The 72089-nt window shown below is 42.1% G+C and overlaps 1 protein-coding gene across 1 annotated transcript; it reads right to left on the reverse strand.

The window, feature by feature from the left end:
* Positions 1-9652: 9652 nt before the first annotated feature.
* LOC308268395 (nuclear valosin-containing protein-like) lies at positions 9653-59765 on the reverse strand (the record flags this gene model as incomplete). The annotated part of the gene is given in 16 exon segments (XM_080703535.1): positions 9653-9786; positions 9879-9948; positions 17021-17159; positions 19079-19222; positions 21800-22008; positions 27035-27268; positions 27270-27541; positions 27544-27611; positions 27613-28487; positions 28543-28609; positions 28611-28963; positions 29237-29401; positions 29404-29583; positions 31609-31717; positions 57370-57533; positions 59679-59765. Coding segments are annotated over 16 exon segments (3270 nt in total).
* Positions 59766-72089: the final 12324 nt, after the last annotated feature.

Consider the following 72089-nt stretch of genomic DNA (forward strand, 5'->3'; position numbering starts at 1 on the left):
GGTGAAACCAAAGGGATCAACAATCTCTTCAAGGAAGTAATAGCAGAAAATTTTCCAAACATAGAGCAAGAGGTCGATACACAGGTCCAGGAAACTTATAGAACCCCCTTTAGACAGGATCGGAGAAGAGGATCCCCATGCCACATCATTGTCAAAATGACCAATGTGGAAGCCAAGCAGAGAATCTTAAAGGCAACAAAAACAAAGGGCCAAGTGACATTCAGAGGCAAACCAATTAGAATCACTCCAGACTTCCCAAACCAAGTCATGAGAGCCAGAAGGGCTTGGAGTAACATATTCCAAACTCTGAAAGAAAACAACTTCCAGCCAAAAATTTCCTACCCAGCAAAACTTTCTATCAAATTGGATGGGGAATTAAGAAGCTTCCATGACAAACAGAAACTGAAGGAATTTATGTCTTCAAAACCAGCGCTAGAGAAAATACTCAAAGAGATTAACTACAAAGAAGAATTGGTAACACACACCAGAACCAGAGAAACAGATTTTCCATCCAACAGACAACTAAGATTGGTTATCTGTGGAGATTCGTTATTTATGTTAGTCTTTTACCTATCTCTAAATGGTATTGTTTGCCTTTATTGTTGTTAATTTTTAGGATTTCTAGTTGGAATATTAATATACCTTCAGATATAGCATTTGGAAATATTTTATCCCATTCTATCAGTAACTTTTAACTCTGTTTACATTGTCTTTAGATATACAATTTTGAGGACTTCCGGGAAGATGGCGACCGAGAAAAGCGGGGCTTAAGAGCCCCGCTAACAACCAATCTCCATTACCACAAAATCAGCACCTTTCATAGCCAGAAAACACCATCACCAGTGAAACAAAAAATCACCAGGCTCCAGAGAGAAAGTGGACTGAGAACAGAGCCACAGAGGAGATAACCGGCCTCATGCCCGAGGATGCGGCAGACGTGGCAGTAGCGCCATACTGCCGGCGGCACTGGCGAATTCACGGGACGGCTACAGCAAGCTGAGGTAAGCCACTGCGGAACAGCCAGGCGGGATTTCTCCGCGCAGAGAGCATCTAAAGCTCCCAGTGGCCGAGCTCAGCACACGCTGCAGGGATTCAGAGTGGAAATCAAAACCAAGAAGAAAAACACCAGCCCCACAGCTGAGGGCGTAGCAGCGGCGCCATATTGCCACCGGCGGCAGCAGCACCGAATTCAGCGAGGCCAGTACAGCTACATCTGCGTACTCAAGAACAGGAGTTTGTATACTCCTCTGTTGCCTGTGCCATTGAAATCATAACCAAGAAATCACTGCCAATTTCAATGTTGTGAGGTTTAATGACCCAGATTTTCTCCTAAAATTTTATAGTCTTAAGATTTATATTTTGGTCTATTATCTATTTTGAGTTAATATTTGTATATGGGATTAGGTAAGGGTCCAATTTTATTCTTTTCCATGTAATTATTATTTTCAACAATATTTAGTTAAAAGATTAATATTTCCACCACCAAATGTTTGTGGAAACCTTGTCAAAAATAACTTGACAATATAGGGAAGAATTTAGCTCTATGCTTTTATTTAACTCCAATGGTTTATATATCTGCCTTTAGAATAGTACTACACTGTTTCAATTATTGTAGCTTTATATGGTTTGAAATCAGAAAATATATATCTTCTAGCTTTGTTCCTTTTCAAGATCGTTTTGGGTACCTAGAGTCCATATTCCATATTAGGATAGATTTTTTTCTGAAAAATAAATATATAAATATATGATAGTTTCACCAAAAAAATAGAAAAAAAATATTCTCTGGTAAGAAAGAAAGCAAAAAGAAATATTGAAATGTTATCTTTAAGTCATCAAAAGCTTGGTATCAGACAAATGAAACTGTTATGTGAGATTATCATTTTTAATTTTAGATAAATTGCCATAATACTAGATGTCAACTACTAAGCCAAGCATGGGAGGGAGGGATAGGGAGAGAAAAGGGTGGGGATTGGGTGGGGGCTGACTGGGAAAAGTGTGCATGTATGTCTACAAAAGTATGTATCCTACTATGATGTATGAATACAGTGCACCAATTAAAAAAAAAAAGAAATGGCAATAGCACAGAGATCACTTTAAGAAAAATAACACAGAGACACATGATTAGGGTCTCTCAAAAAAAAAATAGATATACAACTTTTTTTATTTTTTTAGGGAGTTTGTTTACCCTTCTGTTGCCTGTGCCATTGAAATCATATCCAAGAAATCACTGCCAATGTCAATTTGTGAGGTTTTATGACCCAGATTTTCTTCTAAAAGTTTATAGCCTTAAGATTTATATTTAGGTCTTTTATCTATTTTGAGTTAATATTTGTATATGGTGTTAGGTAAGGGTCCAATTTTATTCTTTTTCATGTAATTATTATTTTTAAACAATATTTAGTTAAACGATTATTAGTTCCTCCACCAAATGTTCGTGGAAATCTTGTCAAAAAAATTTGACAATATATGGAAGAATTTATCTCTAGGCTTTTGTTTAAGTCCAATGGTTTATATATCTGCCTTTATAACAGTACTACACTGTTTCAATTATTGTAGCTTTATATGGTTTGAAATCAGAAAATATACATCTTCTAGCTTTGTTCTTTTTCGAGATTGTTTTGGGTAACTAGAGTCCATATTCCACATTAGGATAGATTTTTTTCTGAAAAATAAATAAATAAATGTATGATATCTTCACCTAAAAAAAAAAAAAGAAAAAAATATTCTCTGGTAAGAAAGAAAGCAAAAAGGAATATTGAAATGTTATCTTTAAGTCATCAAAAGCTTGGTAGCAGACAAATGAAACTGTTCTGTGAGATTATCATTGTTAATTTTGGATAAATTGCTCTAATACTAGATGTCAACCACTAAACCAAGCATGGGAAGGAGGGATGGGGAGAGAACGGGGTGGGGATCGGGTAGGGGCTAATTGGGCGATGTGTGCATGTATGTCTACAAAAGTTTTTTTTTTTAATCCCATTATGATGTATGATTACAGTGCACCAACAAAAAATAAATTAAAAAAATAATATGGGACTTATAGCTTGGAGGTAGAATCCCCTGGTTTCAATCCCCGGTATAAAAAGAAAGAAAGAGAAGGAAGAAAGAAAGGAAAGAAGGAAGGAAGAAAAAAAGGAAGAAAGAAAAGTACTTCAACATAATTAGCGGAAGTTTTGGTCTGTGTCAGCTAATGTACCTGGTAGGCAATACACCACTGCTAGTCAGTGTGTTAACTGGCAGCATTCACTGTCTGGGTGAACGGCTACCATTTTATCACATGGAGTCCAGATTCAGACAGAATCTGTACATCTTTCACCATTCATTCTATATCACCAGCAAAGAATATGGCATAAAAATGTTTCTTTTATTGGCAAATCTAGTGACTGTTAGTTTGGTGAATGTTCCAAATGATTGGGCTGAAATATATAGCTCAGAGACATCTGCTAACTTGCATGAACCTAGGAAGGCTTTGCAGCCTGTACTTTTAGTCGTGGCACCAGAACTAGGATTAGATTCTTTGTCAGTCCTGTGTCCAGTCAATGGTTAAGAAAACCTCTGATCTCGTGAGTCTAATCAGCAATGGTAGACTCCTGCTGTAGTCTGCTTTGAATAAACTTTCAAGCCCTAGAAGTGATAGGGCGGAATGCTAATTGCCGACTCTGCTAATGAACGTTCACTTAAGTAGCGTTGGTGGATGTGTCTGTTAGCAGTCCAGACCAATGGGGCAGAGCTCTAACCTTCTGCTAAATCAGAGAACAGAGAGGAGTCAGTGAGAGTTAACCTGAGTAGACAGTAGTTGGCTGTTCTCCTCCCAAGCATGGGGATGAACTGGTCTGTCCAAGATCAGCATCAGATTTGATTTGGTGAAACTCATTTGAGTTCTAAGAGTAGTTCTGGTACTTTTTTTGAATCCAGTAGTGTTCTACTTCAAGCTACACTCCCAGCCATATTTTATTTTGATTTTGAAACAGGGTCTTGCTAAGTTACCAAAGGGTCTTAAGTTATTCTGTCAAACCTGTGGTCCTCCTGTCTTAGCCTCCCAAATACTAGGATTACAGGTGTGCTCCATCATGCCTGACTAGTTCTCACTCTTAAAACATTAAAAAATAAAAGTAGAGGTTGAGTGTGCTTTTTAGGCCTCCGTGTACAATTTTAATTTTAATGGATCCCTCTAACATCCATAATAGATGTAATGTGGGAAGACAAAGAGGGACTGCTTAGAAACACAGAGGCTTTTGGTCTCTGGTGTGGCTACATCACGTTTCTGAAAGGCCATCCTGGCTGTGACAAGGAGCTCCTCATTTGCATTTCCAACTGTGACCTGAGGCTGGTCTGATGTATGAACAGGAAAAGTACCTTCCCAAATGGTGTATCCATGACATTTTTCTGTCACCTCCTTCTGAGAAGATGTCAGGAAAATCTTTTAACTTGGTTGGTCAGAGAGGCCAGATGAGTGTAATAAACTTGAAAAAGTTCACAGTATTTCTCCTGTCACCATGTAGATTCAGTGTCTGACTCATAGTGGTTACCAATAAATATTTATTAAATGAATGGCTTAAAAATTGTTTAGGGATGTAAGTTAATGAAACCAGTTTATATTTTTGTTTGAACTTAAAATCTGTTTTAGCCTAGCATGTTACCAGGTGCTTGTAATCCTGGTACTTAGGAGCCTGAGAGAGGAGGATTGTAGGTTTGCGGCCAGCCTCAACTCCTTAGTGAGGTCCTCTGCAGCTTAGTGAAACCCTGTTTCAAAATAAAGAATAAAAAATAGGTCTGAGGGTGTAGTTTGGAGGTAGAATGCCCCTGGGTTCAATCCCCAGTACTACAAAAAATAAAAAAATAAAATCTGTTTTAAGTCTAGAAACATATCTGACAGCACCCTGCATTTCTATGATATTACTGCTAGTTAATAATAGCAGTAATAGATACTGAGTGCCTCCAATGTGCTAGTCTCTCAGCTTTTTGAATAATTATCACAATTTCATTCTATTCTAACCCTCCACTTTAGATGCAATAACTAGACTTTGAGAGATGAGATGTTTTGCCCCCAGTCACATGTCTAGAAAATGGTTTTTTGCTTGAACCCAGATCACCTGTCTCCTAATTCTCAAGCTGTACTGCTTTTCTGTTTTTGGTATAACAAACACCTTCATTTTATAGTCTTTTTTTTGTGTGTATTCCAGAGCTTAACCCAAGGGCATTGTATCTCTAAGCTACACCCCAGCCTTTTTTATTTTGAAACAGGGCCTTTCTAAGTTGCTGAGGCTGGATTCGGACCTTCAATCCTCCCGTCTCAGCCTCCCCAGTACTGGGATTATAAGCATGTGCCACTTCTAGCTTACTGCCTTCTACATTTTTTGGGGGTATCTGTTCAAAAGAACTTAACACTGCCATTTAGATTCTCTTACTAGATAATGGAGTTTACCGTTAGTGTTTGTATCGAAAAAAAATTAACCTGTGTTTTTACTTCCGCATCCGGAAGATTAATTTAATCTTTGGTGGGTACTTGCGATGACAAGAATAGTAACTGCATACATGGAATGCGCACTGTAGAGCCACACGTGCTGTACAGTGTTGCTAATTCTCTCCGACAGCTCTGAGAAATCACCGGTTACTTCATTATCTCCATTATAAATGAGGAAGCCGAGGCTCAGGGAAATCATTGCTTTGGATTACATCATGGGCTGCTAGCAAAACTGAGACTTGGCTGTAGGTCTGTGAGACGCCCAGATCTCCCCTGTTCTCTCTCAGTGGGGCTCAGGCCCTTCTTGGTGACAGTCGAAAGGCTTCCAGCTGAGATTCCCCTGGGAGAGGCCCCGCTGTGAGGCTTTCTAGGGAACACCCAGTGGAATGGGACACAGCGCTCATCCCGTTAGAAGCAGCCAGACATTTGCCATAGACCTGCTTGTGCTATTTCCTTGAACCCTGATTCTGTGCATTTGCCCTGACATGGCAAATCCCCTGGTTGGAGAGCGGTGGCCCAGCTTAGTCTCCACACAGGGCCGGGCAGATTCTGGCTATGTTCATCCCGACTCGGATTAGCACTCTTACCAGTAATAAAAAATTAATTTTAGCACTTGAGCTAATTGGAATAAAAAATGTGACACCCAAGCCAGAAATAAGCTTAATGAAGCCCATTAAATAATTTAACGATTACTTAATTATGTTCATTTAAAATGCAGGAATTGATTACTCTCAAATTAATTTTACCATCTCGGTACCTTTGTGAGCACATTTATTTTGAACAAAATGAAGGATTAGTTTCATTTCTGATGGGCACTCTGCCATTAATAATCATGTCTCATTATAATGAGAAAATGTTGTGTTTTGAATAAGTTCACGTGACTATATATTTCCAGATAACAGACAAGCTTGTTCATTGGAGAGATGTAAGCTATTGAAAGCGCCTTACTAATTTGAATCATAAAATGAATAAGTGGAGGATTGACGTGCTCAGGGAGCAGAAATCTAGATGGTAAAACCCAGCGTGCTTGCAGCTAATTAGGGGCTGGACCAGTGTGTCCCAAGCCAGTTGCCAAATCGGGTGTGGGGGACAGGAAGGACTAGAGGTTCAGGCTACATGGGGGCACGTGACAAATGCTTTTGCAGCATTCTTTCCTTTTCCTTTCACAACATCCTCTCATTTCTGTTTTGCAGCCCCCCTCATTCTGAGGTCAAAGACTCCCCCCTGGCTCACAGGCGTAGTGTGTGACCCGGGAGGATAACACCACATTCCATCCATCTGCCTATAGGGATGAGCAAGGAGGCCGTGTATGACCTTGGGCCGGCCAATCAAAATGACCCTCAGGACTTTTTTGGGGGACTCTGCAGTAAGATCCTTTCCTTTTATTTTGTCTCTGAATGAAAAAGCAGGTTGGCAGCCATTTGGGGCTCAAGGGTGTCTTAGGATGAAACTGAACCGAAGAAAGAGGAACTGAGAGACAGAAGGGGACCCGAGCTCGGCGACTTCGTGGGGTCCCGGGATGAAGCCTCTCCTGAGTGTACATCTAGGTCTTTTCACTGCAGGGAAATCGCTCCCTTCTACTGTCCGATCCCTGTTGCTTACAGTTGAGAGCATCTTGGGAGAGGCAGTTTTTTTTAAACAGGATTTTTATTTATAGTTTATAGAATCCTAGACTTTCTGGCCTGTGAGAGGGTCAGCAGTTTTCATACAAGTGGCCTATAATGGTCTGAGTAGTTCTTCTGTGGTCTAAAATGGGTGTCTTGCACCCATTTTATGTAAAGCATTTTATTTTATTTAATTTTGACCCTAGGGATTGAACCCAGGGCGATCTATCTCCAACCTACACCCCTCAGCCCTCTTCATTTTTATTTTGAAACAGAGTCTTACTAGGTTACTGAGAGTCTCCCTACACTTCTGAGGCTGGACTTAAACCTGAGATTCCCCCGTCTCAGCCTCCCAATTACTGGGATTACAAGCATGCATCACCTCATCTAGCTGACAAAAGGTCTTTTTAAGGAGCAGGTCAGGGACCACCATGCTATGAGATCAGCATTGAAGATAATCTTTGTAGTCAGAAAGACCAACTGATATCAAATCCTTGCTCTTCTACTATACAATCTAGGTTGATCTTATGCCTGTAAAGTGGGTATAATAGCTAATTTGTTGTCAGATCCACAGCCCAATTGTGCCCATGGCAGTGGGCAGGTTGCTGAGAGATCAAAGAAAATACCTGGAGATGACATACTAGGCATAGGCTTTATTTTTATTTTATTTTACTTGTGGAACTGGAGATTGAACCCAGGGGCATTATGCCACTGGGGTACACTCCCAGTCCTTTTTATTTTGAAACAGGGTCTTACTAAGTTACTGTGTATTGGCCTCAAACCTTCGATCCTCATGTCTCAACTTCCCAAGACCTGGGATTATAGGCCTTTGCAACTGTATCCTGAAAGGCATAAGGCTTTACTGAGAAATGCTTATGGGGATGATCCATTGGCAACAGGCTGAACAGATAGCTCCCCCTCGCCTCAGGGCGCTTTGCCAAGCAGCGCCTCCTTTCCCTTACGGTGCGCTGTCCCGTGGCAACCAGCTGGGCGAGTGACACTATCCTTTCCATGGTGCCCTTGATTCCAAACCAGTTGCCACTGAGAGAGAGTGTTCACACCACTGGCTGCAGGAGCAGTGACATCTTCAGCCTTAGTTTGTATGACCAGCATCCCAAGGAGCAACCAGCCTGGAGCACATGCAAGAAAGTAGCTTTGTACAAATAATCATAACCTGCTCTGATTCCCCACGTACGTGAGAGAAAGCCGGAGTCCTTCAAGATAACGTGGGTATGGACATTCTGGCCCAGACTCGCTCTCCTTGTTTCCTTAACGTGGCTGGGTTTGGGGACAGAAAAGGGCATTCAGGGACATGGCATTTTATTGTCTTCCTTTTCTTTAAGGACAACATACTTGGTAAATTCTTTTTAAAAATACGTGTATGAAATTGAAATGAAGAATGTTTAAGAAAGGGTCTGGTATATAGTATAGCATACAAATAGTATATAATCCCGACCAATTTTGTTTATTCTTTTTTGAAACCAGGAAAATTTCCTTAAGTCTTTTCTTTAATTCCACCACTGGAGATCAGGGATTTGATTCCTATGAAGGTACTCACGTTTGTCAAGTATATATTATTATCCTCATTCTATAGTTGAAGAAACTGAGGCTCAGAGAAGTTTACTGAAGGTCACACAACAGCTGAGAACAGAACCAGTTGTGGGTAGAATTATGTCCACCTCAACTTTCTGTTTTGAAGCACTCACCCCAGGAATTCAGAATGTGACCATATTTGGAGATTTGCATTCTGGTACTGGGGACTGAACGCAGGACACTTTGCCACTGAGTTATTACTGCCAGCCCTTTTTACTTTTATTTTGAGACAGAGCCTCACTGAATTGCCCTTCTGGCCTTCAACTTGCATCCTCCTGCCTCAGGCTCCCGAGTCATTGGGATTACAGGCTGTGCCAATGCCTCTGGCAGGACGTAGGTTCTTCACAGAGGTAATCAGTTAGAATGAAGTCATTAGAGCGTGGCCTAATCCAATATGACTGGTGTTTTTAGGTAGGGATAACTTGAGCTGGGCGGGGTGGCACACCCTTGTAATCCCAGAATGGAGTATTCACAGATACCTCCGGAATTTAGTGAGATCCTGTTTCAGAATAGAAAGAATAAAAAGGGCTGGGGGTGAGCTCAAAAGTAGAATACGCTTGGGTTCAATCCTCAGTACCAAAAAAAAAAAAAAAAAAAAAAAAAAAAGAAAGAAAAAAGAAAAGAAAAGAAAAGGATTGGGGTGCGGATTTGGAGTCGGGCAAAACCTAGAGAGATGACGTGAAGACACATGCGGAAAAGATGGCCACATGGGAGCTGAGGAGAAAGGCCGTGAGCCGAACCTTGGCTCTCAGACAGAGCCCACCCTGCCAACAGCTGGATTCATACTTCTAACCTCCAGATCTGTGAGGCCGTACATTTACGTTGTCTAAGGCACCCACGTTATGGTTTTTTTTTCTTATGGCAGACTTAGCAAAGTAATACAGAGCCTGGAGCTGGGTCTGGCAGCGCATGACTCTAATCCCAGTACTTGGGAGGTGAGACAGGAGGACTGCAAGTTCGAGGCCAGCCTCAGCAGCTTCGTGTGCGGCCCTCAGCCCTGGGCCTGTTTTCTGAAGGGAAACATGGAGTGCTTTCTGGATGGATGCCATGTGCGCTCCCGGCTTCGAGACTCGAGGACGACGAGCCTTTTCTCCAGGCAGCGGTGCTTGAGCAGCTCCAGACAGTCTAGTGTGAAAGAAACAAACGCATGATCTTCCTCCTGGGTAATTGCTGATGATAATTGGGAGAACATCTTAATTTGTTAAGTGAGAGCTCACGTGTGGGCCCCGATGACGGCTTGGGCGGCCCTGGCACGGGGGCGGAGCCTGGTCTCGCCTTCGTGGTGACCTAAGGAGCCTCAGGGAGCGCCCTCAATTGCCCCCTTCGCTCTCGTGTCACTCAAGAGCATCAGAACACTTGCTCATCCCCCGACGGACATACATGAGGCATTCCCTGTGCACGAGTCCCGGCAGCTGATGCCATACAGGGGCTCTGTCTGATAGAAATACGGTGTGAGCCACAAACCCGGGCCACATGGGCCATTGAAAATATTCTAGTAGCCAGGGGAGGTGGCACACACTCGTAATCGCAGTCCTTGAGAGGTTGAGAGAGGAGGATCGCAGGTTCGAAGCCAGCCTCAGCAACTCAGTGAGACCTTGTTTCAAAAAAATAAATAAATAGCCGGGCATGGTGGTGCACGCTTGTAATCTCCGCGCTTGGGAGGCTGAGACAGGAGGATCGCACAGGTTCGAAGCCAGCCTCAGCTACTTAGTGAGGCTCTCAGCAACTTAGTGAGACCCCGTTTCTAAATGAAATAAAAAAAAATGGGTCTGGGAGTATAGCTCGGAGGTAAGAAAGCTTCTGGGTTCCACCCCCAGTACCACCAAAAAAAAAAAATAAATAAAAATAAAATAAAAAATAAAGTAGGGTTGGGGGTATAGCTTAGAGGTAGAATGCCCCTGGGTTTAATACCCAATACCAAACACACAAAGGTTAAAATATTCTTGTAGGCATTTTAAAACAAATAAATGAAACAGGTGAAATTAATTTGTGGTAATATATCTTATTGAACACAGTCTATCAAGAACACTTCCAGTTCATCATGCAATCCACATAAAAGTTGTTTATGGGCTATTTTACCTTCTTTGCTACTTATTAGGTTTTCGGTGTCTGGTGAGTGTTTCACCCTGAGAGCACATCACCAGGCAGGACAGCCACATCTCACCTGCCCCACGCTGCGGAGTGGGCGGTGTCTGGATTACATAGTGCGAGCCTTGAGGGCTCCACTGTACTGATGATGATGATTAGGCAGATAACAATGGCTTACCTTTAGTTTTGTACCGTGTGCCATGAATGTACTTCTTATACACGCTGTCTTTATTGGACCTGAGGATTGAACCCAGGGTCATTCTACCTTTAACCCTTTCATGCCCCTAGCCCTTTTTATTTTGAAACAGGGATTTGAAAAGTTGCAGAGGCTGGCCTCAAAACTGTAATCCTCCTGTCTCAGCCTCCCGACTACTAAGAATGTATGCATGTGCCACCATGCCTAGTCACATTGTCTTTACTTTAACACTTAAATTTAATCTATTCATGCAATTTAAAACAAAAACATACAAGAAAGTAAACAGCTGCTACAGTTTAGATCTGGAACGTCCCCATGTTGAGGGCTCGGTCCCCAGCGGGTGCCGTTGGGAGGTGGAGCCTGGTGGGAGGTGTTTTAATTATTGGGGATGTGCCCTTGAAGGGAACGGGGGGGGGCAGGGCCTCCCCTCTCTTTCATGCCCTGACCATGAGATGTGCCACTTCCCTCTATCACAGGCTTCCATAGCGCTCGGCTGCCTCAGCACAGGCCCAGAGGGACAAGGCCCATCAGTGGCCTAGACCTCCAAAACTTTGAGCCAAAACAAACCTTACCCCCCCCCCCTCTCTCTCTCTCTCTCTTTTGGTGGTACTGGGGGTGGGACCCAGAGGCTTTTTACCTCCGGGCTATCCTCCAAGACCTATTTTATATTTTATTTGGAAACAGGGTCTCACTAAGTTGCTGAGAGCCTCACTAAGTAGCTGAGGCTGGCTTCGAACCTGCGCGATCCTCCTGTCTCAGCCTCCCAAGCGTGGGGATTACAAGCGTGCGCCACCACGCCCGGCCAAACCTTCTCTTTTTATAAGTTGATTACCACAGGTATTTTGTCAGAGTAACAGAAAGCTGACTAACACAATAGCAAAAACGCTTGACCTTAGGCACTATCTCCCCAGTCCCCATTTCTTACAAACAAAACAAACAAAAAGCAAAATCAAGAGTCCACTTTTATTAGTTTATTTTATGGCCTTCCATTTTCTTTAAGCAAGTATGAATATATGTTTTTATTTTTCCTTCTCCCTTTTAAACCACAGGTAGCAAACTATATACATGTTCTGCACCCTATGTGTTTGGTAAGCAATTTATACTGGAGATCTTTTCATATCAGTGCGTAACTTCTTGGTTCTTTCTCACAACGGCATCACATGGAGGTGCTATAATTTAATTAGTCACATATAATGAACATTTGAGGGCATGTCCGGGGCTTGTAATTAAAAACAATATATTGCATGCTGGTCACAGTAGCATATACCTCTAATCTTAGTATTTGGGAGACTGAGATAGGAGGATTGCAGGTTTGAGGCCAGCCTCAGCAACTTAGCAAGACTGTTTTAAAATAAAAAAAAATAAAGGGCTGGGAATGTAGTTTGGAGGTAGGATCCTCCAGTTTCAATCCCAAGCACCAAATAAAAAAAAGCAGTATGGTGCAATGAATATCTTGTACATATGCAATTTAACATGCATGCAAGGACTGTTGTAGGATAAATTCCTAGAACTGGAATTTCTGGGCCAGAAGGTAAAAGCAGGTAAGATTTGAGAAGCTATTGCCAAATTGTCCTCTGTGGGGTATACCAATTCATGCTTTTCTTACCAATGTGTAAGACGTATATATTGTCTTGTTTTTGGTGTGTGGCACTATGGGTTGAACCCAGTAGTATTTCACCTCTAAGTTACGCTCCCAGTCCTATTTTTTACTCTTTATTTTGAAACAGGGTCTCGCTGAGTTGTAAGGGCCTCACTAAGTAGCTGAGGCTGGTCGCGAACTGCGATCTTCCCGTCTCAGCCTCCCGAATGCTGGGATTATAAGCATGCGCCACCACGCCCGGCTTTTATTTTTTTGTTTTGAAACAGAGTCTCACTAAATTGCTGAGGGATTCACCAAATTGCCGAGGCTGGCTGTGAATCTGCGATCCTCTTACCTCAACCTCCCAAGTGCTGGGATTATGGTTCTGTGCCACCACACCCAGCTTTGTCTTCTTTAATGCTAAAGAAACTGTGAGGTAAATCACTATACCCATTTTTTTTTAGGTAAAGAAACCGAGGACTCAGGAAAATTTGTGGGTGTGTGTACACCATAAGTTTACCCAAAAAATTAAAAGTACAATTCAAAGGACTTTTTTTTATCTGAATCATTTCAAGGTGAACTACCAATATAACCCATGCCCACGCAGGTTGCCTCTGAACAGCTTGAGATGAATTTTCAGTGATTATGAAACAGTAAGAACAAAAATAAACAGCACAGTGAGTTTTTCATCAGGTTAAATTTATTCGCAATGAAGCGTTGTACTTTATGGGCTCTCGACTTCTGGAGTGCTCATATGTCCTTTCTTTTATGGAATTATGGATTTGTTAGATATGATTAACTTTCATGCCTTTTATTATGAAAACTACTAACATTACAAAAGGAAAATAATGCAGTAGCCCATGTACCTGCCACCCAGCTTCAACACATATCAGCAAACGACCAAGCTTGTTTCATCCAGCCCTCTCCCCTCCCAAGCCCTGTTGGAGTCGTTTATTTATTTGTATTATTTATCTGTTTTTGCGACAGGGTCTTGCTCTGATGCCCAGACTGATCTCAAATTCCTGGGTTCAAGCCATCCTCCTGCCTTAGCTTTCCAAGTGCTGGGACTATAGGTCCATACCAGCAACCCAGTTTATGAATTAGTTTAAAACAAATATAGATATTATATAAGTTTTAAAATCTATAAATACCTTAGTGTGTTTCTATGTAAGAACTTATTGGAAAAAAACCATAATTACTATTGGTATTGTTGGTTTAAGTGTGGATTTATATACATATTTTTCATGGTACTGGGGTTTGAGCCCAAGGGCGCTCTACCGCTGAGCTACACCCCCGGCCCTTTTTATTTTATTTTCAGATAGGTCTTGCTGAGTTGACTAGGGCAGACTTGAACTTGTGGTTATCCTGCCTCAGCCTCCCAAGTAACTAAGGATACAGATATGCACTATGGTGCTTGGCTATGGCTTTTTGCTTTAAAGCCATTATAAAATATTGGTCCCCTCAAATTTTGGGGGAGGGAAGGCGTGGATGTCACTGGTCCATGAAAACCCAAGTCTGAGAATCGCTGCTGACCAGCGGCTAGGGTTCCATCTCACTGTGCTACCTAAACCCTCAAAATGGGTCTGACACAGGCTTTCTGAGACCTGACACTGAGAAATTTTGGGGCCTTTTAAAGATAAAACAAAATTAGGAATTTAAAATAATGTTTCAGCTGGGTGTAGTGACACGTTGCCTATAATCCCAGCACTTAGGAGGCTGAGACAGGAGAATCAGGTTCGAGACCATCCTCAGAAACATAGTGAGACTCAGCAGCCTAGTGAGACCCTGTTTTCTAAACAAAACTTAAGAAAAGGGCTGGGAGTGTAGCTCGGAGAGAAAATGTCCCCGGGGTTCAATTCCCAGTAGCACACGACAGAAGAAGAAGTTTGAAAGTAAATAGATTGTCAGTATGAGAACTCATTATGAATTACCAAAGTTCAAAACTGACAAGTACAAGAAACATCACAGAATCGAGGAAAATATTATTTTTATTTTATTTTATTTTTTATTAAGGAGCTGCCGGAACCACCTCAGTCACATTTTTTCTCCTGCATTCTTTTTTTTTTTTTTTTTTTTTTGGTGGTACTGGGGTTCCTGGAAGCCCTTCTACCTCCGGGTTACACTCCCAGACCTATTTTATTTTTTGGAAACAGGGTCTCCTAAGCCCATGCGGCTGGCTTCGAACCTGCGCGATCCTCCTGTCTCCGCCTCCCAAGCGCGGGGATTACAAGCGTGCGCCACCACGCCCGGCTCTGCTGCATTCTTGTCTGCATCCTGTTTGGTTGCCTCTCTGTATGACACAGCTCTCATGACATCATGTTTGACAGAGAATGGAAAGATAGTTTAGCTCCGCTTTCCCTCCTGGCTGATGGCTTGATGCTTGTTCTGTCATCGGTGGTGGGTGACTTTGCACACAGCCAGCCTTGCCGTGTGTGCTACGTCACGAGATCCCATCAACAGAGCCCGTCACGTGTCATGGTACTCTGCAGTTTCCTGTGTTCCTGATGGGAGAGAACTTCCATTCTGATTGGATGTCAACCAGAAGTTATACTTCTGCTTCTGAGTTTACACATCAGGTGTTGGGAGAAGTTTTTGAAAGACAACTTCGGGTTGCTCGTATTTAGTGACTTGTTGGGTTCCAGACACGGGCTCTGTAAGACAAGTTCCTACTCCCGTTGGACGTCTGGCCCTGCATTGCCGGGTCACATGCTGAGAGGTGATGGCAGGCATCGGCAATGGCTAGTCATGGACGTGACTAGGACCCACATAAATATATCTCACCACACTCACACAAGATGCATCTCCAGGGTAATTGCCTTTTATCCAGGTCCCCTAAATGTGTGCAGCCTCTCTAAAGACACAGCATGGATGGAGACATGATGGAGAAATCAACACTGAAAGAGACAGCAATCTTAATGAATTGTGGTGAAAATATCTTAGTTTTTCAGATATTAGCAGAACCTATGCCTTTCTATGCATGTTTGTGAGTACTTCATTAGCTTTATGGTAAATTTGGCTCTGCCTTTCTATTTATGTAGTTCCAGGCACGTAAACTTGGTCTGTTCCTCAAGTAAGCTTTGATTCTCTGCCCCAGGACCTTGATCTTTCTTTCTTTCTTTCTTTTTATTTTTGGTGGTACTGAGGCTCCTGGAAGCCCTTCTACCTCCGGGATATACTCCCATGGGCTACACTCCCAGACCTATTTTTTTTTTACTTTTTAAGTGGAGACAGGGTCTCTTAAGCCAGCAAGGCTGGCTCCAAACCAGCGCGATCCTCCTGTCTCCGCCTCCCAAGTGCGGGGATTACAAGCGTGCGCCACCACGCCCGGCGATGCTTGCTGTTTCTTCTGCCTGGAACACTTTCTTCAGATATCCACATATGGTTCATTCTCTGTTTCCTTCAGCTTTCTGTTCAAATAACATCTTCTCGTCATGCTATGTGAAACAGCTACGCGAAACCCCACAACTCCATTTTCTGCACCTGCACTTTATTTTTCTCAGTAACACTACCTCTGGCATAGTACATATTTTCTCATTTGCCTATTGTATATCTCCCTTCTATTAAAATGTAAGATGATGACAGCTGGGACTTTGCTGTATCCATTACTATGTCCCCAGCACCTACAACAGTGCTGCCTATAGCAATTGCCCACAAAATATTTGTTGAATGAATAAAATATAATTGAAAACACTGAAGAATTTTAAGCAGGTGAGATGTGAGGCTTTCCTGGGTCTGCCAAAATAAATGAATCCTTCATTTATCTTTCCTCTGTAATAGCATTCTATAGTTTCCCCTGAATTATAATTACCTGTCAGTCCAGTTTCATCAACATATTCTCTACCAAATGTATTGCATGAATGAATGTCAATGGAATGGAATTTACTATTTATTTGCAGATGAATTCTTGAAATGCCTGTTTGGTTTTCTCAATGAACAAGATTATAACCTATTTCTTGGTGGTACTGGGGGGTGGAACCCAGAGGCTTTCTACCTCCGGGCTATACTCCCAGACCTATTTTTTTATATATATTTTATTTGGAAACAGGGTCTCACTAAGTTGCTGAGAGCCTCACTAAGTAGCTGAGGCTGGCTTCGAACCCGTGCGATCCTCCTGTCTCAGCCTCCCAAGCACGGGGATTACAAGCGTGCGCCACCACGCCCGGCTGATTATAACCTATTTCTGAGTAGGGAAACTTCCCTGCACCTTTATGTCCCTCAATGCCTCTTAGCAATCAGTGCATTGCACCTCCTCGATAAGACTCGATCTCTGTGTCTTTTGGTCTCTCTGTGTTACAGTCTCCGTGACTTACAATTGCCCAGTTCTCTATTATAACGAATTCCCAAGTAAAATCTGTGTATTCATTAGGATACTCTCAATTTCTACTAATCAAAAACTGATTAAAAGCGACTTAACCAAGTAGGAGGTTATTAGATGGGCGAAGAGCTGGCGGCAGGGTGGCTTACAGATGATTTAATTCTTACTGTGCCTCACCCACCTCTTCCATGTTGCGTCTCACAGCTCTCCCACTCCAGCCCCTCTCCTCAGGCACACAGAGGGCTGCAGGGGTTCCCAGTATCATGTTCTCACACAGCGACATCCAGACACGGGAGGGCAGACTGTTCCTTCTCAGACTTCTGCATTGAAAGAAGGAAAACCATTCCCCGAAGCCTTACACTGTATTTCCCTTTACTTCTTGTTGGCTGGAATTGTCACATATGCTGTTGCCTAAACTACTTTGATTTTTGTGGTTGTGACCAAAAACGCTGCCAAGCATGACTTAGAGGAGGAAAGGTGTATATTGGCTCACAGATCCAGAGGTTTGGTTCATGGCCAGCCGGCTTCCTGATGGTAGGACACTGCCGAGGAAAGTTGTTCAGCTCATGACAGCTGAGAAACACACACACACACACACACACACACACACACACACACACACACATACACACACACGAGAGGTCAGGGATGAATATAGAATATAGTCCCCCAAGGCCGTGTCCAGTGGCCCTGCCTGCAGCCATGCCTCACCTGCTGACAGTCACCACCCAGTAGACCATTCAAATCAATCAAGTCAATCAAAATGATTAATTCACCCATGAGGTCAGAGTCCTCATAATCCAATCATTTCATCTCTGAGCACTGTTCCACTGGGAGCTGTGCATCCAACACATGAGCCTTTGGGGGAATAATCCAGATCCAAACCCTAACAAGTGGGTCATTCTGGTCAGCCTGTGGTAACTGAGACTCATCCTCGGGGCAGAGGAGGGCCCTTGTTCTCAGCGCAGAGCCACACAGAGGCTGGCTTTCAGGGCTGGGAGGAAGTGGGTTTGGATTGGCAATAACAGTGTCTGCTGCATCTTTTACTGCCTGCTCTCTGCTATGGTTTGGCTGCTGAGTGTGTCTCAAAAGTCCATCCATGAACTCTTAGTTCCCAGGATGGTAGTATTGGGAGGCGCTATGGACTTTTAAGAGGTGGAGCCTAGTGGGAGGTCTCTAGGTCATTGGGGTAGTGCCCCCAAAGGGGACTATGCGACCCAGTCTCTTCCTCTCTGCTGTGGTTCAAGATGCGACTGTTACCTCAGTTGTTCCCACCATGATGTTCCACCATCCACCGTCCTTTTCTGAGGCCAAACCAACAGGGTCTGCTTGATCTTAAACTTTGAACTTCCCAAAAGAGGAGCTAAATAAATAATAAATATCTCTTTGCTTCATAAGAAGCCTGTGCTAGCTGGGTGTGGTAGTACAGGCTTGTAATCCTAGCATTTGGGAGACTGAGACAGAAGGATTCTGGTTTGAGGACAGTCTCAGCTACTACTTACTGAGGCCCTTTGCAACGTAGTGAGACCCTGTTTCAAAATAAAGAATTAAAAAAAAATAGAGCTGGGGATATAGCTTGGAGGTAGGATGCCCCTGGGTTTTATCCCTAGTAACTAGCACACACACACACACACACACACACACACACACACACACACACACGCAGCCTGAGTTAGGTTTTTGTTAAAGTGATAGAAAGCTGACTAATACATCCCCTACCTGAAAGATTGGAGGTCCACAAATATTTATTCCCATCCCCAAGCTAGAGCTGTGCTATTTTTTGAATCTATCAGCAAACAAATAAACAAACAAACAAACTGAATAAAACCAAGTATAAAACTTTTTTAGTTTATAAAGAAAAAATTCAATTGATTAGAATTAAAATTGAATATTGAAGAAGCTGCTGATTTTCTGTGTCTGAGTTCCTTCATCTCTGAGATAAGGATAGTAATAATACCTAGCTTATAGGGTTGAACAGAGAATAAGTAAAGGATTATGTAGTCAGTGATCAGTGTTTGTGGATTCTGCACTTGTTAATTTGCCTATTTACAGTCCTCACGTCAGTACCTATGGACATTGGTGGCCATTTGCCGAACAGTGTAAAGCCTGATTGCTCTACGTGCAGCTCCGGGTGAAGCTGAGCACGTGACGCTCTTTTCGTTTTGGCTCTCATACCATCAACACGTGTTCTTTTCACAGTCTAATTAGTGCCTTTCTCCCTGCACTTTTGTGCTTTCACTTGACGATGCTGCTGTTTAACCTGGCCCTTAAGCCTTGTGCTGGAGTGCTCTCTGTGGCTCTGTGCACAGGGCGTCTGTGCCGTCCCTTATGGAGGAGCTGGTGTATTAGACACACTTCGTTCACCATCTGCACTGTCTTCCGACTGGAGCACATGTAAAGCAAGGTTCCATCTCGATTAGTTGACAAGAGTGTTGTGACTAGGGGGCTGCAGGAAGCCAACCCTGCGCTTCCTCGGGGAGCATGGTTCAGTATTTGCTAGCTCAGTGCTCATGATGACTTTATGGAACATGAGACCTCACTATAGTTGTAGAGTTTTGGGCTACGCAGGTGGTGCATGCCTGTCATCCAGTACTTGGGAGGCTAAGACAGGAGGACTACGGATTGATCTCAGGAAAGTGGCCTCAGGAACTTAGCGTGGTCCTCAGCAACTTAGTGAAACCTGTTTCACAACAAATAACAATAGTAAAAAGAAGCCGGGCGTGGTGGCACACGCTTGTAATCCCCGCGCTTGGGAGGCAGAGACAGGAGGATGGAGCAGGTTCGAGGCCAGCCGTCTGCGCTGGCTTAGGAGACCCTGTTTCCAAATAAAAATGTAAAAATAGGCCTGGGAGTGTAGCCCGGAGGTAGAAGGGCTTCCAGGAACCCCAGTACCACCAAAACAAACAAACAAACAAACAAAAAAAAAAAACAGAAAAAGAAGACTGGTGGTATAGTTCAGAGATAGAATGCTCCTCGCTTCAGTGTCACCCTTCTCTCCCCAAAAAGAAGAGTTTGGGGTAGCTTTTATCACATAGTAAGAACTGCAAGATCGTTGGTTACCATGTTGCCCAACAAGCCAACAATATTCTCTAAACTAGAAGAATTTTAGAGATTTAGCATATTCTGCAAAGTAAATATAAACTGAGTCTTTGTTTCATTCCATTTCATTTTAAGTTCTTATCAAAGTAAACAAATAGACACAAAAATAATCATCCACACATCTGGTTTCCCAGCCAGAGATCCTCAAGCCAGAGGATTTGACCTTGCTCAAAGCCCTCAGGGTCCTGGCTGCACAGCCCTAAGGGAAGAGGGAAAACAGGTGCTTGAGACCCCAACCGGACACCTCCTGTGCAGGTGCTCAGGTCTGGCCCCTCGGGTCCGCCCAGCCCCAGCATGGCGGATGCTGGCAGGGTGAGCTGGGCTGTCTGTCTCCAGACTCTGTGGGAGCGGTCTCTAGTCCCTCATTAGCATCTCTCCCACCTCCTTCCTTTTTCCTGACACACGGGGCAGGAGATTAGAACAGAATCTCGGCTTGAACTGCACCTTTACTGGAGATGAAAGGGGTAGAAGAAATTCTTAGCTGGGCTTTGGGGAAAAGGAGCAGATGATTCCATTACCTATTCTCTTAGCTTTTAATATCACTATGACACAACAGTTTCAAATCTATGTATAGACTGGCCCATTCAAAGCCATTTAGAATGTAGGCTAACAATGCCAAAATAATTTCAATGTAAGTCTTTGATCTCCTCATTATAATGCCATTACCATACCATTATTAGCTAAGATTACAATGACAAATCAATTTTAATTGAAGTCTTTGGAGATGCCATTTATAATGCTATTATCATGCGAATTTGCAATGGGAAAGTTACTTGAGCAAGCTTGTTGAAACAGAGCTATAATGCCGCTCTAATGGAAAATTTCGATGGTAAAATTATTCCAAGTCCTTAGGGACTGGTGATTATCATATAAAACTACCAACCATGAAAATGTTGCCCCCCAATAATAAATCATGCGATAGAGACTATCTATTGATCAAAAAATATTTTCTCATAGGATGGGTTCACAAAAATCATAGCCTCCCAAAGCAGATAAATGATCCTCACGTTTTGAACAAGACTAGAAGTGAGTAGATCTGACGTGAGGAGGCATTAGTGGCAGAGCCCGGACTGCAGCCCAGTTTCTGATTCTTCCTCTTCTAGTCTTTGACTCTTAGAAAAGACTTCAACACATATCTACTCTAAAGCCTTCAGTTGTTGATGTGGTACTGGGGATTGAATCTGAGGGCATATGCCTCTAGCTTCTTTTATTTTTTATTTTGAAACAAGGTCTCGCTAAGTTGCCCAGGCTGGCCTTGAATCTGTGATCCTCCTGTCTCAGCCTTCCAAGAAGCGGGATTACAGGCATGCACCACTGTGACTAGCTCCTCTAGTTCTTTTCAAAAAATAGAATTCTGGGAAAACAGATCGATGGCGAGGCTAGCCTTAGGATAGAACCAAAGGAAGATTGCCAGATCATGAAGATATTGCCAGAGACTCATTTGGACTACCAGGCCCCAGAAGAATTTTTCAAAACCTGGTGATTCCATGACTTTCAGTGTTAGAAATTTGGGACTTATCTGGGCTTCCTAGTTCTTGTGAGAAAATGTTTCTTTCCTGGAAGGGAAATGTAAGCTCTGCTGGCTTTGAGTACATAAAGAGAAAGAGAAAAAGTGATCAGATCACTTTGCCCCAAGGAGTTGCTTGATTCAGGCATGGGAGGACTTGACAAACACAAGAATCATTTGACTCGTGGTTTGGCTGAAGAGCACGTTTGATTTGATCAACCTAGAAGTCACCGCCTCAAACTAGCTCATTCTAGTGTCTTTGGTCTCCAGGGCCAGTCTTCTATGGCTCCCTGCTTTATCTTTCTAAGGCTTCATGAAGAGGAGGCTGTCCAAAACCTGACAGCTTCCTCTCACTTCAAAAAGCCTGCTGTTTCCTGGTCATACTGGTCCTCTTCTCTCACGTCCCCCTTTGCTCTGTGCCGCCCTGAAGTGGAAGTGGAAGAACCTTGACCCAGGTATGTTCTTCGCCATACATCTACTTCTTCCTTGGACTGTTCTACTGTAAGCCAGATGTCCTGAGCCATTTGCTCTGAGCTTCTCCGTTCCTCAACAATAGCGAGCAGCTGTGTTTTTGGAAAGCATGCTGTGTGCCTAACATGGTATCAATGCCCTCATTTAGAAGATTCTGAAAAACATATAACCTGGAGTTTAGTGCTGTATCTTTTTTTTTTTTTTTTTGTACTGGGGACAGAACCCAGGGGTATTCTACCTCTGCCTTACACCTCTCACGGCTATTTTTAAAATTTTTAAACAGGCTCTCCCTAAGTTGCCGAGGCTGGCTTTAAACTTGCAATCCTCCTGTCTCAGCCTCCCAAGCACTAAGATCACAGGTGTGCACCATCACGTCCAGTTTAGTGCAGTTTTTTATCCAGGCTTGTGTGAAGCTGGACCACAGACCTTGGTTTGTGGAGTCCTGGAGACTGAACTCTTACCAGCATCGTGTCACCGAGGCCGCTTAGCTTAGCAGAGCCGCTGAGCGCACCGTGCTGGAGCCAAGCGTCCCTGACCACATCTCGCCTTCCCCACGTACTGGCTGTGCTACACTGGACAAACAGCCTAGCCTTCCTGTACGTCAGTCTCCTCCTCTGCAGACACGAGCCTGGTGATAATACCTCAGTGCATTATCGTAGTTATTTTGTGCAAAACACTTGGAATAATACCTGGTGCAGAGATACAGCCTGTATGGGTGACACTTTATTTTTTCTGCTTGCTTTTCTTAGCCACATGATCGGTTTCATCAGATCTTGAGAATTTTGGGACAGGAAGGGAGAGGAGAAGCTATCCTGAGCTAAGTGTGGATATGTACTCTTAACTTGGGTGCAAAAGTTTAGAGGGAAAGCTGGAGCTTAGGGGAGTTGTTAGCAGCTTCTGACAAGCGAATGCTGGGTTTGACGGGGCAGGGTTTAAGAGGATGAAATCAGTGACCCTCCTAAAGTGGAATGAAAGTGAGTTTCATAAGGTCAAGGCCAAAACACTAGTGTGTGTTACACAGCTATGGGGAGAGCGGTGTAAATGATTACCCTTGCAGGGACTGTAGACAGTTAAGCTTTAGAAAATCTCAATAAAATTCCTTAGACCCATGTCCAGCAGGCCCCCACTAAACAATGGCTCAGGAATGTCAGAATCCTAAGTTCTCATCCTGGCTTGCTACTGATCTGTCCTGTGACCGGGGTCCCTTAATCCCCCATGCCTCTATTTCCCTGCCTGCCAAATGCCAGCCGTCTCCCTGGGTGATCTTGAAGGATAACCAATAAAAGGATTAGGGGCAAGAACCATCATCTGAATTGTTAATAAAAGTGGTATTTTTGTACTCCATTATCTGCATCTAAACCCTCATAGTCTTGCTTTGGCCCCCTCCACCCTCCGTCTTCCTATGCTTGGGCTTTCCTTCCCATCCCCCACGGAGGAGCAAAAATAGTGCAGTGTCTTGTGGTGAAATTACAATCTGGATGAAGGAGAATCGGCCATGCTGTGCCGTTTCAAACAGTTGCTGCCCAGAGAAGAAATTCACCTAAGGGATGTCCCCAGCCCAGCAAACAAAGAAGCCATGGAGAAAAAAGGCCAGGGCAGCTCTGGGTCTCACAGTGCCACGTGGGTGTGGCTGCCTGTGTCAGGCTGGCCAGGGCCTGGGCAAAGGTGACGGGGAAATTCTGAATGCTGAGAGAAATAATAAAATTGCCAGTGTGTTGGAAATTAAAGTCAACTCTAGGAGCATAAATAATGAACACAACACTGATTGAAATAAATGATGTACTCCACCTTAGAAATGTTATTTGAATAACTGATATTTGATACTTGGTTGGGCTACGTTTTCAAAGGCATTCGATTATACATTTTAATGTTTCCCCCCAAACAGTCTTTCAAACCAGAATAAATTGCTGTATGTAGCAGGCATGTCTTGATCTTTAGCTGCCATGACAACAGGCTACAGAGAAACGCATTTTCATAACAATCGCTAGCAGTGTTTAGTATCATTGTTACTTTGTGTCAGGGAACAGCTGGCTTTGGGAAGAAAACAGCATTGTTTTCCTTAACTTCAAAGCTTTTGTTGTAATAATTGAAAAATAGGTAGAGAAATTGTTGTTTTGGAGGAAAATAGGTAGTAAGGGGGTAATCTCTAGAGGTAGGGAGGGGGGAGAGAAAGGAGAAAGAGAGTGAGGAAGAGATAGAGCTAAAGAGCTTTATGGTTTATATAAATGTCTCCCAAAGATTCCTGTGTTAAAGATCTGATCTCAGGCTAGGGGTATAGCTCAGTGGTAGAGTGCTTGTCTAGCATGCGTAGACTCTGGGTTCAATCCCTGTATTAAAAAAAAAAAAAGAAAAGACTTAGTCTCCAGCCTATGCTATTGGGAGGTGGTAGCACTTTAAGATGGGCTGAATGAATGCAAGGACATTAGGTCACTGGGAGTATGTCCTTGAAAGGGGTGTGGGACCCCAGTGTCCTCCTCTCCTCTCTTTGCTCCCTGCTCTGTGATGTAGTTCTACCATGACAGTTTGGCTTGTCACATCCTACACCAACAGGGCCAACCAGTCATGGACTGAAACCTCCCAAACTGTGAGCCAGAATAAACCTTTTGGCTTTCACGATGTGAGAGCAGAGTCTGTTCATGCTCTTTCTCTGCTTTCTACACCATACCCTGAGCTCTGCTGATGTGGCCTGGCCCAGTGTGTACTGAAACCTCTAGAACTGTGAGCAATGAATCGTCCTTCCTCTAAGTGGTAGTCATCAAGTGTTTTGGGTCACAGCAGTGAGAATGCTGACTGAAACACTGTTGGAACTAATTTTGCTGCCATATGAAACTAATACAAAGATCAGCTTAATAAAGCTAGAGGTCAAATCACAAGGGAAAGTTACTGGCCAGTTCTAGTTCAACTAGAACTGAAGGGATTTTGAAGTTTGCTTTTATATTATTTATTAAGAGTGTATAAACAAACAAACAAACAAACAAATAAATAAACTTGGTACTCGGGATTGAGCCCAGGGACATTCTCCCTCTGGGCTATACCCCCCAGCCATTTTTATTTTGAAACAGGGTCTTGCTAAGTTTTGAGGGTCTCCTTAAGTTGTGACCTTACTATCCTCCTGTCTCAGTCTTCTAAGGACTAGGATTATAGGCATGTGCCACTATATCTGGTGCTCAAATATATTTTATCTTATTTTTTCATTTGGTCAAAGAAGTCAATGAAATGGGTTACTGAGACACATCTTTCTACTGATTTTCCTCTGCTTGGGCCGGTTACTTCCTGAGTCCTCCTTTCTCTGCTTTTCATGCTTCTTTGGGCTCTATGTTCAGGCCTCTTCTGCTTCAAATTTTCCTTGGTGATCTCGGCACTTTCAGGATGTTGGCCATCATCTCATGGCAAAGCAGACCTTTATCGATAGCTCCTCTCTTGCCAACTGTGTCTAAGTCTCCATTTTAATGTTAGGCAGCTTTCTTTCTCTCCTTTTTTTCCTTTTTGTGGTAATGGGGATTGAACCCAGAGGCATTCTACCTCTAAGCTATACCCCAGCCCTATTTTTTATTCTTTATTTTGAAACAAAGTCTCACAGTTGTGGAGGGCCTCACTAAGTAGCTGAGGCTGGACAAACTTGCGATCCTCCGGTCTCAGCCTCCCAGGTACTGGGATTACAAGTGCATGCCATCACGCCTGGCTTATGTTGGGCAGCTTTCTATTACTGTAACAACATACCCGAGATAGTGAACTTAAAAAGAGGAAAAATTTATTTTGGCTCACAGATACAAATGTTTTTTTTTTTTTCTTCTCATTTTGTGTATCTCCTCCTGACATTCGAAATGGCCAGAGAAATGAAAACATAGGATTAAGGAAGAAACATCTTTACTACAGGAGATTTTTCAAAAATCAAAATGATAAGAGGGAGGGAAAAGTTCTATCGACTGATCTTCTAGTACTGAGATTTTCATTTGTATTTCCTCCACAAAAGAGAGGGCCTAAGAATGTATGACATTCAATTCTAAGTGACAAACAGAATTAGGACTCAAACAGACACATGCCTACTCATTCACCTGAAATGCTTTTACACAGAGCATTGGTACATTTTTGGAACATTCTACGTCATTGAAGGAGAATTCTTGACAAGCAAAACGATACAGTTGGTCTTGAATTGCAATGTCATATATCACCAATACTGTTTTTTTCTTTTTTCTTTTTGCAGTTCTGGGGATTGAACCCAAGGACATTCTACCTCTGAGTTACACCCCCGGGCCTATTTTTAAAATAGTCTCACTAAGTTGTAGAGGGCCTCACTGAGTAGCTGAGGCTGGCCATGAACTTGTGATCCTCCTGTCTCAGCCTTTCAAGTACTGGGATTTTGAGTGTACGCCACCATGCCCAGCAAAAACAATCAACTTCGTACTTTGGTAATGAAATCTATCATGATTTTGAAATTATTCTGTATTTTTTTTTGTGGTACTAGGTTGATAAGAGAGTGTCATTACTTGCTGAGGCTGTCTTTGAATGTGCGATCCTCCAGTCTCAGCCTCCCAAGTATTGGGACACAGGTGTGCACTACCACACCAGGGTAGTCTGTTTTTATATGCCTTGAAATAAAGGTTTAACTTATTTCATTTCTTTTTTTTTATTTGGTGGTACTGGGGTTCCTGGAGGCCCTTCTACCTCTGGGCTACACTCCCAGACCAATTTTATATTTTTTACTTGGAAACAGGGTCTCTTAAACCAGCGAGGCTGGCTTCAAACCAGCATGATCCTCCTGTCTCTGCCTCCCAAGCACGGGGATTACAAGCGTGCGCCACCACGCCCAGCTCATTTCTTTTTTTTTATTTGAACAAATTTTTATTTTAGCAGTTCTCAAATATTTCTTTTTCTTAGAGGGGAAGTAGGGTCTTCCAACATCAGTCTGGCCAAATGGGAAGAAATCTTCAGCTGAAGCTTGGCCTCATTAATTTGAAAATAAAATATTTACCCAGAACTGTATCTGTTGATTTGACTGTAGACACCTTAAATCTTCTCCTTTATCCGATCCTTCATCCGATCATCCGATCCTCTAGTCTCCTCCATGTCGGCTCCTGGAGATGTCACTGGCTAAGGGACTTACATAGAACTTCATACATCATTTGATCCTTTTCCATCTCCACTCTTCTGTCTTGTCATTTCCTGTCTCAGGGCACAGAGAGAAGCTTCTCGAACCAAATCAGAGAGGTCTGCACCAGTAAAACAATCACAGCGAAGATCACTGACAACTGCTTCCAAATTTACATCTGCATCCAGGGGAGGTTTGGTGCCATTCTTTGTGATAGTTTTTAAGATGGCAAGGCAGTCTGCTGGTGGTGGCAAACCTACAAAAAAGAGTTTTGTCCAAACGGCCTGGCCACAGAATGGCAGGGTCAATGATAACTGGGCTGTGAGTGGCTGCCATCATGAAAACCTGTTGGCATGTTTCTAGACCATTCATCTCTGTAAGTAGCTGATTCACTACCCGGATGCTTGCACCAGTCTCTCGGTCTGATCTTTGAGAACATAAAGCATCCACTTCATCAAAGAATATCACACAAGGTGCTGAGTTCTTGGCTCGCTGGAGAACCTGTCGTACGGCACGTTCACTCTCACCAACATAATATTTAGTAACTCAGGGCCCTTGGCAGATATAAAATTTAGTCCAGACTCATTGGCCACAGCCTTTGCAAGCAGTCTTCCCACAGCCAGGAGGACCAGCAAGGAGGACTCCAGCTGGAGTCACCAATCCAAGAGCTTCAACCTGGTCTGGGTTACATACAGGAGCCAGTGTTGCCACAGTGAGTTCTTCTCTAATGAGAAGTTCTTCTCTATTGAGATATTGATGCCTTTCAAGGGCACCAATGTTTGCCCATGTCACATTAGGGACAAAGTCCTCTCTTTTGGCGGAGGTTTGGACTGAGGCTAGAGCCATAATAAAATCGTTAAATTCAATACGAAGCCCTTGCATTTCCTCCTCAGAGAGGGGATCTTGGTCTCTCAGCAACTGCAGCAGCCTTTGTAATTCATCCTGTGTTTCAGAAGTGGTCTCGGTTCCCAGCCTTTTCTCTGGGACACCTTCAGATGTCAAACCTTCGCTCTCAGGATCTTTTTTCTGCTGCTCCTGGAGGTTCATCAAGACCCTATTGACTGCAAACACAGCTGCCTCTCGACAGAGTGCCATCAGATCAGCACCAACAAAGCCTGGCGTTAGGTATGCTAACTGACAAAAACTAAAAATTTCAGGAAGTCTCAATTTTTGACACAAAGTCTGAAGTATCCTTTCCCTTGATGCTTCGCCTGGGATACCCCGGCATATTTCTCGGTCGAACCTTCCTGCGCGTCTCAAAGCCGGGTCTAATGAGTCTGGACGGTTAGTAGCGCCGATGACTAGGACCCGAGCTGTAGTTGCCACATTATTCAGCTCATCCGTGCAGGTCAGGAGTTGGGCTACAAGTCTTCGTTCCATATCTTTTGAAGCAACTTCTCTTTTGGGAGTGATAGCATCAATTTCATCAGTGAAAACAATACACGGTGCATTTGACACAGCTTGCTCAAATAAATCTCTGAGCTTCGCCCGGCATGGTGGTGCACGCTTGTATTCCCCATGCTTGGGAGGCGGAGACAGGAGGTTTCTGCTCAGTCTCCTCAGAAACTCCCGACACAATCTCTGGAGCAGCCACTTTCAGAAATGAGGTCAAGTTCCCCAGCAATTGCATGTTCAAGTAATGTCTTCCCACAGCCTGGTGGTGGATGAAGGAGAACCCCACAAGGGGGCACAATGCCCAGGTGGTGATACTCCTCAGGGTGGCGCATGTGAATCAGCATCTTGCAGACTTCTTTTAATGTAGCGTCATTGCCTCCAACATCTTCAAACTTCGCATTGGAGATTTGCAAGTCTAGTCCCCTGACCTTAGCTTTCTTTGGCAGGACAGCTTCTATTTCTCCATCTACTTCCTGAAGGTCTTTCTTCCTTTTGTTTCCTTTGTTCCTTGACCTACCTTTCCTGTTTTTATCACTCTCCGGAAGAGAAGAATCTTTTGAATCCTGTATCTCAGATACTGGCTTCTCACGATTACTCGTCCCATGTGATAGGTCCAAGAAAAAACTGTCTCTCTTTCCATCTGGGGTTTTGTCAATAAACCAACCTCTCTCTCAATCTCCGGCAGGGGTCCTCAAAGGAATGGAACCTGTTTCAGAAGCCAGTCGTGGTGTTGAAGCAGCAGTTTCTCTTTGTTGCACCTCCAAAGTATTGGAAACAGAATCAGGATTTCCTTTCCGATATAAAGAGAGCAGGGAACTGTTCATGTGAGCTGCTGACTGTGGATGTGAGTCATCTTCCATATGTGAATTGTCATCAGAATAGCTTTCGGTATACTCATCATCCTCCTCACCTTGTATTGCTCTTTTTGCCCGATGTTCATCTTCTAATTCTGCTAGATTCTCATGTTCTTTCTCACTACTGATTATACTAAACACTTTTTTTAAACCTGAATCCTAAAAGCATTTCTTTTTCTTTGACCATTGTCAATACTGTACATTCTTTGCAAATCAGATGCTAAGAGTCCAGTGTCCACATATTTGCCACATCTATTACTGGTGAGGTACTGCACCACGCGCCGCTTGAGCCGCCAGCCCCTGGGCATGCCTATTTCTTGATAAGTACACTATTAAAATAAACGTGAGTCTTTAAAAAAGTGTACATGTATAGAAAATTTGATGAACTTTTACAATGTGAAAGTACCATGGAACCAGCACCAAATTAAGTATTTAAACAGAAGCATCCCCTAGACTCTGTGTAGACCCTCTGTCCCTTTAAAAGAATACAGTGTTTTGCCTCTGGCTGTGGTGATGGTGGTGTGCACCTGTGGTACTGGTCCTTGGGAGGCAGAGGCAGGAAGATCACTTGAGCCCAAGGGTTTGAGGCCAACCTGGGCAACATATCAAGATCCTGTCTCAAAACAACAACAGCAGCAGCAGCAGTAGCAGCAACAACCAAACAAAAACAAAAACAAAAACAAAAACAAAAACCCCATGCCCCAAATCAAACAAAAAAATAAAATAAAACACTGTTCTGAATTCTGTCAATTAGTTTTGCTTGTGTTCTGAACTTTATGGAATCCTAAAGTATAGGATTGCCATACAAATGCTCCTGGACTTAAGATGGGATTATAATTCTATAAACCCATCGTAGCTGGAAAATATTGTAAGATAAAAATGCATTTAACACATCTAAACTATTTCAATCATAGCTTTATCCAGCCTACCTTAAACATGCGCAAAACATGTTAGCTTACATTTGGGTGTCTTGAGAAAGTATGGTATTGCATAATGCTAGTCCAGGAAACGATTAAGAAATATTTTTTTTTGGTGCTGGGATTGAACACAGGGTCTCACATATGCAAAGCAAAAGCTCTACCACTGAGCGACATTCCCCAGCCCTCAAAATTCAAGATGGGAAGCACAGTTTCTAATGAATGTATATTGCTTTTGCATGATTGTCATGTTGAAAAATTGCAAGTGGAGCCCCTGTAACTGGGGAGCGTCGGTCCTTGTGTGGGTCTGCCTTTCTCATTTAGAATTACACTTGGACCTGTTGTCTAGGTAGCAGCGGCCTTGTTTTTTCTTGGTAGTAGAATGTTTTTATTAGATATGGAGGTGTATCAATCAGATTTTTTTTTTTTGAAGGAAGAACTTTTTCAAAGTTGCTGCTGGAAATGCCGTCTGTGGACAGTCTTCTGTTCTCAGCTTCTTCAGAGTCTGCCTGGGCCGCGCACGCCTCCCTGTCCTATGGCACAGCCTGCTCATGGTGCAACATGTAACGATCATGGTGGGTTTGCAGGCTTGGCCCACTCCGGGGTAATTCTGACATGGGTCATATGTGCTATATACACCTGGGCTTCTGTGAGCTTGATATTTTATTTTATTATTATTATTATTATTATTATTATTATTATTATTATTATTATTATTTTGGTGGTACTGCGTGTGAAACCCAGAGGCTATTTTTTTTTAACCTCTGGCTACACTCCCAGACCTATTTTATGCTTTATTTGGAAAAAGGTCTCACTGAGTTGCTGAGAGCCTCACTAAGTAGCCGAGGCTGGCTTTGAAATTGTGCGATCCTCCTGTCTCAGCCTCCCAAGCGCGGGGATTACAAACATGCGCCACCACGTCTGTCTGAGCTTGGCATTTAAAAAATATTTTTATATTTGTTAACTCTTTTTTAAAATCCATTTTTATATATCCAGCCTTTCAGGGAAGAAAGCCATTTGATTAATATTTTTCTGTTAAGATTTTAGGGACTTCATGTGCCAGTTTTCCCCAGGGAAATTGCATTTTTAAAAAGGAGGAGCCTTGATGTCTGAATCAAGGTAAGATATGTGGATGGCAAGTGTTTGGAAGGACAGGGACCCTTAAATTAAATTCTTTAAAAGAAAATATCCTTCACGCCCTCCCCTTTTTTCCAGTGAAGAGGAAAAATAAAGCTTTCCACTTACGGGGGACTGCCCACCACCATCCTTGAGAAGAGTTTGCCTACACCTTGCTTTTTCAAGTGGGGCAACTAAAAAAAATCTTTCAGCTATTTGTTCCAGTAGTTCAATATATATTCTCGGTTATATCAAATATTTGATATTTTAGGAAATCAGCCTTGTTAAATTAAAGTGGATAAGATGGCATTTTAAGGTCACCTTGGTATGATCAAACATGACGCTGACATTTACAATCCATTTCCATTGCTTCTCACATGTTTCCTTGTCAGTTAAATCCAGACTCTTCAAACTTAAAGGAGTTTCAAATCTAATAATGCAATTATAAATACTGTACCGGATTCACTAGCTGCCTGCTGATTTCCATGCCAGTTACAAAATCTTCATAGGCTCTTTTCCTGTCATTTAAAAAATTGATATGGTTTTATTATGTTACCTGCACCGGTATAAACAAGTATAAATATTAGCTGTCTATATACTCCTTAAGTGTATGGCTCTTGTTCTTACAAAAGTCCAAATAAAATTTGCATATTAAAAGAAAAAGAAAACTACAAGTTAAGACATGCCACTGGGGGCCCTCTGAAGCACACTGCCACGTGCGGGGTGCGTGCACGCTCTGCTTCTGCGTCTTCTATGTTCTCGCCCTACCCTCCTCAGACACCCCAAATCCCATCTCATCCTTCGAAGCAGCTCCCCTTCTGCCCCCCCAGGCTGTCTTGGGTGCAACCCGACATTTCCAAGAGTGGAAGGAAAAATGTTCTGTGTCTCTCCCGCAGCAGCTTGGGCCATTCTCAGCCCCCCCAGGCTCCCCTAGCCCTGCGCCTCGGCTGGGGGCCTCCGAGCCAGCGGGTCGGGCCCAGCACGGGTGGAGGGCTCCCACCGACCTTGCTCTCTCATCTTCGCATCTCCTTGCCCTCTGGAAGCTCTTTTATTTTCTATCACTTATAACTTCAGACTTGAGTTTCCTGTTCTTTCTACAAGATTTTTTTTTTGGGAGTATTGGGGATTGAACTCAGGGGCATTCTACATCTGAGTTACACCCCTCAGCATTTTTTTATTTTTTTTATTTTGAAACAGGGTTTCACTCAGTTGCTGAGGCTGGCCTTGAACCTGTGACCCTCCCGTCTGAGCCTCCCAAGTACTGGGATTTCAGGCATGTGTCACTGCGGCTGGCTGAGTCTCTGGTCTTTCTTCCCTATTAACTCGAGTGACCTGCATAATAAATGGAGAGAGAGTTGCCCCATAATTATGGTTGGACAAGGACTTTTACTTTTTATTACATAAAACATTTTTAAAGTAAATAAAAACATTTAAACTAATAAAAATTATGTTGTTAACAATATTAATTTAAGGGACTAGAAAACAGTTCTGTGGAGACCACATCGTCATGGTCTTCATGGTCCATGGACACTGCGGTGGTCTCATTTGCTTTTCCGGTCAGGATTCATTTACTCTTGGGGGCTGAGGGATGACTCAGATCTTACCCAAGGTTCCATTCCAAATGCTGTGGAACATTCACTACACACTGGCAAAGTCACCGCTTGCCCTTGTGTTGAAAACATCTTTTGGGAATGAAGTTTGCCTTTACTCTTCCTTTGATGGGTCATTATTAACCTAGTGACAGACATCATTGTAGGCACAGAAATCACATGGCGATAATTAGGTCAAATGTGGATATCCAGATACCAAGTGCTTAATCTTTACAAATTCCTATAAAACACAGTTTAACATATTATAGATATATTTCTGTGATGTATATCTGCCCTCTTCAGGAATCCATAGAAAAATATTAATCTGAGAATATAAATTAAAATATAATATTTTCTATAGAATATTCAGTGAGAAAAATACAGGAATGGTTACTGTGATTAAGAAAGTAAAAATCGGCTGGGCGTGGTGGTGCATGCTTGTAATCCCAGTATTCTGGAGGCAGAGATGGGAGGATCGCAGTTCGCAGACAGCCTCAGTGAGACCCTGTTTCAAACATACAAAGGACTTAAAAATAGGGCTGGGTAGAATGCCCCAGGGTTCCATCCCCAGAACCCCAAAAAAAAAAAAAAAAAAAAATCATCTGGGTGCAGTGACACACTACCGTAATTTCAATACTTGGGAGGCTGAGACAGGAGGATGACAGGCTTGAGACCAGCCTCAGCAACTTAATGAATGAGATCCTTAACAATTCAGTGAGACCCTGTTTCAAAGTAAAAATTAAAATAGGGCTGGGGTGTCTAGCTCAAAGTAGAATGCTCCTGGGTTCAATTCTGAGTGTCAGGAAGAAGGAAGAAAAGTTAATTAATGAATACTTTTTCTAACTGTGAATATATGTATGTATGTATATATATGTATATGAACAAAATTTATGAGATTGAACCCAGAGGCACTCTGCCACTGAGCTATGCCCTTTGTATTTTTTATTTTATTTGTATTTATTTTGTTATGATGCCAAGGTTGTCCTTGAACTTCCGCTCCTTCTGGCATAACCTCGCAGTAGCTGGGGTGATAGGTGTACGTCACTGCACCTCTCAGAAGTTCCTATCTTAACTGCTCTGTGTGTATGTTAGCCTTGCTGTCCACCTTCAGAGTCCATTTTCCTACTGAAATGCTGGTCCACTGGACGGCTCCTTTCCTTCTCTGCTTTCTCCCCGGCCTTGGAAAGTGCCGTTCTTTCTGTTTCTATGACTAACTACTCAAGGGTCTGGTATAAGCAGAATCACACAATATTGATTTTCTTGTGGCTGGTTTATTTCACTTAGCATAATGTCTTCAAGGTCATGTTGTAGCATGTACCAGGATTTTCCCCTTTTCAGCCTGAAGATTCCAGTGTATGCTGTGTACCACTTTGTATTATTGGTTCATCTGTGCATGAATCCTTGGGTTGCCTTTGCTTCTGGGTATATTAAATAGTGCTACTACAGTCGGGCGTGGTGGCGCACGCTTGTAATTCCTGCACTTGGGAGGCGGAGACAGGAGGATCGCACGGGTTCGAAGCCAGCTTCAGCTACTTAGTGAGGCTCTCAGCAACTTAGTGAGACCCTGTTTCCAAATAAAATATAAAAAAGGTCTGGGAGTATAGCCCAGAGGTAGAAAGCCTCTGGGTTCCACCCCCAGTACCACCAAAAAACAAACAAACAAACAAACAAAACAACCCCCAAATAGTGCTACTACGATGATGGGGATACAAATATCTATCCACATCCTTGTTAAGTCTCCTTGTAATTTTCATACATCACAGAGCCTAGCGCTGCCTTTTGTAGCTTCCAGCCTGAGATCCAAACTATGCTGTGGTTTCCAACTGAGCTATGAGCCAGAAGAAAGAGACATCAGCCCTTTAAGCAACCTGCCCAGGCCAGAGCACTGGGAGTAACAGCCACTCTACCTTTACTGGCCCGAGGAAGGGACTCAGAATTTGACTGCTTTTTTTTCTGACAAGGTTCATTGTGCTATGGAAAGGGAGGAGCATGGACAAGTAAAAACGCTGCAAAATTTCCTGTCATTTGAATTATTTTTTTGATCTGACATTTGACCTTTGGTTTTCAGGGCTTCTAGAAAGTTATTAGGAAGTCAATCTGTAGTTTACTTGGTGTTTCTACAGGGGAATGAGGGTGTGGAAACTCCTTGTCTACTATCTTGATGACGCTCCTACTCTCTGATTTTAGCAAGCATTTTGATTTGGCTTTGCACAGAGTTTCAGCCCGTTTATCAGAAAAGTATCTTTCTGGGAAGAAATCCAGGGGAAAATTGTTGATGGATGCACTTACCTTTGAAAAGCACCTAGAGTTTCCCTTTCTCAGATCAATCATTTTAATAAAGCCTCAGTAGTTCACCCAGAAGGATCTGGGGTGTGATGACTACTGGGTTTTTAGGAGCCGCGGTGAACATTGATCTTCATGGGCCTTTAGTCTGTTCGCGATTCCCCGGCAATGGACGTGAAGAATTTGCGCCAGGCATGGATATGAGTGTTCTGGGTAAAATGCGTCAGTGTGGAACAGGGAGGTGAAATAGGGAACAGTTTATGGGTCCCAAGATTTTGCCCTCATCAGCCTTCCATTTGGCCAAAAATAAATCACATTTTTAAAACCTGTATTTTCTTTTGAGAAAATTGTAGGGACTTTTATTTCAAAACAAGAGATCATAACAAGACATGAACAAAGGAGTTGTTTTGATAATTTTAGACTCCAGGATCTCTCTATGAAAAGGGCAGCTCCTTATGTAGATGAGTTATAATTCACAACAAGGAAACGAATGTATTTGAGACAATGTTTAAGGTAATGAATGAACCTATATGCAGGAGGAGAGATGAAAGAGCAGTTTTCCTACTTTCTTCTCTCAGTAAGTTGTGTGTTAAAGGTCTGAGGCTTGTTTTGGTGAAAAGTGCCTTCTATTTTTTAATATACTTTTATTGGTATATTATCAATCTATGTTATAATAAGGTTCAGGGTGACAGGAATATATTTGCACATAACACGTGGTGCGTTTCCCTCTGGGTCCCGCCCCTTCCCTGTCCATGCCACTGAGATTGGCATTGATACCTTAACTAATCATTTAAACTGTTACCTTCATTATGTCTCTATTCCCCCTCTTCTTTAAGTAGCTAAGGTTGTCCTTGAACCTGGAATCCTCCTGTCTCAGCCTTCCAAGTACTGGGATTAGAAGCCTGAGCCATCATGATGACCTGCTCTAGTTACCTTCTTCTTCTTCTTCTTCTTCTTCTTCTTCTTCTTCTTCTTCTTCTTCTTCTTCTTCTTCTTCTTCTTCTTCTTCTTTTTTGGTGTTACTGGGGGTGGAACAGACCCATTTTATATTTTATTTGGAAACAGTGTCTCACTAAATTGCTGAGGGCCTCACTAAGTAGCTGAGGCTGGCTTTGAACCTGTGCAATCCTCCTGTCTCAGCCTCCCAAGCGCAGGGATTAGAAGCATGCGCCACCACGCCACGCCCAGCTTCTTGTTACCTTCTTATTATTATTTTTTTTTTGGTGGTACTGGGGTTCCTGGAAGCCCTTCTACCTCTGGGCTACACTCCCAGACCTATTTTATATTTTTGAAAAAGGGTCTCTTATACCAGCTGGCTGGCATAATCGAACCTGCGTGATCCTCCTGTCTCTGCCTCCCAAGCGCGGGGATTACAAGTGTGCACCACCATGCCCGGCTTCTAGTTACCTTCTAATGTACAGTCGGGGTTGAAACCCATCAACATTGAAAGTAGGTCCTATAAATATGAAAATGAAACCACAGTACCCAGTAAGCACTGATTAGCTCCAACATTGTTTTTGTTCTGAGATAGCCTTGCTATGTTGGGAGCCTGGCCTCCTACTGCCTCAGTCCCCTGGTAGAGTATCTGGGCTTCCAGGTCTGCACTAGGGCACCCAGCACATTGGTTGTGTCTATTAGATAATTTCAACAATAGCCTTGCAGTAAAGGGAGAAGGCCTAAGCAAGAGAGAAAGCAGACATTATTTTTAGGCCAGTTTAATTCTACTATAAGGACACTTCTAATAAAGTGATGAAAAAGAAAAACACAGGACCATCTATTTTTTATTTTTTATTTTTGGTATTGGGAATTGAAGCCAGAGGCTTTTTACCTCTGAGCTATATTCCCAGCATTTTTTTATTTTGAAACCGGGTCTCACTAGGTTGCCGAGAGTCCTTGAACTTGTGGTCTTCAGGCCCCAGCCTCTACCGATCAAGAGAGGATTGCTATCAGTAAACAGTAAAGATATAAGAAAAGATATAAGGGATATCTGCATAGAACTCAGACCTGTGTAAGAGTTTCTCTAAGATTTTTGGTCTTTACCAGTTATTAATTTCCAAAATCTATCAAGTTGCCTCGTGTCCTCACCTCCAAGAGTCTTCCTAGTTTCCTAAATACCTAATACATTAGGTAGTAGATTTTTTCATTCAAATGCCAGTGAAAATATTTCATTTTAGTTTTCTTTTCATGATTATGAATGAGACCTGACCATTCAATTTTCTTTCTGGACTGCCCATTTATATACTTTGACCCTTTTTCTATTGGCTTGTCTTCTTATTGACTCATAGGCATCAATATATGTTCTTGATATTAATCACTTATTGGGTTATATAAACTTTTTATGTGTTTTTAATAGGACTGTTATTTATTTTTGGGTATTGATCTTGCATCGGATATCCTTATTGAACTTTTTAAATAGTTTTAATAATTTATGTATTCTCTTATTTTTTCTACATTGAGAATCATATTATCTGTGAATGACTGTTCATCTTAAATGTAACTTTATTATTATTATTTGGAGGCACTGGGGATTTAACCCAAGGGAATTTTACCTCTGAGATATACCCCCCAGACCTATTTTATTCGTTTTTACTTGGAAACAGGGTCTCACTAAGTTGCAGATAGGCTCACTATGTTACTGAGGCTGGTTTTGAACCTATGATCCTCCTGTCTCAGCCTTCTAAGTACAGGGATTACAAGACTGTGCCACCATGCCTGGCTATACATGACTTTAAATAGACTATTTTTTAGAGCATTTTGCATACTCACAGCACAACTGTGTTTTCACACAGGCATAGCCTCTCTAGCAATATCTCTCACCAGTGTGGTGCAATTTTTAAAATCTATTAAATTACCTTGACATGTGGTTATCACCCAAAGCCTATCAGATACTTTATGGCACATTCTTGATGTTGTACATTCTGTTAGTTTGGACTAATATGTAATGACATCGCTCTACCATGCAAAGTAGTTTCATTGCCCCCAGACTCCTCTGTGCTCCTGCCTGTGTGTCCCTCTCTCGTCCCTAATCCCTAGCAACCATGGATCCTTTTACTCTTTCTATGATTTAAATTTTTTTTTTTGCAGAATGTATAGTTGGAATCACAAAGTGTATTCTCTTTTCACTTTTTTTTCACTTAGTAGTATACATTCAAGGTTTCTCCATGTTCACTTAGTAACATACATTTAAGGTTTCTCTCATGGCTTGATGGCTCATTTCTCTCCAGCACTGAATGATATTTCTTTGCTCAGATGTCCTATAGTTCATCTTTTCATCTACTGAAGAACGTGTCAGTCTCTTCTGAGTTCTAGCAATTAAGAATAAAGGTGCTATAAACGTGCGTGCGTAGGTTTTGTGTGGACACAGGTTTTCAGCTCATTTGGGCAAATGCTAAGGAGTGCGGCTGCTGAACCGGATGCTGAGCGGACACATAGTTTATAAGAAATTCCCCAGCTTGCCTCTGAGTGGCTGTGTTGTTTCAGTCCCACCAGCACCGACAGGGAGTTGCTGCAGTTGCTCGTCCTTGCCAGCCTTTGGTGTGGTCAGTGCCCTGGATTTTGACCATTCTAATCCGTGTTTGGTGGCATCCCATCATTTTAATCTGCAAGCGTCCTGATAAGTGATGTTGCTAATTGTTTTCATGTGTTTGCTTGCCATCTATGTATCTTCTTGCTTCAGAGCTTTGCTCATTTTGAAGTTGGTTGCTCATTTCTTGATGTCGGGTTTTAAGAATTCTTTGCATATTTTGGGTGCCAGTCTTCTATCAGCCCTTTTGCAGATATTTTCTCCCACTGTGCAGCTTGTCTTCTTACTCTCTTGTTTCTGATATTAAAAAAATTAAGCCAATTGTGGTGGTGCATCCTGTAATCCTAGTACTTGGGAAGTTGAGACAGGAGGAGTGCAGGTTTGAGGGCAGCCTCAGAAACTGAATGAGACCCTGTTTTGAAATAAAATAATAAAATAGGGCTGAGGGTGTGGCTCATAGGTTGCCCCTTGGATCCATCTCTAGTACTCCTTTTACCCCAATTTTTTTTCATACTGCATTGGCTATGATCTTCAGTACAGTTTAAGTATAAGGGAACAGCAGACAACTTTGTTTCTTCCTTAAAAGATATCACATGTATGGTATGCTTTAGCCTTAGGTGTAATGTTGACTATAGGTTTTTGGCAGATGCCTTTTACGATTCAAGAAAGTTTTCTTTTTCTTAAAATTAATGAATTAATTTTTAGTGATACTAGGGATTGAACATATGGGCATTCTACCTCTGAGCTACAACCCCAGCCCTTTTTATTTTTTATTTTGAAACAGAATCTCACTGGATTACTGAGTCTCCCTACTGCAGAGGCTGGTCTGAAACCTGTGATCCTCCTGTCTCAGCATCCCAAGTACTAGGATTACAGGGATATGCCACCATGCCTGGTATGGAAGCTTTCTTTCTATTTCAAGCTTGCTAAACATTCCCTCCCCTTCAATTTTATTGATATTTTCATATATTTTTGATCTGTTGATGTGATGAATTATGTTAGTACATTTTCTAACATTAAACCAACCTTGTATTCCTGGGATAAACCCTATTTGGTTATAATATTAAATATTTTATTCATCCTGGGGTGTGGTTTGTTAACATCTCATTTAGAATTTTTGTATTTTTAAAAGTGAGTTTGAGATATAATTTATTTTAGTCAGCAGGGGTGGTACATGCCTGTAATCCTAGTACTTGAGAGGCTGAGACAGGAGGATCAGAGGTTTGAGGCCAGCCTCAACAACTTAGCAAGACCCTCAGAAACTTAGCGAGACCCTGTTTCAAACTAACAAAGGGGGTTTGGGGTATAGTTCAGAGGTAGAATGCCCCTGGGTTCAATTTCCAGTATCAAAAGAAACAACATACTTTTTTTTCTTTTATTGTACTGTTCCATGTAATTTTCATATCAAAGTTAAACTAGTCGTATGCAGTAAGCTGGATGCTTTTCTGTGGGGAGCCATTAAGGCCTTTTTCTAGATTGGTGTCTCTGACTCAGCTGACTGTCCTTTGCCCAGAGTCAACAAGGTTTGGGGTTATGGAAAGTTCAAAAAGGTCTGAGAGAGGATCAGGTGGTGATGACACGAGGGTACTGATTGACCTATCTGTAATATGTGTTTTGTATTGCTCTTTATTGTATTCCGGTGGTGGTAGCACAAGAATGTTGATTGACCTGTAGCTGTGTATAAATACCTCTGGAAAAACAAGTCGGCGTCGGCACAATAAAGATGAGATTGACCCAGAAGTTGCGTTGGCCAGGAGTGTCCGCGCGATAGGGAATACGGACCCAGGCATAGTCGTCGACCCGTAGGAAATATTGACCCACGAACAGGGGTTGACCAGTAGAGATAGTAGGCCAATGGCTCCCCCATGTTAGGGTTAAAAACTCTTCATCCTCACGCCTCACTTCAGAACCCCTACTCTTGCCGGCTGGCTCCGGCACTTTCCCCCCCTTTTCCTGTTTTAGTTATTTATAGCAATTAAAGCTAATCTCTTTTTGCCTCAGTTTCTTAATTTGGAAAATGGAAACATCAGCCTCATAGGAATGTTTTAAGATTAAAATATTTAAAATATATAATTAGAAAAGTGCTCATAGCAATTAAAATGATGCTCAGAAAGTAGCAAGTGACCTTTTACTATTAACTATTACCGTTATTATTCTACTCCCTAAAAGTCTGCATGAGAGAGGAATGCTGAATGCTGTGGTCCTGAGAGTTGGTTCGCCTACAAAACCATCTAACATTTAAAATTTCTATTTATTCAACTTTTTAAATATTTATGGGAACATTCAGTTTTATTTTCTTCTTGAATTACTTCTAGCAAGGTTTACTTTATTTATTTGCTTTTGGTACTGGGATTTGAATCCAGAAGCATTTTACCTCAAAGCTATACCCCCAGCTCTATTTAACTTTTATTTTGAAACAGGGTCTTACGAGGTCGATGAGAGTATTACTGCTTGCTGAAGCTTTCTTTGAACCTGTGATCCTCCTGTCTCAGCCTCCCAAGAACTGATATTACAAGTGTGAGCCACTACACCCTGCTCAAGTTTTATTTTTAGAGTAGTTTTAAAATTTCTTCTAAGTTTTCAAATTTATTGACCTACTAGTTATAGCATATTGTTAATGTTTATTTCCTACTATATTCTGGCTTTCTTTTCAAGGTAATTATATAAACATATGAGACACAGTTCATATATATATGTATATATACACACACATATAATACACACATATGTATATGCATATATATGTACATGTATAAGTATATATGAACTTGTAGATGTGTGAGCTATAGTTCCTGGTTGGTAGTATTTAAGTATTCTATATTTTTTGTTGTAGTTCCTTTTTTCTTCTTCGTGGTTCTGAGGACCAATCTTGTTTATACTAAGCAAGCATGTAATTTCTTACTTACTTGACTATAAATTAATTACATGTATAAATTAAACATTTCCAAACATATATGATTTTTATAGTTTTCTTATTTTCTTTTTCTTATTGAGTTGTGATTTTTTTTTGTGTTTAATTTATTATGTAACTATAGTCTGTATAATCTCACTCTGTTTCACTATCTGTAGTATATTTCTTTTCTTTCTTTTTTTTTATTTGCAGCACTGGGGATGGAACCCAGAGGTATTGTACCTCAGAGTTACACCCCCCAGCCCTAGTTTCTAGTCTATTTATTTATTTATTGGTCATACTGGGGATGGAACCCAGGGGCCTTCTACCTCCAGGCTACACTCCCAGACCTATTTTGTATTTTTTATTTGGAAACAGGTCTCTTAAGCCAGCAGAGGCTGGCTTCAAACCTACGTGATCCTCCTGTCTTCAGCCTCCCAAGCGTGGGGATTAAAAGCGTGCGCCACCATGCCCAGCTAGTTTTTTATTTTTTATTTATTTTTATTTATTTTTATTTTTTATTGTTTTTTCATGTCTGAGAATGGAACCTGGGGCATTCAACCTCTGAGCTACACCCCCTGCCCTATTTTTTTATTCTTTATTTTGAAACTGGGTCTCACTGGGTTGCAGAGGGCCTCAATAAGTAGCTAGGCTGTCCACGAACCGTGATCCTCCAGTCTGCCTCCCGAATGCTGGGATTACAAAGTGTGCCACCACGCCCAGCCTGTAGTACATTTCTCAATTCATGTATTTCTTATATTTCTTCACTGGAATGTGATTCCCATGAAGAAATTTACTTTGTTCAATTCACTCTTGTGCTCTTGGTGTGTAGAAAGGTGATTGGCACATAGTACTACTTCATTTGTTGAATGAGAGAATGATTGATGTTGATGGTACTTCCTGGTGATGAGAGTCAATTTCTTCTAGGTGGTATTCCTGGTCCACATACCTACATATAAATTTCCTGGATATCAAAGCAGACCTTGGAGAAAACTGTCTACTCCCAGATCAGTTTGATTCTAATCTGCCCGCTCTCAGAACTTCAGTGTTCAAGTGAATTGTTTCCCACAAATGGAAGAGGCTGGATGTCTTAGTCCATTCGGGATGCTGTAGGAGAAACCAGAGCCTGAAGCACTAATGGACAATAGACACTTATTTTTCATGGTTTGGGGGGCTGGAAGTCTGAGCACAGGGTGTCTGCTTCGTTTGGTTGTCTGATGAGGTCCCTCTTCTGGGTTGCAAATGTCCAACTTCTCTCTGTGTCTTCACATGGCAAAAGGGGGAAATGAGCTTGCTGGGCTCTCTTTTTTTGAAGAGGACTTCTTTCATTCACATAGGCTCTGCCCTCAGGATGTAATCACCCCAAAGACCCCACCTCCTACCATGAGCACACTGGGGGTTAGGTTTTCAACATAGACTTGCTGGAGGATACAGTCATTCAGATCATAGCAAAGGCCATAGCAGAACTGGTAATTCTCATAAAACATTTTTGTTTCCTGTATTTAATGTCCCCACCAAAACAATATTCATGCATTCTGTCAAGCAGTTTCAGAGTAGGGACAGCTGGCCATTACTCAGCTTGGTGTATCAAATAGATATTTTTGAAAATATACAATCTTTGAAGATTTTTATTCTTCAGACAACTTTGGCTTTGAAAACTCTGTATATCTTAAAAGCAGTTTCACAATGTCAGTAGTTTCCTATGATTGATAGTCACAGCACACTGAGCTCACGGAGACATTAAAAATGTGGCAAAGGAAAAGAAAAAAAGGACTTTACAATATTGGATTCTGTAGCAGTAAGTAATCTGCTCCTGGCTCTGCCTTTCCTTTACTAAGGCCTTTTCCCCCCTTCTCTCCTGAAAGCTCTGTGTTTTATTGCATTTGAGATTTGGACATACTAATAAAAAATGTATTTTTTCCTATGCTTGGCAGGATTTTATTTCTCAACATAGAATTATTGTATAAGTGCTATAATTCTATTTCTCTTTGGAACTCTGAAACCCCAAATTAAAAAATAAAAACAAATACAAAAAACAAACACAAAAACTCGCTAATAGGTAGGGATACCTTCCTACCTACCAGGTAGAAGGTTGGTGTTGGAAGTCCTCTCCTGGGAGCATAGGGGACAATTGTGTGTTATACCTCAGGAAGGGCGAAATGGCCCCATTACAGAGTGTGATGGCTATGTGGAATTGAGAAGTGATGACACAAAAAGTGATTGACTTTGAGAAATGAGAGGTTATTCTTACTGAATGTGGAAGGAAGCTATTATCTTCCCTAACTAGAATGTTCTAAGAGTAAGTCATGGTAGGAGAACTGCTGTAACAAAGAGACCCAGAAACGTAATGGCTTACCACAGAATTTATTTGTTTATTTCTTGCTCAGTAACTGTCTGGGATAGTGTTATGGTTTGGATTTAGAATGTATTTCAGACCTCATGTCCTAGATAAGGCAGCCATGTTGGAGGCAGGGCTTGGCTGCTGGGGAGGGACCCCAGGGTGTGGCCTGGTCTCTCCTCCCTCTGCTCTCTCTGCTTTGGCCTCCATGACGTGAGAGCTGAGTCCCTCCACTTGTGCTCTCTCTGCTTTTCATCGCCATGCTCTGAGCTGTGCAGACATTACCAGGTCTGGCATGAACTGAGTCCTCTGCAACCTCCAGAACTGTGAACAAGTAAACCCTTCTTCCTCTATGTTGTGGCCGGCAGGCATTCTGGGTCCCAGCAGGGAGAATACTGAGTGACACAGTTAGGCATTTGTGTTGGCAGGGTGGCTGTCCTTGGCCAGTTTACTCAGGAAGCCAGGTCCTTTCCTGCTGTAGCGCTGCTGTTCCCTACAACGGCGGTGACAATCCTTTGTGGAGAATAGTACTAGATAGATAGTACATATTTTATGTTTTGTAGGATATTTCAACTTTGTCACATGTACTTGATGCTGCCATTGTATCATGAAAACAGTGTAGTCAGTACATATGTTAAAGGCTGTGTTCCAATAAAATATTATTTACAAGAAGAGGTTGCAGGCTGGATTTGTCTGTTGGGGTGCAATTTGCAGACTCCTGCCCCATGTTCTTTCCCTTTCTAAGCAGAGAAAGGGAAGGAACATGGAGAAAGAAGTGTGTGTGTGTGTGTGTGTGTGTGTGTGTGTGTGTGTGTGTGGTGGGGTAGGAGTGCAAGTGGTGGTACATGACCATATTCCTAGTACTGAGGAGGCTGAGAAAAGAGGATTGCAGTTTTTTTTTTTTTTTTTTTTGCGGGTCTAGAGATGGAACCCAGAGGCATTTGACCTCCGAGCGATATACCCTGCCCTATTTTTTTTTATTCTTTATTTTGAAACAGGCTCTCAGTAAGTTGCGAAGGGCCTCACTAAGTAGCTGAGGCTGTCCGCCAACCGCGATCCTCTGGTCTCAGCCTCCCGTATGCTGGGATTACAAGCATGCACCACCACGCCCCGGCAAGAGGATTGCAGTTTTGACACCAGCCTCAGCAGCTTAGTGAGACCCTTGGCAACTTGGTGAGGCCCTGTTTCAAAATAAAAAGGTATGGCGCTGTAGCTTAGAGATACAATATCCCTGGATTCAATCCCTAAAATGAAAAGAAAGCATGTTTGTGTGTGGGTGTGTAGGTGGGCCAGGGGGTGGGGAGATGGTGCTGGTATTTAGGGGGTCAGGCCTGGAAGTAAAATACCTTATTTTCTTCAAATTTCATTGGCTAGAAATCAGTCACATGGTGATACCCAACTGCCAGGGAGGCTGGGAAATGTAGTCCAGTTAGTTGTATACTCAGAAAGAAGAAGAATCACATTGTTGACAGATGGCAATCTTTGACACATCCAGCACAATATGATAGAATTCAAGGTCAAACTATCTCACTGTGTTCTTAAACACAGGGCTCAGAAAGCATGGCTTTGGCTGGGTGTTATGGAGCATGCCTGTATTCCCAGTCTTGGGAGACTGAGACAAATCTCAAGTTTGAGGCCAACCTCAACACACACACACACACACACACACACACACACACACACACAGTCTGGCTTTGCAGTCAGTTAGACGTAAGTTTTAATCTAGCTGGGTTACTTTCTAACTTATATACTCTTGGGTAATTTGTTTAACTAATTCATACTTCAGTTTCCTTGATGGATAATTTGGATAATTATGTTACCCTTGGGTCACTGTGAATGTAAGATAAAAGAAAAATTGTTGTCTATCATTTCCCAAGTGTTCAATAAATAGTACTATTATTATTATTATTTGAATGATAACTTACTTTATTTCCTTGTAGAGTAAAACTTAATGGTGTGTTGCTGGATTTGAATCCTTGCTCCACTGTATACTAGCTATGCAACCGTAGACAAGTTACTTATCCTCTCCGTGCCTCAGTTTCTGTGTGTGTGTGTGTGTGTGTGTGTGTGTGTGTGTGTGTGTGTGTTACTAGGGATTGAATCCAGGGGCATTCTACTTTCAACTACACCACCAATTCTATTTTATTTTTATTTCTGAAGCAGGATCTTGCTAGGTTGATGAGAGTCTCACTACTGAGAGGAACCTACTTGCTGAGGCTGTCCTTGAACCTGCAATCCTCTCAGGGATACTTGTCTCAGTTTCCCAAGTACTGGATTTACAGGCTTGCACCACCATGCCTGGCTCAGTTTCTTCATTTATAAATTTATGACATTAGTAGAACTCATCCTAGGCGATTGCAGTAAGCAAATTATTAAACACATATGAAATCATAGATGCCTAGTTTTTTTTTTTTTTTTTTTTTGGTGGTGGTGGTGATGTATACGAGGGATTGAACCCAGGGGTATTCTACTTCCAAACTATACTGGAGATCTATTTTATTTTTAATTTTGAAACAGGGTCTTATTAAGTTGTCGAGGATTCTCCTGTCTCTTCCTCTCATTTACTGGGGTTACTGGTGTGTGCCAGCACACCCGGTGATGCCTATTCTTGACATTACTCAGTAAATGATATCTATAATTATTATTTTGCTACAATGATCCTTAGTGTCTAAGGCAGATACCTATAACTGCAATCATCATAATGGCATCCATACCTTAATTTATTCTATCTGCCAAATCCCGTGCTGGACTTTGAGGACAGAGATGGTGAACAAGGCCCGATGCTGTCCCTGCCCTCAGGGAGCTTCCGGTGTGTTCGCCAACAGGTGCATTTTCCTTTTTGAGCAGTCCCTGCAGTGAACAGTTTTAAGATGTCATCTAATTTTATTGTTTGCTATTACTGTGAGTTAGATTTTGTCCTATCTATTTTATGGACAAGTTAACGGATATAGAGAACTTAAGTAATTTGAGCAAGGTCACAGAGCTGGTAAATGGTAGAGATGATATTTGAAACTATGTCCCTCAAACTCAAATGCCAGTGTTCTTAACAGTCATGCTGGGTCTGTCAGATCTGGCCACATAAAAAGAGTCGCTTAGCAAAGTGTACACTATTTAATGGGAATGTAGGCTGGAGGCAGGGGGGAGGCGGGGACTGCGATGGTGAGGGTGGCCTCTTGGCCTCTCTGGGAATTCAGTTCCATCTCTGTACCATTTATGACAGCAAATGCCCTCTCTACTTGGATGACTTCAAACATCCCCCAGGATTAGAAACATGTAATCTTATCAACCAGGTTTGGTTTCCGTCTGCAGGAGAGTTGGGCTTTTCAATTTAACCACTGGCTTAAAAAATGGGTAAAAAAATAACACAAAGAAATCTACTGTCTCTACCCTTCTTTAAAATGATGAATGCTTTTTAAAGGCAAATCCATCATTGGTCACTTGAGGGAGGAAATGTCAAGGAAAGTTATGGTTTGTTAGCTTTTACTTCTTGACATTATACAAGAAAGTAATTGAAGTACAACAAATGCCATGTTGTTTTACCTCATCTATTTATATAGCAATCTGACAAGATGAATATATATGTTACTGCGGACTTGGACAAAAGTGACACTGGCTCTATGATTCTTTCTATTGTCTTATTGGTGCTGATCGAATGTTCCTCCCTCAACAAAATCCAGGGTGGGAGCACTGAGACTCTTAAATGCAGATTCGTGGATATTAAACAATCAAACTCATTTTACCTCCTCAACCCAGTAACCTCTTATCTCAAGTTTTTAGAGCTTTAACATGAGTGTATAATAAAACGTGCACAGATACAATTCAACGCAACAAATATTTATTTAGAACTTCTTGTGCGTAAGATACTATGTGAGACAGAGATGCCATTAATTCACAATCTATCACACTTCACACGCAGCCTGGACTAAATTTTACTGTTATGTCATTTATTGGGGGGGGGTTCTGCTAAACAAACCAGAAAGGTGCAACTGAGTATCTATTATGCCATGCTCCTGAAAACCCAAATGTAAATCAGATTTTAAATTTACAAAGAGATTTGTTGTTCAAGGAATTTTACGGTAATGTTTCTGGAGGATATATAGTCAGTGAAAAAATAAGGACTTTTCAGTTGGCTATTTAAAAGGTGAATGACTACTTTATTGAGAGATATGGTGTGACTAGTACTAGGAAAAATCCCAAGGCTTGTTTCTATGACGCCCATGATCTCTTTGTGGCTGGGTAGTCTGGTTGTCAAGCAACTTAAATTGAAGAGACAAGTGAAATTATTATTTTTTTTCTTCTGAAAGGTGTCAGCTACAAAACAAAGGTGTAGAACTGCTTATTGTGTTGTAAAGATCTCTTTCGCTCTCAACATACACAGCTGGGGAAGGGACGAGATACAAAACTATATTTAATAGGAAGAAGCAAGGTGAGCTTTGGATGTACCTCAACCTTTTTCTTTTGCTGAAATTACCTTAGAGAATCAGCTAGTATCTCAAGCGAGTTTATCTAGGACTATAATATTAAGAATCACGAGACTAGGTCTCCTGTGGAATATAGCAAGATGATGTTATGCTTTGCATTTTGCTTATGATTTTTTTTGTGGCCCTTTCATTGAAATTGGTTTCTTTGCACACATTCCCATCTATATCTAACCAGATTGATAGACCTCACTCCAGAGAGCTTGGATTATATGACCATCATTTATATGTCAGTGCTGTGTGGTAAAGAATTTGGCCTTGACTAAAGAGAGATCTGGCTTTGTCTTCAGCTGTTGGGAGGTAAACCGTGTCAGGCCTGATAGAAATGTCTTTGTTTAGAGTGGGTGCTGGCCACACTGGATCTTAGGGTAGGGACTTGCACATGCAGTAGACTTAGGGTGGGGACCGGACAAACCAGAAAAATCAACCAAGTAATTTCATGGTGGGAGTTTAGGTCTAGTGGTATCGTTGACATGGAGACTGAGTCCAACAATTTGGAGGAATCAATCAATCAATCAATCAATCAATCATTCGATCAATCAATCACTCAATCAGGCCTGTGTAATGAGGGCCCAAGGAGAACTCTTAACTCTAAGGCTTGAGTGAGGTTCCCTGGCTGGAAACACTCTTTGCAACTAGACACATGTCAGTATCAGGAGGGTGACCCTTCCTCACTTCATGGGAGAGGACACCGGAAATTTGGTGTTTGTAATCCTTTGAGCCTCCACCTTGTGTCGATTTTAACCTGCACCATTCCTTTAAGAAATTGTAACTAGAATCATAGCATCTTTTGGTGAGTTCTGTAACTATTGAAACTGAGGGCAGTTTTAGGAATCTTCCCAGATATGTAGTTAGTGTCACAAATGAAGGCAGCCATTTGCACACACATAAATGATTGTGTGATTTATGTTAATAGGATCCACAATTCATTTAACTTTGCATCTTAAGACTGACAACCAGCAATTCCTAGGCAAATCATTTTCTTATTTGAACTACAAAAATTTTTTTAATTATATATATTTGTTTGGTGGCATCATCCATGTCATAATTCAAAATAAAGTTAATATATTAGAAAAATGAAGAGAGTTTTGAAGACTTGTCTATAATTATTGTTTAGATTACTATGGTTAAGTAGTCTGAGGGAAGGAGGCCTGCTGGCATGCCAAGGTGTCCCATGATAGAGCAGTGATATCATCTTAAAACTCCCAACAGGCCGGGCGTGGTGGCACACACTTGTAATCCCAGTGCCTGGGAGGCTGAGACAGGAGGATTGCACAGGTTCAAAGCCAGCCTCAGCTACTTAGTGAGGCACTCAGCAACTTAATGACACCCTGTTTCCAAATTAAAATATAAAATAGGTCTGGGAGTATAGCCCAGAGGTAGAAAAGCCTCTGGGTTCCACCCCCAGTACCACCAAGAAAAAAAAAAAGCAGATTTGCTGGGCGTGGTAGTGCATGATTTTAATCTCAGCATTTGGGAGGCTGAGACCAGAGGATTGCGGTTTGCCAACAGCCTCAGTTACTTAGCGAGGCCCTCTGCAACTCAGTGGGACCCAGTTTCAAAATAAAGAATAAAAATAGGGCAGGGGGTGTAGCTCAGAGGTCGAATGCCCCTGGGTTCCATCCCCAGACCCACAAAACAAAACAAAACAAAACCTCCCAAAACAAAAAATTCTAGAAAACAATCAAACAATCAAATTTATTTCAAGTAAGTAACCATTTGAATTAGAATGCTTGAGGGTTTTGTATTTCTTCAAGGTTTACAAACTTAAATATCTTAGGGCCTGTAAGCTTACTTCAACTCAGTGAAACAGTGTTATAAAGGCATTCAGAGTTACACAAAATATTAGAAACAAAAAAAAAGTAACAGGAGTTGGAGTGGAGGCCACCCACTACTTTGCCTTTTTTCTATAATTTGAACTAATGTCTTCATTTGAAAATGATCATTTTCTGTAAACGAATGTTGTAAGAGTATTTGGATTTTCTATTTCTAATCTTTTTATGTCGATTTTTGTTAGAATTTGCCAATTTTAATTAAATTTATTGGCAGAAAATTACTTATATTCTTTTGATCTTTCACTATTTATTTGATCTGTGACAATGCCTCATTTAAAATTTCTGAACTTGGATTAATTGTGCCTCCTTGTACTTTTCTTAGAGTCTTGTCATGGGTTTATTAACTTTTTTTAGTTTCTTCAAGAATCAGATTTGCTGATTGTTCTACTTTGTTAACTTCTATTCCTCTCTATATTTATACTTGTTGCATTACATATTTTGAGGCTATGTAGTTAGGTACTCACAAATTTCAAGGTGCTGTATCTTTGGAATTAATTGAAAAATTTATTAATTAAAAATTTTTTTTTGTGGCACTGAGAATTGAACCCAGGGACATTCTACCTCTGAGCTACACCCTCAGCCCTACTTTTTATTATTTATTTATTTATTTGTTTTGGTGGTACTGGGGTTCCTGGAAGCCCTTCTGCCTCTGGGCTACACTCCCAGACCTATTTTTACATTTTTATTTGGAAACAGGGTCTCCTAAGCCAGCACGCGCGGCTGGCTTCGAACCTGCGCGATCCTCCTGTCTCTGCCTCCCAAGCGGGGGATTACAGGCGTGCGCCACCATGCCCGGCTTATTTTTTATTTTGAAACAGGGTCTCATTAAGTTGCAGAGGGCCTCACTAAGTTGCTGAAGCTGGCTGTGAACCTGCAATCCATCTGTCTCAGCCTCCCAAGTACCGGATTTACAAGTGTGTGCCACCACGCCTGGCTAAAATAGAGCTCTTAAGCTGTACATGATGGTACATGCCTTTAACCCAGTATTTGAGAGGCTGAGATGGAAGGGCCAGCCTCAACTTAGTGAGTTCCTGTTTAAAAAAAGAAAAAAAGAATTAGGCTGGGATATAGCTCAGGGGTAAAATGCACTTGGGTTCAATACTTAGTAACACACACTCGTGCCTGCACATACACACACAGCTTTAAAAAAATCTCATGTTTATTTGAGTTTTTTGTCCTTTTTTACTTTTTGTATCTCTGTGTTTTAGGTATTGCAGTGGTAAACAATTTAAAATTTAAAAACATCTAGTTTGCCAGGCATGGTGGTGCATGCTTGTAATCCCCACTCTTGGGAGGCTGAGACAGGAGGATCGTAGAGGTTCAAAACCAGCCTCGCTGGATTAAGAGACCCTGTTTCCAAATAAAAATATAAAAATAGGTCTGGGAGTGTAGCCTGGAGGTAGAAGGGTTTCCAGGAACCCTAGTACCACCAAAAAACAAAAACAAAAACAAAAACAAAAACAAAAACATCTAGTTTATACTATTTAAAACATCATGGATGTTTCTCAAAAATTAAAAATAGAATTTACATATGATACAGCAAATCCACTGGGCATATACTTTAAAAAAATGAAATCAGTATGTTAAAGAGAAATCTGCACTCCCATGCTCACTGTAGTGTTCTTCACAATAGCCAAAATATAGCATCAACCTATGTGTTCATTGGCAGATGGGTAGGTAAAAAAAAACAACAACACATGGTATTTATACACAATGAACACTACTCAACCATAGAAAGAAGAGTCTTGTCATTTGCAATAACCTGGATGAACTTGGAGACCATTCATTACAAGTGAAAGAAGTTGAGCTGGGCGTGGTGGCGCAGGCTTGTAATCGCAGCATTCGGGAGGCTGAGACTGGAGGATCGTGATTCGCGGACAGCCTCCGCTACTTAGTGAGGCCCTCTGCAGCTTAGTGAGACCCTGTTTCAAAATAAAGAAGAAAAACTAGGGCTGGGGGTGTAGCTCAGAGGTCGAATGTCCTTGGGTTCCATCCCCAGTACTGAAAAAAAAAAAAAAGACAAATATAACAGGATCTCACTTATATGTGGATCTAATCCAGTCAGACTTACAGAAGCAGAGTAGAATGCTGGTTACCAGGGAATGAATGGCACAGAGGAGGACTGAGGAGGCACCCGCCAAAGAATAAAACGTTCCAGTCAGGAATAAGCTCGGAGAGCCACTGTATGACATAGTGATGATGCTGGGTCGCAATGCGGTGTATTCTAGAGGGTTGCTATGACAGTACGTTTTTCAGTGTTCTCAGTACAAAAATGATGAGATAATGTATATGCTTATTAGCATAACTTAGCCACTCTACAGCATAGCCATGTAATCATATAACATCAGGTTGTATACCAAAATTTTTGTTAATTAAAACATTCAGGTGAAATTATTTGGGTTTCAATTGGAATGATCAGGCTATCTATATTTAATGTAATTACTGATATGTTTGGATTAAAAAAAGCTACTACATGACTTCTACATGTTCTATGTTTATTTGTTATCTTCTTTTATATATTCTTTTGGGTTGATAAATATTTTATCTTTTCCTCTTAGTTTGGAAGCTATAACTATTTTTATAGTTATATCATCCATTTTTTTTTCAGTACTGGGGATAGAACCCAGGGGTATTTGACCTCTGAGCTACATCCCCAGCCCTATTTTTTATTCTTTATTTTGAAACAGGCTCTCACCAAGTTGCAAAGAGGCTCACTAAGTAGCTGAGGCTGTCTGTGAACTGTGATCCTCTGGTCTCAGCCTCCCGAATGCTTGTTGGAATTATAAGCATGTGCCATCACGTTCGGTTATCCATTTTTAATTTATTAAAATCTAATATTAAGTCGGGCATGGTGGTGCATGCCTATCATTCTAGTATTTATAGCAGGGCTCTCAGCAACTTAGAGAGACCCTGCTTCACAACAAAAAATAAAAGGACTAAGGGTATAAATTAAAGGTAGAATGCCTCTTCCTGGGTCCAATGTTCAGTCCCTGATATCACTTACACACACACAAACACACACACACACACACACACACACACACACACACACACACACACATTCTCTCTCTTTCTCTCTCTCTCTCTCTTTCTCCCTCCCTCCCTCCCGCTCCCTTTCTTTCCCTCTCTTACATTGTTATTTTGTTCTCTTCTGTGATGATACAAGGACATCAAAGCACTTTGCATTTACTCCTGATTTAAGAATACTTGTTCTAGCATGGCAGTGCATGGTAGTGCATGCTTGTAGTTTTAGTACTTAGGAGGCTGAGACAGGAGGATCACAGGTTTGCAGCCAGCCTCAGCTACTTAGTGAGGCCCTCCAAAACTTAGTGAGACCTTGTTTCAAAATAAAGAATAAAATAGGGCTGGGAGTGTGTCTCAGAGGTCTAATCCTCCTGGGTTCAATCTCATGTACCACATACACAAAAAAGAACAGTTGTTCTGTATGTATATGCATAGATAGGTATATGCATGTTTACATACAGGAGGACCTTGACATGACAGAATGATACCATAAACCAGTGTTAGAAGATGAACCAGAGCCTGGTGTGGTGGCACACGCTTGTAATCCCAGCATTCGGGAGGCTGAGACCAGAGGATCACGGTTCACGGACAGCCTCAGGTACTACTTAGTGAGGCCCTCTGTAACTTAGTGAGACCCTGTTTCAAAATAAAAATAAAAATAGGGCAGGGGGTGTAGCTTGGAGCTTATGCCCCTGGGTTCCATCCCCAGACCCACAAAAAAAAAAAAGAAAAAAAGATAGGAAACATAAAAGTAGAACAAATCAACATTTTGAACAGATACTGTCCATGTGGGGAATTCTCAATGGTTAACAAGTATAGGAATGAATGCTCAATATCACTCGAAATCAGAGAAATGCAGAGTAAGACAAGCAGACCCCACTTTATACCCATTTGGCTTATATACAGTAATATGTGGTAGAACTCCAGTGTTGGCTTGAATATGGAGAAGTGGAAAATTGTATGTACTCCTTCGATAGTTTAAACTTATTCAAATGTTCGAGTACAAACCAATCATAGTAAAATCAAGCATTGTATAACCTAGCAATCTTATTCTTCGGTAAAAACTTCAGAGATACTGGTTTATAAGTGTACAAGGGGATCTTCAAGGGATGCTCATCACAGCATTTTGGGGGCAGGGCAAAATTAGAAGCAACTTAGATGTAGGGGATCAAATTAATAAAAAAAAGCCGATACATACTGTAGAATATCAGACTGTAGTTAGTAGCAACAAAGGAAAAAAGTTCCTAAGAATAGCACAGAATAAAAAAAAGAAATCACATTGGATTTGTAGCATAATCCCATGTATTTAAATTACAAAGTACAGAAAACAACGCTATTTATTTTTCAAAGGCACATGCAAATCTGAACATATTTACCAAACAGAGTAGGTAACCACACGGGGTGGAAGGAAATGGAAGAGGGCGTCATAATAAAAGACAAAATACACTGAAATTAAACAAGACAAGGTTTTGCATGGATCTCTGAGGATAGAATGAGATCAAGAAGCGTGATTACCTTAGCTCAGGGAGGGCTGTCTCAAACCAATGGTTCTAGAACCAAAACTATTCATGCTAAAATTTTTGCCATATTTGTAGGATACCTAGACATTATACTTAATATACACTTAAATAACCTTACTTAGGGCATAAATATTTCATTTAAAAAGGAAGTATCATGTTGTGGTTGTAAACGAATAACCAGCATGTTTTTTCATAAGTAGAAGGTGAGTGTAAAAGTCATTACATGGAATAAGACAACATGATAAAATTCCAGGTGGACACTGGCCCGCTGAAGTCTGAGTCCAAGATCAACTCTCTTCTTTTTTGGAAAAGGAGAAATTAGCAAATCTAGAGAGTTACTAAAGATATATTAACAGCAGCTTAGAATACTCCTTTTCCTTATAATCAGAAGAGGGAAGAAAAGTTGAGAAGGGAACGTCCCATTTATGTGCGGTGCCTCCTAAGTACGCAAGGCCATGTCTAGTCCGTGCAGAGCCTGAAATGCTATCAACACCCACTCCTGTCCCACCCACACTTGGGAAACACAGGCTGATGGTTGCTGAGGTCTGTTCCAGCTGTAACTTTCTGAAGTGGTGTGAAGTTAGGAAGGCAAGAGCTTGCTGTGAATGAGAAGACAACCCTGGCAGTGAAGCATCAGATAACAGAAAGGATTTCCAGGAGAGGAGAGAGGGCTGGATCCCTGAAATGCCCATGCAGCTGCTGCTGCTACAAGAGGTGAGCCTTGGGGATGGGATCAAGTCTTCAGAATGTTCCCATTCCGTGGAACTTTGCAAATGTCACCTACCCACTGGGCCTGATCCAGGAGAAGCTCAATGGAACCAGGGGTTGGCTGATAAGTAGTTTGAATGTTGAGGCTTCTGAGACATCAGCCGGCTTGGGAGGGATGCTGGGGATGGTGTGCAAAGGTGGCATAAAGAAATCAGGTAGGTGTGGTGGCACACGCCTGTAATCCCAGTACTTGGGAGGCTGAGACAGGACCATCAGAGGCTTGAGGCCAGCCTCAGCAAGTTGTCGAAGTCCTCAGCAACTCAGTGAGAATCTGTTTCAAAAAACAAAACAAAAAACAAAAACACCAAACAAAAAAGTGCTGGGGGGGGGATAATGCCAAAAAAGAGAAGATATGTTGAAAACTGTAGCTCCATTGGTCTGTGACTAATTTAGCAGTTTCCAGAATAACACATGATTTATGAAGGCAGCCTGAGTATTTCCTCTTGATCGAGAGAGGGCATAGGTTTTATTTGCTAGGGTTTCTTTCTGACCATGGGAAGACTATTTAGATTGCAAGTGACTGGAGTCTAACAAAAGCAAAACAATATTACCAGGACTGCCCTGATTTCCTCTTGAAAACCTGCGATGCCACATCATGGACCCTAGTGGCTTCCGGCTTACATCCTTGCACCTTAGCTCCAAACAGAAAGACAGCTTCACTCTTCCTATGGCTTCCAAAGAACAGTGGCCAGAATGGGTTGAGGGAGCTATTCCTGGGCCCTTACTAAAGGTGAGGAGGATTTGTATAAGTACAAATCATGCTCCACATTGGAGGTGGGTGAGGCCAGCCCCACCCAAAAGATATGTGAGGGGTGGGGTGGGGGACCCCTGCTGGAGAGGCAAATCTAAAAATTCGTCCTCCTTTTTCTCTTCCTCTCCTTCCTTCTCATTTCCTCCTTCTGGCTTGAACCCAGGGGCATTCTGTCTCTGAGCTGTACCCTCCGGCCTTTTTTATTTTTAATTTTTATTACTGAAATAAGGGTCTTGCTAAGTTACCGAGTGTGGCCTCAAACCTGTGATCCTCCTGCTTCAGCCTCCCGGGTATGAGGATTACAGGCATTCATCACCATGCTCCACCTGACTACTCTAAAATAAGACCAAGAGTCAGTATTCTTCTCATTTAAAGGCCAAGAGAGTAAAATGTTTAGGCTTTTTAGGCCACAGAGTGTCTGTGTCATTTTTTTTCTCTTTGTTTAGCAACACTTAAAAAATGTGGGTGGCCCGGCATGGTGGCCCACGCTTGTAATCCCAGCATTTGGGAGGCTGAGACAGGAGGCTTGCGCAGGTTCGAAGCCAGCCTCAGCTACTTAGTGAGGCCCTTTGCAACTCTGTGAGACCCTGTTTCAAAATAAAGAATAAAAAATAGGGCTGGAGGTGTAGAATGCCCCTGGGTTCCATCCTCAGTACGCAAAAAAAAAAAAAAAAAAAAAAAGGAAAAGAAAAGAAAAAAGAAAAAAATGTGGGTATGGTGGCATATACCTGTAATCCCAGTACTTGAAAGGCTGAGACAGGAGGCTCAGCAAATTAGTGAGACCCTGCTATTTTTCTTAAAAAAAAAAAAAAAAAAAAAAAAAAAAAATATATATATATATATATATATATATATATATATATATATATATATATGGAAGGCTTGACTCAGAGGTAGAATACCCTTAGTTTCAACTCCTAGTACAATAAAAAATAAAAAATAAAAAAAAATAGAAATCTTAGTTTGCAGGTTGTAAAGAACTGGCTGCAAGTAGGAAGTGGTCCATGGGCCATAGTCTGCAGAGTCCGCAATGAAACCGACTCTTCTTTTCCAGTCCTAGTATGATTTTTTTCTAAGTTTTACCTTAGGAGTGCTTCTGTAGACACAGCTCTAGGCTGGAAGCGCCATGAGAGCGTGCGCTGGGCCTCCTCTCCCCCTCTCCCCGCCCCGCCTTCTCTCTGCTTCTCTAGCACTTTCTGTGTGCCCTTTTCATGGTTCTCGGTCTGATGACTGCACAGGTCTGGAACCTGAAGGCTCAATGAAAAAGTATCAAATAGTTAAAAGCTATTTCTTGAGGCTTTGCCGATGAGGTCAGGACTTGTAGGTGTGGAGGAAAAAGAAGGTGTTTCATAGAGCTGCCATAACGCAGTTACTTCCTGTGGTCCAGGAAGGTGTGGGGGGCAGACAGGAAACTTAAGTTTTAGTTCTGACTTTGTATCGTTTTGAAATTTTTTTTGTATGTGTAGTACTGGGGATTGAGCCCGGGGCATTTTACCTCTGGTTGCACCCCCAGCCCTATTTTATTTTTTGTTTTGAAATGGGGTCTTATTAAGTTTCAGAGGGCCTCCTTAAGTTCCTGAGACTGGCCGCTAACCTGCAATCCTCCTGTTTCAGCCTTCCAAGTACTGGGATTACGAGCGTGCACCACCGTGCCTGGTTCCTTATTGCTTCTTATATAAAATAAAGGGGTTGGTTGGATTAGAAAATAGCTAAGGCTTTTGATAGTTCAAGGTTTAATGGTAGAAAAGAAAGATTTAATGGTGGAAAGAAAAATATCATGGACTAGAAATAGATGAGAAGAGGAAATTGTGCCTATATTGTGGGATGACTCTGGGAATTGACTTAGAGGAGTTTTGGCAGGAAGTTTCTTGAAGAAAAATGACCAAAACAGACATATAAACACAACTACAATGGAAGAAGGGCTTGCCAGTTTATTATGTAAAAAAGTAATTTAAAATGTTCCTTTCTACGGAAGGCTGGGGTATCTCTGATTCTTTTTTCAAAGAGTCTTTATGTTAAGAAACCTACCTTTCCCTAAACACATGGCAGACATTTGTAACTGGAGAAATGATCCTCTATGTAAATATTGTCCAGTAAATTAATCAAACTTCTACTGAGCGTTTGCTAAATGTCAGGTGCTTAGTTATATGCCTCAAAGATGGAGACCAGATGGTTCTTTCCCTCAGGGAGTTTTAATCTGGAGATGTTGAATGGAGAATCATTTAGATCTAACCAGGAAAACAGAAACACCTCTAAGTATTTAAAATAAGGGAATTTAATGCAAAAAGTGGTTACACAGATGATGGCATTGTTGAGAAGCCAACAGAGGAGGATGAGGTAACCCAGGAGAGATGATGTGGACCTTTCACTAGGATGATTTTTAGAGGCACAAAAAAATGGCGGCCCATGGTAAGGGAGGTAGAAACACCAGGATTAGCATGGAAAATAGTGAGAACAGGGTCAGAGTACGGCAGGAATATCTACCGGGTATGTGCTATGGAGGGGTTTGGAGGAGATACAACTTAATAAGGAAACAAGAATGTTCTGGTGAGAGGGACACCAGGGCCACAAAGAAGTGTGGTCAGAGCTGGGCGTGGTGGCACACGCTTGTAATCCCAGCATTCGGGAGGCTGAGACCGGAAGTTCCCAGTTGGCGGACAGCCTCGGCTACTTAGTGAGACCCTCTGCAACTTAGTGAGACCTGGCTTCAAAATAAAGAATAAAAAATAGGGCAGGGAGTGTAGCTCGGAGGTCAAATGCCCATGGGTTCCATCCCCAGATCCGCAAAAAGAAAAAAAGAAGTGAGTGTGGTTAGTGGTGTCTCCTTGGCAGGCCAGGGCTAACTGCAGGAGACACTTTAAGAGAACAGGGCTTACAGTACAGGTAGCACGGCAGGTGATGCCATTCTGGGATCATAGAGACCAGGTGATGACATTTAATCCTTGGAAACATTACTGTCATTAGTGGGAACTTTGGAGGAACAACCCAGGAGGCCCTGTTGCAGAGAGCTACGGAGACCCTTAAGGGAAGCAACACTTCCGGGGCAAAATGGATGAGCAGCCGACTAGATCACTACTCTCTCTAGAGGACTGCAGAAGACTGAGGATAGCGCACCAGGAGGCTGCGAGCAGTCACCCCCAGGACAAAGGCATAATCTCTGGCCCAGTTTTGCCAGACTTGAGACAGGCTTCAAACACGGCCAAGTGAAACCCAAGGAGTGGCCAGTACAACAGGAGGTATGACCCTGAACCAGCACAGCAAATACATAGCCACGGCCCCTCAGGTGTTACTTCTGAGACTTACACTTGAGCAGCTGTTCCCTGGGGGAAAGGAAAAAGCCCAAATATTTCAAGGACAGGATCCTAGTTGACGCCCCAAGTGTCAGGGGCTACCCTGTGAGTGTGGGGACCAGGTAATCCTGTCCTGGCCACAGTCCAGCTCACAATGTCTCCATGAGTGGTGTGAACCCAGTCCGCCATCATGCCCAGAGATCTCAAATGTGTAGTCAGGGCAGATATTCTCTGTAGCTGGTTCAACCAACATATAGGTCCTTGGCCTATGGTACAGGTATTATCATAGATGGGGGAGTCAAGCTGAGGCTCTGAAATTGCCTCCCACTTCCTAACTCTGGGAGAGATGGTTAAACCCAATATTTCCTCCTAAGGGGATTGAAGAAATTATTACACTCTAAAAACCCAAAGGACGCAGACACGGGGGCCCTGGTTATATCTTCATTCAATTTGAATGAATGCAGACGTCTGGCCCTGGCACAGCCCACGTGGATTCTGGAAACGGGCGACAGAGTCCTGCAGCCTCCACCACAAGGCAGCCCTCATTGCACCTTCGCTGCCAGGTGTGGCATCTTTGCTGGAACAGATGAGCAATTAAGCAGATTAATCTGCTTCCTGGGAAACCCAACCTGTGACAAAAAGCCTTTTCCTTCATTGCTAGTCAAGCATGAAAAAGCACACGGAACAGGTCTATGAGGAGAGGTAAGAACGAGGCCTTGCAAAATCAATGGGAGCCGATGGGTGCTGTTCTAGAAATAACATTGCCGTCTCTATCCTCGCGCTCGCCCATAACCCTGCTGAGTGCTGGGCAGGGGCAAGTTTTGTACATCTACATCGTGATCCAATTCCTCTCGCAGATCAATTGCACTGGAGGTGAGTCCCTGTTCCCAGGACAACGTTTCCACTGGCTGGCCAGTAATAAGTGAGTTAGGAGGTCTGGTGTGGACATGTGGTGAGCTGGGTCATATTCTCCACTCAGGAATTTGGGATGGCGAGAGGAAACTGAACTGGTGAGCTTTGGTTCACAGGGGATAAAAAAGGGTAGGTGGAAGTCTGAGAGGCTACTACAAGCCCTGTAGAGGAGGATGCAGCTTCCTAAGTGTCGGATTCAGAAGCTGCATTGAACAAACAGGATGCAAGGAGAGGGAAGGGTGGGGCTGAGAAGGAGAGGAGCTTCGGTTCTTCCTGGCCTCCCCATTCTGATCTCTGTGAGACTAGTTGAGGCTATGCTCTCCTCCTCCTCCTCCTCCTCCTCCTCCTCCTCCTCCTCCTCCTCCTCCTCCTCCTCCTCCTCCTTTTTGTGGTACTGGGGTGGAATCCAGGGGCTTTTCTACTTCTGGGCTATACTCCCAGACCTAGTTTATACTTTATTTGGAAACAGGGTCTCACTAAGTTGCTGAGATCCTCACTAAGTAGCTAAGGCTTTGAACCTGTGCGATCCTCCTGTCTCAGCCTCCCAAGTGCTGGGATTACAAGCGTGCGCCATCACGCCCGGCTTGTGCTTTCTTCTTATATGGGTTCCATGAGCTACCTCTGTGGACATTCCTCAGTTGAGTGGATCTTTTTCTTGGAACCAAATGAGCCTGCCTAGTATTGAAGTTGGAGAATGAGTTATTCCCTGTTAGACATATCATGCCATTTTCTTTCTTGGATTATCAGATATGCTCTATGTATTGCTGTTTTAAATTTTTGATAGGGGTCTCCCGTGTTGCCTAGGCTGGCCTCCTTAACTCTTGAACTCAACTTATCTTCCTGCCTTAGCCTCCTGAGTAGCACACAGAGACTGGCTTCTATTTTTGTTTTAATCTCTCCCATTTAAATTCTGAAACGTTTGAGGTCAATAGTCTGTATATTTTAGGGAAGCCTAATATTAGAACAGTAATATTATTAATAATAATAGATCATATTTACTCAGTATTCACTATGTGCTGGACATTGGGACAGGAGCATGCATTGTATTTAGTGGTATAAGCTCCAGTGTGAGTTTTTTTCTTCTTTCTTGTGGGGCTGGGGGTTGAATCCAGGGTGTATTCTAGGCAAATGCTCTACCACATCCCCAGCCTGTATTATTATTGTTAATAATTATCTCAATCTTCTTACTCTGACTATACAACCAAACGAAATGAGATGGGGGAAGGAAAGGAAGTATTTATTCTTAGGGTATTCTCTCTCTCTCTCTTTCTCTCTCTCTCTCTCTCTCTCTCTCTCTCTCTCTCTCTCTCTCTCTCTCTTTTGGTGGTACTGGGGTTCCTAGAAGCCCTTCTACCTCCGGGCTACACTCCCAGACCTATTTTATATTTTTGAAACAGGGTCTCTTAAACCAGCGCAGCTGGCTCTGAACCTGCGCGATCCTCCTGTCTCCACCTCCCAAGTGCGGGGATCACACGCGTGCGCCACCACGCCCGGCCTTAGTATTCTCATTTTTTAAAATTAATTTTTCTTAGCAAAAGTGGTATATGCTCATTAGAAAAAATTTGAAAAAATACAAAAAAGCACGAGGAAAGCGCCGGGTGTGGTGGCGCACGCTTGTAATCCCCGTTCTTGGGAGGCAGAGACAGGAGGATCGCGCTGGTTTGGAGCCAGCCTCGCTGGCTTAAGAGACCCTGTTTCCGCATAAAAAAGTTAAAAAAATAGGTCTGGGAGCGTGGCCCGTGGGAGTGTATCCCAGAGGTAGAAGGGCTTCCAGGAACCCCAGTACCACCAAAACAAACAAACAAGCAAACAAACAAAAAAAGCACAAGGAAAAAATAAACAAAAATTACTTTTTCTAGCTATTATAGGTAACTATTGTTACTATTTCGGTGCAGATCCTTTTGGATACACACACACACACACACACACACACACACACACACACACTTCGTTTTGTAATTTTTCCTGCTATAGAATCTGAATCCTTCCCATGCCATTAAGTATACTTCTGTGACATTTATTTTTTAGATTCCCAGTATGTCACCCAGGCTGGCCTCCAATTTGGGAGACTTGTGCCTCAGCCTCCCAAATAGCTGGGATTATAGCATGCACAACCTCACCTGTCCCAACATATTTTTGAGCCTTCCAGTATCCCTCTATAAGATGTATCGGGGGAGCTGTATGTCATGGAACAAAGGGCTCTGGGACGTTGCACGATGGGGATTGTAAACTCTCCCCTCTCTTGAGGGGTCTAGGTATATTTTTGCCTGGAGCAAGGGGAGGGCTGTTTGACCTCTGGAGGGCACTATGTTTCCAAAAATTATTCTGGGAAGCAATAAATTCCTGCATCTCCCTTATCTTTTTTCCTTCCCCTTCTGTTTTTTTGAGTAATTTCTATCTCAGTTACCTTGAATCTCTGATAGTTGGTGCCTTGGGGTTGATCTGCATAGGGTCTGGGATCTGGGGCCAGCTACAGAGGGCTGTGTCTCTTGGACCTGCCTTTGAGTCCTTAACACCTATTAATGTTCTTTCACAACACTAGTAATTACCAGCAGATGGCGCTGTGAGCAAGAGCGTCTGCCTAGGTGTGATTTACACAAGCCCTCCAAGGCTTTAAATATTTATCTACAAAATTCAATAAAGCTGTTCATCAAATCTCATGCTTGGAATTTGGGCAGCCCATGAAAATATTATAATATTTTGCCTAAGGTTTTAGAAGCCTCTTCTGTATGGCGTGTTTGTGGATTCAGACTCTGGTATTTGTTTCTCATCAGCAGAAAGGAATTCACACAACACATTAGAGGGTTTGCAGGAGACCAGGCCTGTAAAAATCCACCACAAGTTTCAGTAGATGTTGTAAGGATTTCAGGCATCTACCTGATTGAGAGGGTTTCAAGGTTAGGCGCTAGGTTTGGTCCTTCCCGGTTTAAAACCCAGCCAGTGTCTGGGTGAGAGGAATCACTTCTTGAACAAATGAATTCAGGGAGGGGCTGATGGATGTTTTATTTTTTTATTTTTTTATTTTGAAGGCTGTGTGGTTCTACACCCCGTGAGGATGCTGTGGTTTGCATAAGTTTCTGTGCCCCATAGGTCTGTATATTAGACGCTTGGTACCTGGGGCTGTGCTGGTGGGAGTTAATGTAATCTTTAAGAGGTGGGGCCTAATGGGATGTTCTTAGGTCACTGGGGGTGTGCCCTTAAAGGTGATTGTGGTACCCCGGCCTCTTCTTCTTTTGCTTCCTGGCTGATGAAGTGAGCAGTTTTGTGCCAACACCTGTTCCCAGCATGATGTGCAGCCTCAGCACAAGCCAAAAACAATGAGGCCAATCAATCAGCCACGTACTGGAACCTCAAAACTTCAAGCCAAAATAAACCCTTTCTCTTTATAAGTTAATTATCTGTTATTTCTTTTTTTTTTTTTGCGGTACTGGAGATGAAACCCAGGGGCATTCTATCTCCGAGCTACACCCCCAGCCCTATTTTTAATTCTTTATTTTGAAACAGGTTCTCACTGAGTTGCAAAGGGCCTCACTAAGTAGCTGAGGCTGTCTGCAAACCATGATCCTCCTGTCTCAGCCTCCCAAATGGTGGGATGACAAGCGTGCGCCACCACGCCCGGCTACAGTTATTTCATCATAGTGACGGGAAGTGGACTAACGTAGAGGAGTCTGGAAGTACACCTGGTTGTTACAGGATGGAGTGGGTGAATGGTTGGGGGGTCTGCATTGGCATTTAGAGGGCAGGAGTGGAGGAGGCTGAATATGCATTAAATAATTTAGCACAAACAATTGTCCTGTCCAAAGAGCCTTTTGCTCCTCCTGTAAGAAGTCCTCCATAGCTTCTTCTAGCTAGTTATGCTATCCAAGCCATATAACGTTTCCAAGTATTAGTTTTCCTCATCTATAAAATGGAGCTATAACCATTCACCTGATAAATTCATAGAACTGTTGTGGGTTTCAAATAAGTGACATGTGTTAAACTGCCTTTTGCAAATCGCAAGGTACTATATGACAGAGTAACCTTTTTGGTCCAGGTATCCCATACACCTGGACTCACTGACTCAGGACTGCAATCAGCTGAGGCCTGAGCCACACAGCCAGGACTCACACCTGTTCCTACCTGAAGCATCAGTCAGCATCTCAGTTGCCACCTTCATGCGCTTCCCAGTTGCTCAGGCCTCAAATCCAAGCACTTGCTGACTCCTCCTTTTCTTTTACCCCCAAGGTCCAGGCTCAGAAGTTCTATTCATTTTACAGCCCAGACTTAGCTTAGGCCTGTCTCTTCTCTCCATCTTTCTTCCCCACTTCTGCCCTCAGGCAGCTGTGGCTACTGCCCTCCTGAGTGAACTGCAGAAGCTAGCGGGTCTCAGGGAGTCCACTCTCGCCCTTTGAATGGCATCCTCCTAGGTGGTAGCTAGAGCGACCTTTGAGGGATGTGCACTGGATCACAACAGCAGCAGAAAGGAATTCATGGGACGTATTAGAGGTTTTGTATGAGATCAACCTGGAAAAACTTCCTAAAAATATTGTTTAGAAATGTCATTAGCCATTGTCTGGATTTCAAGCTCCTCTCTTGACTGAAAGGTTCTCAAGGTTAGGTACTTCCCCGCTTAAAATAATCTCCACTGACTTTCCACCCACCCTGAGACTGGAGTCATTGGCTCTGAGAATTGGTCTCCAATACCTTCTTGGGTCTTAGATCACTGCCTCCTTGCTTAGCACAGTGAAACCACCAAGCATTTCCTGCCTCAAGGATTTGCCCTTGCTGTTCCCTTATCCAGAATGCTCTTTTTAGGCTAGGCTTGGTGGTGCACGCTTGTCATCTTAGTACTTAGGAGGCTGAGACAGGAGGATCCAGGTTTGAGGCCAGCCTCAGTAACTTAGTGAGGTCTTCTACAACTCAGTGAGACCCTGTTTTAAAATAAAGAATAAAAAATAGGGCTAAAGGTGTAGCTCAGATGTAGAATGCCCTTGGGTTCCAAGAATGCTCTTTTTCAGGTCTTCTTTTTCCAAATCTCAGTTCAGACATTACCTTTCAAAGGGGCTCCTGCTGCCCTCCTGGTATAGACCAGCCCTGCAAGGTGTTTCTCAACCCCTTATCCTGTTCAATTCCATAGTGATGCTAGCACTCTTTGAAAGGACCACGGTTGTTCTGGTGTGTCTATTGGTCTCCTCTATGAGAACGTCACTGTCATGGAGGTCGGCATGTTCTGAGTCATCCCTGCTGTCTTGCGCTGGCCAGAGCTGAAGGACAGAGGCTGGTTCTCGCTCAGGGTTTCTCCTGGGGCTGAAGTCAGGCTTTCAGCTGGCGGTCATCTGAAGGCATGGCTAGCACTAGAGGATGGCTGAGAGGGCTCCCCTACATGGCTCTGGGCGGGAGGAGGCCTCAGTTCCTAGCCACCTGAGCCTCTCCACAGAGCCTCATGGCACTGAAGCTAACTGCACCCAGCACAGGCAATCCAAGCCAGAGTGAGGGAGGGGTCACACATTGTTCTGAAGAGTCATAAATCCAGAGTGGGCCAGAGGTAGGACTAGAATCCAGGATTTCAGCTATTCTTGGCCCGCATTCAAGGGAGGGCAATTTGCAGGGGGCGTGCTGAAGAATCGGTGGACGTATTTTCAAGATACCCACGTCATCAGGTACTAAGCCGGGTGCCCTTTTGCTGAGCTCCATTGCTTCTCCATTGGGTTCCAACAATGTTTAATGTTTAAATACACCACTGGCAACAAGGAGGCAAGAGGTCAGTGGAAATACTACGGGTGGTTAAACACACCTTTTGTTTTAGTCAGAATTCTTACTTCTGTGGCCCAAATACCTGACACACAAAACATAGAGGAAAAAAGGTTTTTTTTTGCTCACAGATCTGGAGATTTCAAGGTTGGGTCAGCTTCCAAGCAGGAACCATCACAATGGGAGGCAGAGGACAAAACACTCCCAATACCCAACCAACGACCCTGCCCAAGCAGTCAAGTTCCACCTCCAACATGGCTGCCTGGTCTACCACAGGAGGTCTGGGGGACATTTATTTATTCATTTATTATTATTATTATTATTATTATTATTATTATTATTTTGTTGTGCTGGGGATTAAACCTTGGGGCATTCTACCTCTGAGCTACACCCCCAGTCCTATTTTATTATTTTACTTTGAAACAGGTCTCATTTAAATTGCAGAGGGCCTCACAAGTTGCTGAGGCTGTTGCAAACCTGTGATCCTCCTGTCTCAGCCTTCCAAGTACCAGGAATACAAGAGTGCGCCACCATGCCTGGCACTGGGGAACATTTTAAATCCCAACTATAGCATCTTTGGAACGGGAAGAGATGTACCTAGTCAGGTGGGATCAGTGGTCTCCTCTTTGTCTTGGAGGGTCTGGGAAGCGTGCTCACAGGCTAGAAAGTTTCTCTTCTTCTTCATACTGACGTTTTATCTTCCGGTGTCGACTTTTGGTGTTGATTCACACAGGTACAACTTGGCCTTCAAGCTATATTCAGAGAGGCCCCAGCGATCACAGCACAGAAGACCCAAAGCCAGGGAAACTGTCTCACAGAACCCCTGTTAATTGAAGTAATTAAGTCAGCAGGAAGCCATTTGAACAATTATCACACTACCAGGCAAAACTCATTTTAAAGCCTTAGTATAAACATTCTAATAAATAGCTATTAGTTTATATTTGTAAATACCATCGGCCTATCAGGAAATTTGCTAATAGATTTTTAATTAAGGGAAACCTCACGTTATTGTAGGGCCTTCCATTCAATAGCCTCCCCCTGGGTTGGATGCAGAGCTGTGGACTCACTTTGAGAAATCAGCTCGATTGTTCTCTGCCAAAGTGGCTGATAGCTTTTTTTTTGGATCATAGATGAAGTTACTCCATCAGGAGTTGGTTCAGGGATGCTACTGTGTCTCCACAGGTAGTGCCCAAGGGCTTGTTACCAGGAGAAAACCAGGAACGTCTGTACAGAAATCTATCTGATCCTGTTGTCAGGGCCCTTGAACAGGATGGTGTAGGGTATGCAGCGCGGGACTGTGGGAACTCCTCCCCCAGAAAGCTGATGGTCATGCTCCAAGAAAGTATTCACAGCTCGCTCTCTTTTTAAAGAAAAAAATGTATCCCTTTTGAAGTTCTTTCTAAATAATCATCTCATGAATCCTCATTGAAACCTGGGAAGGTACACAGCACTGTTATGACTATCCTCACATCTCTGGGGAGATGTGATTGGATACTCAAGTCAGTGACAGAGTTGGACCTGGAATCAGGATTTCCAGCGATTCCCTGTCACATACAGCTGGATGCTTCCTGATCCACCTTCAGTCATGCAGGTGTTTAACTCTGTAGACTTTGCTTGCAAGAATCTAAAGACTTTCTCAGAAAAAAAGCCATTGCACATGTACAATTGTATGTGCAAATTCAGGGGATTTTATCACTCCCTGAAAGTCACTGGTGTGCTTCCCCAAGGCCTTTTTATTCCAAGGCAGAGTAGGGATCCCTTTGTCTCTCGGTTTCCTTCAGGTCTGCTCTTCATCAGCGACTTGGGGAAAAGGGTATCAGAATGAAAATACCAATCAGTAAGGGATTCATTCTCTTTGTTATATCATCAGAAGATACCTATGTTAGTTCCTCTCTGAATATGCATTTGATTAAATATCTTTAATCAGATATCCTCATATATTTGTTTGCCCTTTTCCCTAATTCAAGTTCCAAATTGGGGAGTTTGCTTGGATTTGACATTAACTAACTCTATTTTCTGGACACATCCACATCCCTGCCCCCACTTAAAACATCAGTGACTGAGTAATATGATAAGGTTCTTACTTGACACACTGAGTAGTCTGTAATATGCTAACATTTCTGTATCATGTTAGTATTGCATTAAGCTAATATGACACTAATTCAAGATGACAGGAAAAATGACTAATACAATAAGACCTTCATCTAGTTCCCGAGGGCTGCCACATGTGTCTGATTCAATTCACCTGAAACCTCCCATGGACGGGCAGGGTTAAGGTGCAGTGGGGCCACTGGAACTGGAAGTCCCTGAAAAACAAAATCACTGGGTATTCCCTGTCCATCTTTCCCTACTCCTATCTTCATGCCCACAGCCCACTTTCTGGGAGGGAGAGGGAAGAGGGGTAGAATAGAGGGGTGCTCAGCAGGGTGTGTGGAGTTTGGGAATGATGGACCTTGGTCCAGGTCTAACCTCTGCCACTTACTGATCTTGGGAAAGTTACTCTTCTGATCTGCAGTTTCTTGTAAAAGATACCTCCTAACCTCACAGGGCCATTGTGGGGATTAAATATGGCAATGTCCACATACATGGTAAGTATTCAGGAGATGATGCTGACATGACAAGTGACAACCATGTGGTTTTGTTGGCCCTGGAAATAGAATTTTTTGGAAAACCCTTGGGTCTGGAGTTCAGCAGTGTTGACGACAGTCACATTGTTGGGTACCTGATCTCCAGAACTTTGTCATACTGTAAGTCTGAAACTTTATACCCATTAAACAACAAATCCTCATCCCCCCCCCCCCGCAAATCACCATTCTACTTTGTTTCCATGAATTTGACTACTCTTGGTATTGTAAAAAAGTGAAATATACATACATACATATATATATATATATATATATATATATATATATTTGTTACTGTCTTCCTTCACTTAGCATAGGGCCATCACATCTTATTTGTATTGTAGTATATTTGTATTGTAGTATATTTCAGAATTTCTTTCCAATTAAAGGCTGAAAAATAATCCACTGTATATGTTTGTCATGCTTTCTGATCCATTCATCTGTTGATGGACATTTGGGTTGTTTCCATCTTTGACTGTTGTGAATAACACTGCTGTGAATTGGTGTGCATATATCTCTTTGAGACCTCCCTTTCAGTTCTTTTGGATCCGTGCCCAGAAGTGGAATGACTAGATCCTGTAATTATATTTTTTAATATTTTGAGGAACTGCTATCTTGTTTTCCATAGTAGTTTCACCATTTTATGTTTTCACAATAGTGCACAAGAGTTCTAATTTCTCCATGTTTTTGCCAACACTTGTTACTTTTGTCTTATAAAAAAGTTGTAGCCATATTAATGAGTGTGAGGTGATATCTCATGGTGGTTTTGATTTATATTTCCCTAGTGATTCTAAATATGCTTGTTGGCCATTGATATACCATCTCTGAAGAAATGTTTAAGTCCTTTGTCTATCTTTTAGTGAGTGTGTGTGTGTGTGTGTGTGTGTGTGTGTGTGTGTGTGGTGTTTGGGAATTAAACCCAGGACCCTGTGCATGGCAGGCAAACACGCATTTAGATACATCCCTACCCCCGCTAATTAGTTTTCATGGTGTTGAAGTGTTTGTAGGAGTGCTCTGTGTGTTCTGGAAATTAACCCCTTATCAGATACATGATTTGCAAACATTTCCCTCATCTTATAAGTTGCCTTTTTACTCTGTTGGTTCTATCATTTAATACACTGAAGTTTTCAATTTTGTTGTAATACAGTTCTCTTTACCCTTCCCCCAGGTCTTTGGTGTTGTGGGCAGAATCTTGCCAAATCCAAGGTCATAAGGCGTGTCTCCTATGTTTTCTTCTCAGAGTTTCCTACGTTTAGCCCTTTGAAGTTCCTTTAGGATGTGGTATAAGGTAAAGATTCAATTTCATTTCTTTTGCATGCAGACATCCAGCATTCCTAACACCATTTGTTAAAAATACTGTTCTTTCCCCATTGAATGATCTTGGTACCTTTGATAAAACTATTTGAGAGCTTATTTCTGGGATCTTTTATTCCATTTACCTATTTGTTTAATCTTTATGCCAGTCCCATGCTTTTTCTGATTACTGCAGTTTTATAATAAGTTTGGGATCAGAAAGTATAAGATCTCCAACTTTTTTCTTCATTTTTGAGATTGATTGGCCTTTTGGGGTCTCTTGATATTTCATATGAATTTTAGAATAGATTTTTCTATTTCTGCAAGAAATGTCATCAAGATTTTCATAAGGATTACATTAAATCTGTAGATTATTTTGGGCAGTATTGACATCTTTTAAAATATACTTTTTTGGTGTTTCGTAATTATATATCAGAATGAGGTTTACAGTGATAGTATTGACATCTTAGCCATAGTTAAGTCTTCCAATTCACGAACATGAATGTCTTTCAAGTTACTTAGGTTTTGAAGTTTTTTTCAGAAGTTTTGCAGTTTTCAGTATTTGAGTCTTTGGTCTTTTTGGTTTAGTTTATTTATTGGTATTTTATTCTTATGGTGCTATTGTAAATGGAATTGTTTTCTTAATTTTCTTTTTTGATTGTTTAAGGAGACCTACTTTTTGTAGTTTATTTTCTTGAACAGTGTTTGATTAAAAAAAAATTGTAAAAGCAGTAAAAAAAAACAACTTTACACAGTGTAGCAGCATGTTGAACATAAGAGCACAGCCCCACATCACTCTCCCCAGGACCACCAGCCTTCCTGGTTTCTTGTGGCTCCTTTCTGAGCTATATGAACAGATAGCGATGTACAGACACATGATTCTGTACATTTCCTTTTCTTTTAAAGTCAGTAGTATATCTTGGAGAGAATTCTCTATTAGCACACCAGGAAGTAATTTTTTTCTTTCTAAAGGCTATCTACACTGTAGCTGTATATTTTACTTTAAAAATATATTTTTTTCATATACATATATAGAGAGACATTTATATTGTTTTCAGTTTTGCTTATTAGAATTCTCGAGCCAGGTATGGTGGTACATGTCTGTAATCCCAGTACTTGAACTTGACAAGCTGAGACAGGAGGATTGCAGATTGGAGGCCAGCCTTGGCAATTTAGTGAGACACTGTTTCAAAAAAAAAAAAAAAAAAAAAAAGAGCAAGGGGTATAGCTCAGAGGCACAACATCCCTGGGGTTCAACCCTAGTACCAAAAAAGAAAAGAAAAAATAAAACGAATTATCTGGTGGATATATTTTTATACATGTCTTTGAACATATATGAGTCTATGAACTTATAAGACAAATTCCTGGATATGCTACTAGAATGGCGATTGCTGGGTCAAGATTATGTAAATTTTTGGAACAATGCATAAAGTTTGTACTAATTTACATACTTGCTGGTAGTTTATGAGAAGGGAGATTCCCCTCATATTCCTGATAGTATTTTTTTTTTTTTGTATCAGAAATTGAACCCGAGGGTATTCTTCCTCTGAGCTACACCACCAGTCTTTTCTTATTTTTTATTTTGAAACAGGGTCTTGCTACTTTGCTGTGGGTTTTGCTAAATTGCTGAGGCTGTTCTTGAACCTGCAATCCTCCTGTCTCAGCCTCCCAAGTACTGGGTTACAGGTGTGTTCACTACTCTCAGATCCTGTCAGCTTTTTATGTTTTTGCCCATCTGATAGGTTAAAATAATGATGTATTTTAATGTTTTAATTTATATGTCCACAATTATAAATCATATCCAGTATTTAAAAAATAGGCATATAATCTTGTGAACTACCTCCTGTATTTTATGTTATTTATCGGGTTACTGAACTTTCTCCTTAACTTATAAGAACATTTTGTATTAAACAAAATTAGCCTTTGCCATATACATCACTAATCCTTTTTCTCA

The sequence above is a fragment of the Muscardinus avellanarius genome, assembly GCF_963383645.1.
Source record: "Muscardinus avellanarius genome assembly, chromosome: 10".
NCBI lineage: Eukaryota > Metazoa > Chordata > Mammalia > Rodentia > Gliridae > Muscardinus > Muscardinus avellanarius.